At 41.8% G+C, this 72,089-nt stretch overlaps 1 protein-coding gene across 1 annotated transcript; it reads left to right on the top strand.

Moving 5' to 3' along the window:
- Positions 1-25,678: 25,678 nt before the first annotated feature.
- Positions 25,679-56,153, top strand: LOC139539840 (voltage-gated potassium channel regulatory subunit KCNG4-like). The gene is made up of 3 exons (XM_071343178.1): positions 25,679-26,170; positions 30,931-31,834; positions 54,695-56,153. The coding sequence occupies exons 2-3, from the start codon at positions 31,085-31,087 to the stop codon at positions 55,562-55,564; spliced, it is 1,620 nt and encodes a 539-aa protein (XP_071199279.1). The 5' UTR covers positions 25,679-26,170; positions 30,931-31,084; the 3' UTR covers positions 55,565-56,153.
- The last annotated feature ends 15,936 nt before the right edge of the window (positions 56,154-72,089 follow it).

The raw sequence follows: 72,089 nt of genomic DNA, 5'->3' as shown, positions 1-72,089 counted from the left end.
GTACTAGGCGGTGATACAGCCCAACAGGATGCTCAGAATGGTGTATCTGTAAAATGTTGTGAGGGTCTTAGGGACCAAGCTGAATTTCTTCAGCCTCCTGAGGTTGAACAGGCAATGTTGTGCCTACTTCACCATGCTGTCTGTGTGTGTGGACCATTTCAGATTGTCAGTGATGTGTATGCCATGGAACTTGAAGCTTTTCACCTTCTCCACTGCGGCCCCATCGATATGGATGGGGGCGTGTTCCCTCTGCTGTCTCCTGATGTCCACAATCAGCTCCTTAATTTTTCTGACTTTGAGGGAGAGTTTATTTTCCTGGCACCACTCCGCCAGGCCCTCACCTCTGCCCTGTAGGCTGTCTCATCATTGTTGGTAATCAGGCCTGCTACTGTTGCGTAGTCTACAAACTTGATGATTAAGTTGGAGGTTCCCTGGTGGAACAGGGAGTACAGGAGGGGGCTGAGCATGCACCCTTATGAAGGTCCATGTTTTGAGGATCAGTGTAGTGGAGGTGTTGTTTCCTACCTTTACTACCTGGGGACAGTCCGTCAGGAAGTCCAAGACCTGGTTGCACAGGGCGGGGTGATGAGCTGAAGACTGAGCTGAAGTTAATGAACAGCATTCTTACATAGGTATTCATCTTGTCCAGATGGGATAGGGCAGTGTCCAGTGCGATGGCAATTGCATCGTCTGTGGATCTTTGGGGCTGTATGCAAATTGCAGTGGGTCTAGGGTGTCAGGTAAGGTGGAGGGGATATGATCCTTAACCTGTCTGGCCCCGGGGTTCCGCTAGCGGAACTCCTCCCACATTCCACTGAAAAGGCAGAGCGCGAAATTCAAAAAATATTTTTGAGAAATATTTAACTTTCACACATTAACAAGTCCAATACAGCAAATGAAAGATACACATCTTGTGAATCCAGTCAACATGTCCGATTTTGTAAATGTTTTACAGCAAAAACAGCACGTATATTTATCTTAGCTCACCACCAAATACAAAAAAGGACAGACATTTTTCACAGCACAGGTAGCATGCACAAAGCCAACCTAACTAACCAAAAACCAACCAAACTAACCAAGAAACAACTTCATCAGATGACAGTCTTATAACATGTTACACAATAAATCTATGTTTTGTTCGAAAAATGTGCATATTTGAGCTATAAATCAGTTTTACATTGCAGTTACCATCACAGCTACCGTCAGAAATAGCACCGAAGCAGCCAGAGTAATTATAGAGACCAACGTGGAATACCTAAATACTCATCATAAAACATTTCTGAAAAATGCATCGTGTACAGCAAATGAAAGACAAGCATCTTGTGAAACCAGCCAATATTTCAGATTTTTTAGTGTTTTACAGCGAAAACACAATATAGCATTATATTAGCTTACTACAATAGCCTACCACACTACCGCATTCATTCATCAAGGCACGTTAGTGATAGCAATAGGCACGTTAGCGATAGCGAATAAACCAGCAAAAGATATAAATTTTCATTAACCTTCATCAGATGACAGCCCTATAACATCAGGTTATACATACACTTATGTTTTGTTCGAAAATGTGCATATTTAGAGCTGAAATCAGTGGTTATACATTGTGCTAACGTAGCATCTTTTTCCCAGAACGTCCGGATATTTTTCTGACTCTCACATATTCTGACCAAATAACTATTTATAAACATGACTAAAAAATACATGTTGTATAGGAAATGATAGATACACTAGTTCTTAATGCAATCGCAGTGTTAGAATTCTAAAAATAACTTCATTACGACATAAGGCTTACGTTATGGCGAGACAGTGCCCAAAACCTGGGCGCAAAACTAATAGTACACAGTTCGACAGATATATGAAATAGCATCATAAAATGGGTCCTACTTTTGATGAGCTTCCATCAGAATGTTGTACAAGAGGTCCTTTGTCAAGAACAATCGTTGTTTGGATTTAGAACGTCCTTTTTCCCTCTTGAATTAGCAAGCACACTAGCCAAGTGGCGCGAAGCTCTCCATCGTCAACAAACACAGACAACGCAACACGCCTAACGTCCCGAAAAAAATTCAATAATCTAATAAAACTATATTGAAAAAACATACTTTACGATGATATTGTCACATGTATCAAATCAAATCAAAGCCGGAGATAGTAGTCGCCTATAACGACAGCTTTTCAGAAGGCAATTCCAGGTCCATCCTCGCGCTTTCCAGAAAACAGGAAATGGGTGACACGTCATTCCAAGAGGATTTATTCCACCTCAGACCAAGATAAACACATCATTTCTTCTCTCACTGCCTCTTGACATCTAGGGGAAGGTGTATGACGTGCATGTATACTAATACGTATCATGCCCATTTATAGGCAGGCCCTAGAACAGAGCATCGTTTTCAGACTTTCCACTTCCTGGTCAGGAAGTTTGTGCCAAATGAGTTCTGTTTTACTCACAGATATAATTCAAACGGTTTTAGAAACTAGAGAGTGTTTTCTATCCAATCGTAATAATAATATGCATATTGTACGAGCAAGAATTGAGTACGAGGCCGTTTAAATTGGGCACGATTTTCCCCCAAAGTGAAAACAGCGCCCTCTGTCCTCAACAGGTTTTAACTGGCCACTCAAAGCACTACATGAAGACAGAAGTGAGTGATAGTCATTTAGTTCAGTTACCTTTGCTTTCTTGGATACAGGAACAATTGTGGACATCTTGAAGCAAGTGGGGACAGTAGACTGGGATTGGGAGAGATCGAATATGTCCGTAAACATTCCAGCCAGCTGGTCTGCGCATGCTCTGAGGATGCGGTTAGGGATGCTGTCTGGGCTGGCAGCCTTGCGAGGGTTAACACGCCTAAATGTCTTACTCAAGTCGGCCACGGAGAACGAGAGCTCACAGTCCTCAGAACCGGCCCGCGTCGGTGGCACTGTGTTATATTCAAAGCAGGCGAAGAAGGTGTTTGTCCGGGAGCAAGGCGTCGGTATCTGCGACGTGGCTGGTTCACCCTTTGTAATCAGTGATTGTCTGGAGTCCCTGCCACATACATCTTGTGTCTGAGTTTTTGAATTGCAACTTCACTTTGTCTCTGTACTGACATTTTGCCTGTTTGATTGCCTTATGGAGGACATACAGTAACTGCACTGTTTGTATTTGACCATATCCCTAGTCACCTTGCCGTGGTTAAATGTGGTGGTTCGCGCTTTCAGTTTTGAACAAATGCTGCGATCTATACACGGTTTTTGGTTTGGATAGGTTTTAATAGTCATATTGGGAAAAACATCCCTATACACTTCCTGATGAACTCAGTCACAGTCTCAGTGTGTACGTCACTGTTATTCTCAGAGGCAACCCGGGAACATATGTGACTTGTTTCAGGAAACTAGGCGTATGTTGCATGTCACTACTTCACAGGAGCGGCCTTTGAACGTAAACATAATTTTTTTATCAAAATGCTTTTTTTGGCAGAAATACCTTCTGGAACATTTGAACTTTCATGTGCATTAATAACATACTTGTATTGCGTCCAAAAATACAAATAAAATGGTTAAATTACAAGCCTAGTTGGTTTAGCCAAGAAAAATCCAGGAACCTTCCTGTTAGCCATGATTGGCTGAGATAATGGATGGGCTGGAGTTTGGATTGGTCTGCTATGTACAGTAGCATGCTTCTGTCTATAATGTGAGCTTTTCAGTATCTATTGACAGTCCTTTTTACCGCATCATTTTTTAAAGATATAACGTTAGCCATCAAAAATGACGAAAGTTTTGCCACTTTCTCAACAACATTGATGCCCTGAATTTCGCAGGCACTATCGACAGATCAGTTGGAAAAGGGATGGGTTACTTTCTGCACACGCCACGGTCAGTGTGAACCGGATTGACGTGACACAACGATGGCCAAACAAGATGTAGCTACAAACAAAACAAAGTTAAAAGGTTTCAGTCTGCCGTGAAGCATTCATCCATGTAAGAGTCTAGCTACCTTTTCAGATATAAGTTTCTAATTTTTCAGAAAGTAATTTTTATTGCAAGTTAAAGCGTACTGTTAGTTAGCTAGCAAACGTTAGCTTCCTTGCTCGCTAGCTAACGTTACGTGTATGATCTGTGTAGTAATATTATTCAAATCAGAATACCATTTGCATTGCTAGTGATAGCCTAATGTTAGCTAGCTAAGATTGAACCTTGTTTGTTAGCTTTAGCTACCTGCAGATTTATACTACAGCTATGACAATATTTGTATTGGTAGTAGTATGAGTTGGTATTATGCCAGCTCATTGTTTAGCTAGCTAGCTACCTAGCTACATACATTCTTAAACAAAATACTCCACTTCGGACGGATTAATACATGACCCATCAAATTAGCCAGGTGTGTCTGGGGGTGATTACGGCCATCTATTGTATTTCATAAACATGTGTACATGTCTTGACAATAGTGGCCCGTCCACTGGTTATAGCATTTCCTTCACTTGACCCATCAATTTAGACAAGTGTGTGTCGAGTAAGCGTCAGCTAATAACTATAAAATATTTATAAAATATTTTTATCTGGACACTGTTTTTGATATTGCTACTATGCAAGTAATCACTTCACAGTACCGTTTACACCTTCTGTATACTTTGCATGTGACAAATAAAAGTAGATTTTATTTGATATAGCGTGTGTTTACCACATGGCCTCACATGTGAATCCTTAAAGAGATGGATGGGGCTAAGGCTTAAGAGGGTGTGAACGATGCTGAATGGGTGTAAACCAAGAAGAGCTGTCCAGTGTACCAAAACATTCAAGGGCCATTTTCTCAAAAGTGCGGTTACAAGTTTATCAGGATATGCAGGGGGACACGGGAAGTGACGGGAAGGTAGTGATGTCATTTTGATGAGTGCTGGTAGTTATGGTAATGATGATCCAATGGGGAGTAATATAGTGATACAGTTACAGTTTGAGTAAGGGATAATGAATGATGTACCATGCTGCTATATAGGAATATAGGAATATCTCCCTCTCTCTCTCTTTCTCTCTCTCAGAGTAAAGCTGAGGCCATGGTATGCTACTGTGGGGCTGATTGCCTGCTCAGCACCAGTCCTTTTCCTCAGGCTAGTGGTGGTAAGAAAGCGATCACGCTGCTTGTGGTATAACATAGTAACATGATTTAAAGGGACACTCTGATTAATAACAGGTACATCTGGGTTGACTCAAGAGTCTGCGCATACAGTAAAAACATGCAAATATGTGAACACACACACACTCAAACACAAACACACACAAGCATCCACACCCGCACAAACATATACACTCACTCTCTCTCTTTCTCCCTCTCTTTCTCTCTCTCTTACACACACATGCAGATGGATACCCCATGCCCTTGACTCCTATTTAGAGATGAATGTTAATCAAATACACCTGGTATATCTAGATGTCTGCCACCACCTTAAAATATTATAACATACGTTTTTTTCCCCCAAGATGTCGTAGCAGTCTGTTTTGACTTGTTTTATATTTTTTATCTCAATTTCCATCTACGGACTGAACATACCCGCTCCACCCAATGTGGTACGGATCTGCTAGCTACTAGCTAGTAGTCAGTTAGCCACTGCTAGTGGTTATCACCGTTAACTTGGACATCAGCCAGCCTCAGCCTGGTCAATTCGGGACAGTCTGCACAGCGTAATATCAACCCAGAGCATATCGAACTGCTTTTTCTCTACCACATCTCCGGATTCATACCGCAAGCTCTGAACCTTTACACCGGATCATCGCAGCTAGCTAGCTGCTATCTGAGTGGCTACTCCTGGCTAACGCCTCTGTCCCGAAGCAAGCACCAGTTAGCCTGGTGCTAGCCTCAAGCTAGGCCCATCTCCCGGCTAGCCTCGAGCTAAGTACATCTCCCAGCTACAATACCTCTTTTGCCAATTGGCCTGGACCCTTTTACTGCCGACATGGAGCCCCGCCAATCCATCACGGCTGGTCTGTCGACGTAACCGTCCGAGGGGGTTTCAACAGCTTCTTCCGTTGTGACGTCCCCCAGAGGCTAACCTGCTATCCCCGGCCCGCTAACTGTCTGAATCACCGTGTCTCCAGCTCGCCTAGCTACTCACTGGACCCTATGATTACTCGGCTACACATGCCTCTCCATTGCTGTTTTGGTTAGTGATTATTGTCTTATTTCACTGTAGAGCCTCCAGCCCTGCTCAATATGCCTTAGCTAGCCCTTTTGTTCCACTCCTCACACATGCGGTGACCTCACCTGGCTTAAATGGTGCCTCTAGAGACAAAACCTCTCTCATCGTCACTCAATGCCTAGGTTTAACTCCACTGTACTCACATCCTACCATACCCTTGTCTGTACATTATGCCTTGAATCTATTCTTCCTCGCCCAGAAATAAGCTCCTTTTACTCTCTGTTCCGAACGCACTAGATGACCAGTTCTTATAGCCTTTAGCCATACTCTTATCCTACTCCTCCTCTGTTCCTCTGGTGATGTAGAGGTTAACCCAGGCCCTGTAGCTCCCAGCACCACTACCATTCCCCAGGCGCTCTCATTTGTTGACTTCAGTAACCATAAAAGCCTTGGTTTCATTTATGTTAACATTAGAAGCCTCCTCCCTAAATTTGTTTTATTCACTGGTTTAGCACACTCCGCCAACCCGGATGTCCTAGCCGTGTCTGAATCCTGGCTTAGGAAGGCACCCAAAAATCCTGAAATTTCCATCCCTAACTATAACATTTTCCAACAAGATAGAAATGCCAATGGGGGCGGAGTTGCAATCTACTGCATAGATAGCCTGCAGTGTTCTGTCATATTATCCAGGTCTGGGCCCAAACAATTCAAGCTTCTACTTTTAAAATCCACCTTTCCAGAAACAAGTCTCTCACCGTTGCTGCTTGTTATAGATCCCCTTCAGCCCCCAGCTGTGCCCTGCACACCATATGTGAATTGATTGCCCCCCATCTATTTTCAGAGTTCGTACTGTTAGGTGACCTAAACTGGGATTAACACCCCGGCCATCCTACAATCTAAAATAGATGCCCTCAAACTCAAAAAGTATCAAGGAACCTACCAGGTACAACCCTATATTCGTAACCATGGGCACACTCTTAGATATCATCCTGACCAACTTGCTCTCTAAATACACCTCTGCTGTCTTCAACCAGGATCCCAGCGATCACTGCCTCATTGCCTGTGCTCATAATGGGTCCGTGGTCAAACAACCACACCTCATCACTGTCAAACGCTCCCTACAACACTTCAGCGAGCAGGCCTTTCTAATCGACCTGGCCCGTGTGTCCTGGAAGGATATTGCCCTCATTCCGTCAGTAGAGGATTCCTGGTTGCTCTTCAAAAGTGCTTTCCTCTCCATCTTAAATAAGCATGCCCCATTCAGAAAATGTAGAACTAAGAACAGATATAGCCCCTGGTTCACCCCAGACTTGACTGCCCTTGATCAGCACAAAAACATCCTATGGCGTTCTGCATTAGCATCGAATAGCCCCACGCGATATGCAACTTTTCAGGGAAGTCAGGAACCAATATACTCAGTCAGTTAAGAAAGCTAAGGCTAGCTTTTTCAAACAGAAATTTGCATCCTCTAGCACTAATTCCAAAAAGTTTTGGGACACTGTAAAGTCCATGGAGAATAAGAGCACTTCCTCCCAGCTGCCCACTGCACTGAGGATAGGAAACACTGTCACCACCGATAAATCTACGATAATCAATCATTTCAATAAGCATTTTTCTATGGCTGGCTATGCTTTCCACCTGGCTACCTTTACCCCAGCCAACATCTCAGCACCCCCTGCAGCAACTTGCACAACCCCCCCCCCCCCCCCCCGCTTCTCTTCTCCTTCACCCAAATCCAGACAGCTGATGTTCTGAAAGAGCTACGAAATCTGGATCCCTACAAATCAGCTCGGCTAGACAATCTGAACTCTCTCTTTCTAAAATTATCCACCGAAATTGTTTCAACCCCTATTACTAGCCTATTCAACCGCTCTTTCGTATCGTCTGAGATCCCCAAAGATTGGAAAGCTGCCGTGGTCATCCCCCTCTTCAAAGGGGGAGACACTCTAGACCCAAACGGTTATAGACCTATATCCATCCTGCCCTGCCTTTCTAAAATATTTGAAAGGCAAGTTAACAAACAGATCACTGACCATTTCGGATCCCATTGTACCTTCTCCACTATGCAATCTGGTTTCTGAGCTGGTCATGGGTGCACCTCAGCCACGCTCAAGGTCCTAAACGATATCATAACCGTCATTGATAAATGACAGCACTGTGCAGCCATCTTCATCGACCTGGCCAAGGCTTTCGACTCTGTCAATCACCGCATTCTTATCGGCAGACTCAATAGCCTTGGCTTCTCAAATGACTGCCTCGCCTGGTTCACCAACTACTTCTCAGATAGAGTTCAGTGTGTCAAATCGGAGGGTCTTTTGTCCGGACCTCTGGCAGTCTCTATTGGGGTGCCACAGGGTTCAATTCTCGGGCCTCCTCTTTTCTCTGTATACATCAACGATGTCGCTCTTGCTTCTGGTGATTCACTGATCCACCTCTACGCAGACGACACCATTCTGTATACATCTGGTCCTTCTTTGGACACTGTGCTAACAAACCTCCAAACGAGCTTCAATGCCATACAACACTCCTTCTGTGGCCTCCAATTGGTTTTAAATGCTAGTAAAACTTAAGTGCATGCTCTTCATCCGATTGTTGCCCATACCCTCCCACCCGACTAGCATCACTACTCTAGACGGTTCTGACTTAGAATATGAGGACAACTACAAATACCTAGGTGTCTGGTTAGACTGTAAACTCTCCTTCCAGACTCACATTTAGCATCTCCAATCCAAAATTAAATCTAGAATCGGCTTCCTATTTCGCAACAAAGCCTCCTTCACTCATGCTGCCAAACATACCCTCGTAAAACTGACTATCCTACTGATCCTTGACTTTGGAGATGTCATTTACAAAATAGCCTCCAACACTCTACTCAGCAAACTGGATGCAGTCCATCACAGTGCCATCCGTTTTGTCACCAAAGCCCCATATACTACCCACCACTGCGACCTGTATGCTCTCGTTGGCTGGCCCTCACTACATATTTGTCGCCAAACCCACTGGCTCCAGGTCATCTATAAGTCTTTTCTAGGTAAAGCCCCGCCTAATCTCCGCTCACTGGTCACCATAGTAACACCCACCCATAGCACGCGCTCCAGCAGGTATATTTCACTGTTCATCCCCAAAGCCAACACTTCCTTTGGCCACCTTTCCTTCCAGTTCTCTGCTGCCAATGACAGGAACGAATTGCAAAAATCACTGAAGCTGGAGTCTTATATCTCCCTCTCTAAATTTAAGCATCAGCTGTCAGAGCAGCTTACCGATCACTGTACCTGTCCACAGCCAATCTGTAAATAGCACACCCAACTACCTCATCCCCATATTGTTACTTATCCTCGTGCTCTTTTGCACCCCAGTATCTCTACTTGCACATCATCATCTGCACATGTATCACTCCAGTGTAAATTGCTAAATTCTCCTTTATGGCCTATTTATTCACCCTACCTCCCTACTCGTCTACATTTGCACACACTGTACATAGATTTTTCTATTGTGTTATTGACTGTATGTTTGTTTATGTGTAACTCTGTGTTGTTGTTTTTGTCGCACTGCTTGCTTTATCTCGGCCAGGTTGGAATTGTAAATGAGAACTTGTTCTCAACTGGCCTACCTGGTTAAATAAAGGTGCATTTAAAAATAAAAATAAATAAAAACGTGTTATGAGTTTCTGCAAGCAGATTGTGGAGTGGTGGAATCAAACTCAGTAACCCCTTTAGGTTGATTACAGCATTATCATTTCTAGCACTGTTTATATAATGCCCTGATTTGATCCTGAGGAGACGAGAGACAGGAAACACTAGCTGGCTGACTGGAAGATGAGCCATCAGCCACAGAGTTCATGTTTCGCTCTCAGGTTCTCACTCAGGCGTGTCTATCTCATTACAGGCAACATTAGACACAGGAGTAGGATAGGGGATCAAAATAGAGCATCTTGATACAGACAAAGCACTGAGTACATTAACCTTATACAGCGAGCACATGAGAATGTTCCTCATTCATTTACGTTAATTGACTTGTAGATCTAAACCTGTGGAGAGGATCCTCTATTGCCTTCTGATTCAAGCATATGATCAGTATAATGATCAGTATAAATCCTATATATATGCAGTGCCTTCAGAAAGTATTCACAAACCTCAACTTTTTTCAAATTGTGTTGTGTTACAGCCTGAATTTAAAATGTATAAAAATGACATTATGTGTCACTGGCCTACACACAATACCCCATAATGTCAAAGTGGAGTTATGTTTTTAGAAATTTTCACAAATTAATAAATTTCAGTCAATAAGTATTCAACCCCTTTGTTATGGCAAGCCAGGGAGGCTTGCCATAACAAAACAAAAAAAATCAGACCTTGAATATTGCTTTGAGCATGGTGAAGTTATGAATTACAATTTGATGATCTATCAAAACACCCAGTCACTACAAAGATACAGGCGTCCTTCCTAACTCAGTTGCCGGAAAGGAAGGAAAAGGCTCTTTGATTTCACCATGAGGCCAATGGGGATTTTAAAACAGTTACAGAGTTTAATGGCCGTGATAGGAGAAAACCGAGGATGGATCAACAAAATTGTAGTTACTCCACAATACAAACCTAAATGGCAGAGTGAAAAGAACGAAGCCTGTACATAATACAAATATTCTAAAATATTCATCCTGTTTACAATATGGAACTAAAGTAAAACTGTGAAAAATGTGGGAAAGAAATTATCTTTATGTTTTGAATACAAAGCGTTATATTTGGGGCAAATCCAACGCAACACATCACTGAGTACCACTCTCCATATTTCCAAGCATGGTGGTGGCTGCATAATGTTATGGGTATGCTTGTCATCGACAACGACTAGGGTGTTTTTTGGATAAAAAGTAAAGGAATAGAGTTAAGCACAGGCTAAATCCTTGAGGAAAACTTATTTCAGTCTGCTTTCCAACAGACACTGGGAGATAAATTCGCCTTTCAGCAGTACAATAACCTTACAGTTTTGAGTTAAGTTGGCTTGAAAATCTAAGGCAAGACTTGAAAATGGCTATCTAGCAATGATCAACAACCAAGTTGACAGAGCTTGAAGAATTAATTAAAAATGTTAATATTTTATTTAACCTTTCATTATCTCGGCACGTCAGTTATTAAGGATCCGCATCTTTTTTTCAATTTTCGCCTAAAATGACATACCCAAATCTGACTGCCTGTAGCTCAGGACTTGAAGCAATGATATACATATTCTTGATATCGTTTCTTAATACTGAGATGCAGTGCCTTAGACAGCTGACCCACTTAAAACATGATAACATGCAAATATTGGACAATCCAAGTGTGCAATACTCTTAGAGACTTACCCATAAAGACTCATAGCTGTAATCACTGCCAAAGTTGATTCTAACTCATAGCTGTGAAAAGTTATGTAAATGAGATATTTCTGTATTCCATTTTCAATACATTTGCAAAAATTTCTAAAAACATGTTTTCACTTTGTTATAATGGTGTAGTGTCTGTAGATGGTGAGAAAAAAATATTTCATCCATTTTGAATTCAGGCTATAACATCATGTGGAAAAAGTCAAGGTGTATGAATAATTTCTGAAGGCACTGTAATTGAAGGATTAGTGAGTATGATGAGGATGTGCATCTTGAATATTATGTGATGAGTGTAAAGATAGTCTATTTGTGAGGAGCTGACTCAGATGCCTGACTGTATATTTAGCATCAGAAACGGGTGGTATTTGTAGCCATCTTGTTGGAGGGCTTTCCGGTCCAGTCGCTTGAGAGGCACACAGGGAGAAGAAAGTGGGGAGGCAGGAAGGACTGTCTGGGCTGAGACTGAGGCTAAGGCTGCAGTCTAGCAAGCGAGGCCATGGCCCGTATTGTATTCCCATTTTACGCTCAAAGAGATTTTGATGTCGGCAGGGAACCTTGTTGATAGAGCCTCTTCAGCCTCCAATATCAATATTTCACACTGAGCAGTGTGTCAGACTTTTTCTATTCGCCTGTTTCACCCCAACAAAAAGCTTTTCTGATTTACGTTTTGATGACAGGTTTTGACTACAGGTTCAGGTCTCAGGTAACTGGCAACTACAGTTGAAGTCGAAAGTTTACATATACTTAGGTTGGAGTCATTAAAACTCGTTTTTCAACCACTCCACAAATTTCTTGTTAACAAACTATAGTTTTGGCAAGTCGGTTAGGACATCTACTTTGTGCATGACACAAGTCATTTTTCCAACAATTGTTTACAGACAGATTATTTCACTGATAAATCACTGTATCACAATTCCAGTGGGTCAGAAGTTTACATACACTAAGTTGACTGTGCCTTTAAACAGCTTGGAAAATTACAGAAAATGATGTCATGGCTTTAGAAGCTACTGATTGACATAATTTGACTCAATTGGAGGTGTATCTGTGGATGTATTTCAAGGCCTACCTTCAAACTCAGTGCCTCTTAGCTTGACATCATGGGAAAATCAAAAGAAATCAGCCAAGACCTCAGAAAAAAAATTGTAGACCTCCACAAGTCTGGTTCATTCTTGGGAGAAATTTCCAAATGCCTGATGGTACCACGTTCATCTGTACAAACAATAGTACGCAGGTTTAAACACCATGGGACCACACAGCCGTCATACCGCTCAGGAAGGAGACGCGTTCTGTCTCCTAGAGATGAACGTACTTTGGTGTGATAAGTGAAAATCAATCCCAGAACAACAGCAATGGACCTTGTGAATATTCTGAAGGAAACAGGTACAAAAGTATATATATCCACAGTAAAACGAGTCCTATATCGACATAACCTGAAAGGCTGCTCAGCAAGGAAAAAGCCACTGCTCCAAAATCAGCATAAAAAAGACAGACTACGGTTTGCAACTGCACATGGGGACAAAGATTGTACTATTTGGAAAAATGTCCTCTGGTCTGATGAAAGAAAAATAGAACTGTTTGGCCATAATTAATTAATTAATTATCGGCTATGAAAAGCCAACTGACATCTATTCCTGATTATTATTTGACCATGCTTGTCATTTATGAACATTTTGAACATCTTGGCCATGTTCTGTTATAATCTCCACCCGGCACAGCCAGAAGAGGACTGGCCACCCCTCATAGCCTGGTTCCTCTCTAGGTTTCTTCCTAGGTTTTGGCCTTTCTAGGGAGTTTTTCCTAGCCACCGTGCTTCTACACCTGCATTGCTTGCTGTTTGGGGTTTTAGGCTGGGTTTCTGTACAGCACTTCGAGATATTAGCTGATGTACGAAGGGCTATATAAAATAAACTTGATTGATTGATTGATAATGACCATTAGTATGTTTGGAGGAAAAAGGGGGAGGCTTGCAAGCCGAAGAACACCATCCCAAACGTGAAGCACGGCGGTGGCAGCATCATGTTGTGGGGGTGCTTTGTTGCAGGAGGGACTGATGCACTTCACAAAATAGATGGCATCATGAGGATGGAAAATTATGGGGATATATTGAAGCAACATCTCAAGACATCAGTCAGGAAGTTCAAGCTTGGTCGCAAATGGTTCTTCCAAATGGACAATGACCCCAAGCACACTTCCGAAGTTGTGGCAAAATGGCTTAAGGACAACACAGTCAAGGTATTGGAGTGGCCATCACAAAGCCCTGACCTCAATCCTATAGAAATGTTGAGGGCAGAACTGAAAAAGCGTGTGCGAGCAAGGAGGCCTACAAACCTGACTCAGTTACACCAGCTCTGTCAGGAGGAATGGGTCAAAATCCACCCAACTTATTGTTGGAAGCTTGTGGAAGGCTACCTGAAACATTTGACCCAAGTTAAACCATTTAAACGCAATGCTACCAAATACTAATTGAGTGTATGTAAACTTCTGACCCACTGGGAATGTGATGAAAGAAATAAAAGCTGAAATATATCATTCTCTCTACTATTATTCTGACATTTCACATTCTTAAAATAAAGTGGTGATCCTAACTGACCAAAAACAGGGTATTTTTACTAGGATTAAATGTCAGGAATTGAGAAAACTGAGTTTAAATGTATTTGGCTAAGGTGTATGTAAACTTCCGACTTCAACTGTATATCCCCTGGGAGCACTGATCTGAATGAGTCTTTATGAATAATACACGTGATTATCAAATAATGGGTGGCGTGGTCTGCTATTTACCTGGGAGCTAATTAAATGTCCGGATGGTAATAACATAATACTGTAGTTAATTTATAATTACCCTTTGTTAATTAGCATTGTTTCTATAGCATTAGTTAGATCAAGTGCCATGTCCCATTTGTCAGATTATCACGCAATGTTGTGTAACATTTGTCTGAGGCCCTTTGAACTGTATCATCTGTTCTCTGAGTCAGGCTGAGCTAATAGAAGAAGGCAATTACAGTGCCTCCAGCTAGCAGGGCTCCTGCAGTAGCCCGCCTGACTCCATCCTCTTAATCTGTCTATTCACACAAATCTGCTTTGAGGGCAATTAGCCTGATATAACCTGGAGATGGATCAAACGTATGTCAGTCAGAGTGTGGATCTTTGGACTGCCAAGGGCTTTTCAGAGATGACTGCACTCGTACACAGCGCCTCATGGCTCATCAGACCCCTGCTGTCCCAGCATGCTCGCTGTTCCGATCTCATCTCCCCAATGCTGGGGATTATGGCCTAATCCCTGGACTGTTTTTTTTTTATATCAAAACTAGGATCGCTGTTCTGCCGACGTCACCGGCTACAGTCCCTCTAATGAGGACACCCACAGTGCACGGCTGAGAGAGCAGGGGGCCACCGTGGAACATAATCATTTAGGTGTGTGTGTGTGTTTGGTTTTACTATCCTTGTTGGGACCAGAAGGCTTCATTAGGATAGTAAATCAAGGGAAATTCGGACAAGTAGGGACATTTCTCTGGTCCCAACAAGGAAAAAGGCCTTTTTAAGGCTTAGGGTAAGGGTTACAATTAGGGTTAGGGTTAGAATTAGGTTTGGGTTTAGGTTAAAGTTAATGTTATGTTTAGGGTTAGGGGTTAGGGAAAATAGGATTTTGAATGGGAATCAATTGTTTGGTCCCCACAAATCTAATAAAAAAAATGTGTGTGTGTGTTTGCCCATATCTCTTTCTCTGCAGGTGTATGGAGCTACCATCCAGTTCTATGAGCCATACCCAGAGGAGTGGCTGAGCACGTATGAGTCTGTTTGTTTGTGTTTGGTGGATGGGCAGAGTGGTGGAGATTGCATAATGGTCAGACAGAATGAAAATGAGAGGTATTGTGATGCATATAATCTATTCAATCATGTTGTTTGCGTTGCTCTTTCCCTTTGTCACAAAATGCTGACATGAAATGTACAGTGTATGCATGATTAATCTCATGTTTCCTATACGAACAACCCTAGGCATACAGTGACGGAGGGTACAATAAGCTGTGCCTGGGTCACTGTCTGTCTTGCCCACTCTTACTTCTCATCTCTCCCACTAATGTATCCACTCCTCAACTCAGCCTGTCAACCATAAGGATTGATACATAAGTGCTTGCTTGTTTTAGAATGATGATAATGAACTTTCTCAAGGATAAAGTGGGTGTGGGTATAATTTGTGCCACACTTTGTTTGTAAAACTGCACTTAGTGCATGCATAGAATATTACATGAGTCTGGTGATTGAGGATCATGTGAGTGTTTGCATGATGCCGATGTACTGTTGATTAGGTGATCTGATCTGAAGATGCGTACTGTACATCACAATGAGTGTCTGGATGTTATTACTCTGAGGTGTATGATAGCAAACATGATGAGGTGTGTTTGGTTGGCGAGATCACTGTATTAGATGTAAGTAGGCTAAGCAATCCATAATATACACTGAGTGTACAAGACCTTCCTAATATTGAGTTTCACCCTTTTCCCCCCTCAGAACAGACTCAGTTGGGGCATGGACTACAAGGTGTTGAAGGTGTTCAACAAGAATGCTAGCCCATGTTGACTCCAATGCTTCTCACTATGTCAAGTTGGCTGGATGTCCTTTGGGTGGTGGACCATTCGGGAAACCCAGCAGCGTTGCAGTTCTTGAAACACTCAAACCAGTGTGGCTGGCACCTACTACCACTACCGTTCAAAGTCCCTTAAATATTTAGTCTTGTCCATTCACTCTCATCAAGCTAACGGAGTTAGTCCCAGATGAGATTTCCAATGGAGCCCTCTTTGTCTGTAGAGGTAAATTAACGTTTCCAGCGATGTAGAAGCTGTATCTACTACGCTTTGTTTCGGGACAAACTGGATCACACAGAGTTCAAATGCGGCAATTGTTTGCTTACCGAGGATTATAGGCTTGAGGTGGCTTCCTTGATCACGCAGATAGTCAGTCTACGTAAGAAACTGGGTAAAACAAAGGTTAAATATAATAAATAAAGGTTCAATAAAAAATATAATAAAAAGCACAGTGGAATGTTTACCTTTTCTATGCCAGTGGCTGGACGGCGTTCGCGCATGTATGATGCTTTTCTGTCTTGTCGTTTCTCGTTATTCGACTGGCCGTTGTTGCCCAGAATTCATTCGCCAGGGGAGCTATCTCTTGCCTCTCCTCCCCCATCTGATAGCGGAGTCAAAGGAGCACAGCAAGAGGATCATGGCAATCAACGATGGTCGCATGTCACGAGCCGTGGAAGCCGAATGACAGTGGCCTGCCGCAAAGCAGCCTACCCTCCCAACGAGAGGCATGGAGCAGATACAAACAATGAATAGTTTTGCCGCCCTGGAGCCTGATCTTCCTGCACCTTCATCGCTGGGGGTACCTGTCCTGCGGTCGCTGTGCCTACTCCGTCCCCTACGATTTCGAAATCGGCAACCATCCGTCCCTGCTCTGGATCGAGGGGGGCTTCTTCATCAGTCGGAGGCCTGCACCATCCTGGGAAGCATGGGAGTGGGCAGATTTCCTCGTCCTTTTTTGGGGGGGAAGAAATGTGACTCCATGGTAAGAAATGTGACTGTTCCTGGTGCAAAAACAATGTCCTATCCCGGAGCTTGAGTAAATTACATTACTAAGCTGCTCCCGAATGTACTACGCCAGGACATGGACATCGATTATATCGTAGTCCACGTGGGTTTTAATGACATTATGAAGGGCAGCTTTAATCAGTTGAAACTGGATTTCAAAGAGCTGATTGCCTCTCTGCTAGACACTAATAAAAGACCCATCATATCTGGCCCTGGGTCCTCTCTGAATCGTGGCATTAAACGCTTTAGCAGGATTCTTTCTCTTCACAACTGGCTATGTGATTATTGCAGCTCAATCGGTATAACTTTTGTTGACAATTTCGATACCTTTTGGAAACAAAACACTTTTTATAAGGAGGATGGGGTCCAACCAAATAATTTGGGTTCCTGGATCCTTTCACATCATTATAAAGTTCTGTTGAAACAATGACTTATCAATGACCCAAACCCAGCTCAGTTAATCCCTACCATTGTGTTGCTGAGTCATCATAATGCTTTAGCAAATGTACATTGTACCAGGGGCATTGGTAGACACAATGTATGTAACCTAATGTATGTCCCTCAAACTGCCCTGAATGCCTCTGCTGATCCTACAGCTATTGTATGCAGCAATCATGTGTCTATGAACCAAATGTATGCTGTTAGCACTGAGGCGGTGTGCCCTAGTAGGAAGTCCACTGTGTGCAGCTCACTCTGCACTAACATAAATAACATGAGAATATCTACTTCTGCTAAGCTTCCCAGTAAAGCAATGAAAACAAGAAAGCATCCCAGAAAAGTGCTCAAAATAGCTCATGTTAACATGTGTAGTTTAAGGTTCATACATATTAATAAACTGCTAATAACAGATGACATTCATATTCTGACTCTGAAACGAATTAAGACAATACCTTTGATGATACGATGGTACCAATACAAGGTTATAACAGAAACGACAGAAATGCCAGTGGTGGAGGTGTTGCTGTTTAGATTCAGAACCACATTCCTGTAAAGATTAGAGAGGATCTCATATTAAATAGTGTTGAAGTAATATGGCTACAGGTTCATCTGCTTCCCCTAAAGCCCAATCGTGTGGGAAGCTGCTATAGACCACCAAGGGCTAAAATTCAGTATCTGGATAACGTGTTAAATGCTTGATAATGTATGTGATATGAACAGAGAGGTATATTTTCTGGGTGATTTAAATATTGACTGGCTTTCATCAAGCTGCCCACTCAAGAAAAATCTTCAAACTGTAACCAGTGCCTCCAACCTGGTTCAGGTTATCAGTCAACCTACCAGGGTAGTTACAAATAGGACAGGAATGAAATCATCATCATGTATTGATCACATCTTTACTAATGCTGCAGAAATGTGCTTGAAAGCCGTATCCAGATCCATCGGATGTAGTGATCACAATATAGTAGCCATATCTAGGAAAACCAAAGTTCCAAAGTCTGGGCCTAATATAGTGTATAAGAGGTCATACAATAAGTTTCATAGTGATTCCTATGTTGTTGATGTAAAGAATATTTGTTGGTCCATGGTGTGTAATAAGGAGTAAACAGACGTTGCACTTGACACATTTATGAAATTGCTTATCCTAGTTACTAATAAGCATGCACCCACTAAGAAAATTACTGTAAAAAAATTCAAAACTCATGGATTGATGTGAAATTTAAAAACTGTATGGTTGAGAAGAATGAGGCAAAAGGAATGGCAAATAAGTGTAGCTACTGCAAATTGAGAAATCATGTGACTAAACTGAATAAAAAGAAGAAGAAACTACACTATGAAACAAAGATAAATGACATAAAGAATGATAGTGAAAAGCTTTGGAGCACCTTAAATTATATTCTGGGAAAAAAGGCAAACTCAGCTCCATCATTCATTGAATCAGATGGCTCATTCATTACAAAACCGACTGATATTGCCAACTACTTTAATGATTTTTTTTATTGGCAAGATTAGCAAACTTAGGCATGACATGTCAGCAACAAATGCTGACACTACACATCCAAGTATATGTGACCAAATTTTGAAAGACAAGAAATGTAATTTTGAATTCCGTAAATCAACAATGACAAGCCACCGGGGTCTGAAAACTTGGATGGAAAATTACTGGGAATAATAGCGGGCGATATTGCCACTCCTATTTGCCATATCTTCAATTTAAGCCTACTAGAAAGTGTGTGCCCTCAGGCCTGGAGGGAAGCAAAAGATATTACGGTACCTAAAAATAGTAAAGCCCTCTTTACTGGCTCAAATAGCCGACAAAGCAGCCTGTTATCAACCCTTAGTAAAGTTTTGGAAAAGAATGTGTTTGACCAGATACAATGCTATTTTACTGTAAACAAATTGACAACAGACTTTCAAATCTAATCAAATTTTGTTAGTCACATACACATGGTTAGCAGATATTATTGCGAGTGTAGCAAACCGCTTGTGCTTCTAGTTCTGACAGTGCAGCAATATCTAACAAGTAATCTAGCAATTCCACAACAACTACCTAATACAAACAAATTTAAGTAAAGGAATGGAATAAGAATATATTCACATAAATATATAGATGAGCAATGACCGAGCAGCATAGCAAGTTGCAATAGATGGTATAAAATACAGTATATACATATGAGATGAGTAATGGAATGGACATGTACATGTAAACATTATTAAAGTGTCATTATTAAAGTGACTAGTGATCCATTTATTAAAGTGGCCAATGAGTTCAAGTCTGTATATAGGCAGCATCCTCACTGTTTTAGTGATGGCTGTTTAACAGTCTGATGGCATAGAGATGCTATTTTTCAGTCTCTCGGTCCCAGCTTTGATACACCTGTACTGACCTCGCCTCCTGGATGGTAGCGGGGTGAACATGCAGTGGCTCGGGTGGTTGTTGTCCTTGATTATCTTTTTGGTCTTCCTGTGACATTGGGTGCTGTAGGTGTCCTGGAGGGCAGGTAGTTTGCCCCGGGTGATGCGTTGTGCAGACCGCACCAGCCTCTAGAAAGCCCTGCGGTTATGGGCGGTGCAGTTTCCATTCCATGGCGGTGTGTCAGCTCGACAGGGTGCTCTCAATTGTGCATCTGTGAGGGTTTTAGGTGACAAGCCAAATTTCTTCAGCCTCCTGAGGTTGAAGAGGCGCTGTTGCGCCTTCTTCACCACACTGTCTGTGTGGGTGGACCATTTCAGTTTGTGCATGATGTGTACGCCGAGGAACTTAAGACTTTCCACCTTCTCCACTGCTGTTCCATCGATGTGGATAGGGGGGTGCTCCCTCTGCTGTTTCCTGAAGTCCACGATCATCTCCTTTGTTTTGTTGACGTTGAGTGAGAGGTTATTTTCCTGACACCACACACCGAGTGCCCACACCTCCTCCCTGTAGGCTGTCTCATCGTTGTTGGTAATCAAGCCTGCTACTGTTATGTCGTCTGCAAACTTCATGATTGAGTTGGAGCTGTGCATGGCCACACAGTCATGGGTGAACAGGGAGTACAGGAAGGAGCTGAGCATACACCCTTGTGGGGCTCCAGTGTTGAGGATCAGCGAAGTGGAGATGTTGTTCCCTACCTTCACCACCTGGGGGCGGCCCATCAGGAAGTCCAGGACCCAATTGCACAGGGCGGGGTTGAGACCCAGGGTCTCAAGCTTAATGAGGAACTTGGAATGTACTATGGTGTTGAATGCTGAGCTGTAATCAATGAACAACATTCTTACATAGGTATTCCTCTTGTCCAGGTGGGATAGGGCAGTGTGCAGTGTGATGGCGATTGCGTCGTCTGTGGACCTATTGGGGCGGTAGGCAAATTGAAGTGGGTCTAGAGTGGAGGTGATATGATCCTTGACTAGGCTCTCAAAGCACTTCATGATGACAGAAGTGAGTACTATGGGGCAATAGTCATTTAGTTCAGGTACCTTTGCCTTCTTGGAAACAGGAACAATGGTGGCCATCTTGAAGCATGTGGGGACAGCAGACTGGGATAGGGAGAGATTGAATATGTCCGTAAACACACCAGCCAGCTGGTCTGCGCATGCTCTGAGGACGCGGCTAGGAATGCCGTCTGGGCCGGCAGCCTTGCTGGGTTAACACGTTTTTTGTCTTACTCACGACGGCCGCGGAGCAGGAGAGCCCACCATCCTTGCTAGTGGGCCGCGTCAATGGCAATGCATTATTCTCAAAGCGGGCAAAGAAGGTGTTTAGTTTGTCTGGAAGCAAGACGTCGGTGTCCGTGACATGGCTGGTTTTCTTTTTGTAGTCCGTGATTGTCTGTAGACCCTGCCATTTACGTCTCGTGTCTGAGCCGCTGAATTACGACTCTACTTTGTCTCTATACTGACATTTTGCATGTTTGATTGCCTTGCGGAGGGAAAAACCACACTGTTTGTATTCGGCCATATTCCCAGTCAAATGCGGTGGTTCGCGCTTTCAGTTGTGCGCGAATGCCGCCATCTATCGACGGTTTCTGGTTCGGGTAGGTTTTAATAGTCACAGTGGGTACAACATCTCCTATGCTCTTCCTTATAAACTCACTCACCGAATAAGCGTATAAATCGATATTATTCTCTGAGGCTACCCGGAACATGTCCCAGTCCGCGTGATCAATACAATCTTGAACGGCGGATTCCCGATTGGTCAGACCAGCTTGGAGTAACCCTGGATTGTAACCTGTCATGGTCAAACATATTGATACAACAGTAGCTAAGATGGGGAGAAATCTGTGCATAATAAAGCGTTGCTCTACCTTCTTAGCAACACTATCAACAAAGCAGGTCCTACAGGCTCTAGTTTTGTCGCACCTGGACTACTGTTCAGTCGTGTGGTCAGGTGCCACAAAGAGGAAAATTCCAATTTGCTCAGAACAGGGCAGCACGGCTGGCCCTTGGATGTACACAAAGAGCAAACATTAATAATACTGTATGCATGTCAATCTCTCCTGGCTCAAAGTAGAGGATAGATTGACTTCATCACTAGGTAGCCTAGTGGTTAGAGCATTGGGCAAGTAACCGAAAGGTTGCTGGAACAAATCCCACAGCTGACAAGGTAAAAATCTGTCGCTCTGCCCCCGAGCATGGCAGTTAACCCACCCTTCCCCAGGTGACGAAGGCGTGGATGTTGATTATGGCAGCCCCCCGCACCTCTCTGATTCGGAAGGGTTGGATTAAATGCAGAAGACACATTTCAGTTGAATGCATCCAGTTGTACAACTGACTAGGTATCCCCCTTTCTCTACTTGTATTTGTGAGAGCTATTGACATGTTGAAAGCACCAAGCTGTCTGTTTAAATGACTAGCACACAGCTCAGACATTCATGCATACCTCACAAGACATGCCACCAGAAGTCTCTTTACAGTCCCCAAGTTCAGAACAGACTATGGGAGGCGAACAGTACTACATAGAGCCATGACTACATAGAACTCTATTCCACATCAGGTAACTGATTCAAGCAGTAGAATCAGATTTTAAAAAACAGATCAAAATACACCTTATTGAACAGCAGGTACTGTGAAGCAACACAAACATAGGCACAGACACATGCACACATATGCACTATACACACACGTACACATGGATTTCGTGTTGTAGATATGTGGTAGTGGAGTAGGGGCCTGAGGCACTTAGTGTGTTGTGAATTCTTTAATTAATGTATTGTAACGTTTTAAAATTGTATAGCTGCCTTAATTTTGCCGGACCCCAGGAAGAGCAGGTGTAGCAGTGTGATGTTGTTCCCCTAGATTATGCACCAAGTTGCACACAGGACCAATTCAAATAGGCCAGGTCAAGAGGGGATGTTAATAATTTGATAATAATAATAATAATTCTGTGTATTTTTAAATTTTAATTACAGCTGCATAGCTAATGTTATTATTTGGTGTACAAACACTTTTTCCTATCAATATTGTACATACAAAAGTTTGTAAAAGTTTGTAAAAGATTGTAAAAGTTTTGTATATTTTGGTTTGGCCCATCGCGGGTTATCTGTATTTCCGTACCCACTTATTGGTCTCTTTTGCCTGACCTTCGGCATAGCAAGGTATGTTGTCCTTGGCTCCGAAATTGTTCAATATAAAACCGTGGTAATGTTACACAATGTGCTGTTTGTTATGCAACCATAAGTTTGTTACAATGTGGACAATGAGTACTTGGGACAGTGTTTGAGTGAGTGTCCATGTGCTTGCGCAGGTGCCTGAGAGCTATGACTGCGCCAAGGGCTAAAATATTGTGTGTTGTCTCTTCGTGTGCAGGTATCTCTTATATTTTGTCCGAATTATGTTCTATATCATTTTACTTGTATTGTATGGTGTGCTGTTGTGCACTGAATGTGTCCACGTAGCACCTGTTATTTCTTTTTAACGCTCTCTTTTGCCTGACATTCGGCTAGCAAGGTGCCTGAGAGCTATGACTGCGCCAAGGGCTAAAATATTGTGTGTTGTCTCTTCGTGTGCAGGGCAAATAAAAATAATTCAACCAGCAGACCTCCAGTTGTGGAAGTGTCCTAATTAAAAGTACACAACGCAAAACGAACCACGCTACACAGGCAGCATGTAACGGCTCTCGTTTGTAGAAGCTGACCAAGGCGCAGCGTGGTAGGCGTACATCGTATTTTTATTGACGACACCAAACAAAATAACAAAGACAAAAAAACGAAAGCGCACAGTTCTGTCAGGCTCAGATACTAAACAGAAAACAAGATCCCACAAAACCCAAAAGGAAAATGACAACTCATATATGATCCCCAATCAGAGACAACGATAGAGAGCTGCCTCTGATTGGGAAACACACATGGCCAAAAACAAAGAAATAGAAAACAGAGAACTTTCCCACCCGAGTCACACCCTGACCTAACCAAACATAGAGAATAATAAGGATCTCTAAGGTCAGGGTGTGACACAGCAGCTGCCATGGCAGCAGCTAATGGGGATCCATAATAAATACAAATACAACAATACAAATACCTACCCTTCATCTACACTGATTGAAGTGGATTTAACAGGTGACATTAACCTCTCTTGGGTACGTGAGACGTTAGCGTCCCACCTCTTCAACAGCCAGTGAAACTGCTGGGCGCCAAATTCAAATACAGAAATACTCATTATAAAAATTCAGAAAACAAAACATATTTTACACAAGTTTAAAGATTAACTTCTTGTGAATCCAACCACGGTGTCAGATTTAAAAAATGCTTAACGGCGAAAGCATACCTTACGATTATTTGAGAACATAGCCCACTAGACAAATCATTACAAACAGTAACCATCCAAGTAGAACAGTTACACAAGTCAGAAGTAGAGATAAAATTAATCCCTTACCTTTGATGATCTTCATATGGTTGCACTCAGCAGACATTCATTTACTCAATAAATGTTCCTTTTGTTAGATAAAGTCTCTTTATATCCAAAAACCTCAGTTTTGTTCGCGCGTTTTCTTCAGTAATCTACAGGCTCAAACGCAGTCAAAACAGGAAGACAAAAAAATCCAAAATTGTATCCGTAAAGTTCATAGAAACATGTCAAATGATGTTTATATTCAATCCTCAGGTTGTTTTTAGCCTAAATAATCGATAATATTTAAACCGGACAATAAAGTCGTCAATTTAAAAGGTAAACAAGAAACGCACTCTCTCGGTCTCGCGCATGAAAGAGCTCTGTGACACTTTAGGGTCCACTCATTCAGACTGCTCTTACTTCTTCATTTTTCAGAATACAAGCCTGAAACAATTTCTAAAGACTGTTGACATATAGTGGAAGGCATAGAAACTGCAATTTGAGTCCTAAGTCAATGGATACTGTAATGGCATTGAATAGAAAACTACAAAAACATAACAAAAAAAACTTCCTGAATGGATTTGTCTCAGGTTTTCGCCTGCCAAATCAGTTCTGTTATACTCACAGACACTATTTTAACAGTTTTGGGAACTTTAGAGTGTTTTCTATCCACATCTACCAGTTATATGCATATCATATCTTCTGGGCCCGAGAAGCAGGCAGTTTAATTTGGGCATGCATTTCATCCAAAATTCCGAATGCTGCCCCCTACCCTATTAATAAGGGATTATAGCTTTCACCTGGATTCATCTGGTCAGTCTATATCATGAAAGAGCAGGTGTTCCTAATGTTTTGTACACTCAGTGTATGTTTCTGTGAATAAATCTTTGGTAGACTTTTGACTTCTTGCTGTTTTGTGATGATCATGCAGTGTTTCCTGTACAATAGGTAATAGTTTTCAGGTTGGCCCTGTAAGGGAGCAGTGCTGATACACTGACTAGTGACTACACCAACTGTACTAGTCATGATGTTTGTAATAAAGACATGTCTTAAAACTTCAGTGGTCAGACATGATCAAATCCTTTAGCAGAATTCATCACATTGACCTTAGCCTTTAGAATGGTTTAAAAATATCATAATAACACTTATCTTATATTTTACAAGAGCATACCTATAGGTGTATATTAAACTCATGCCTAGTAGTATCAGACTGTGTAGCTGATTCCCCACTGCGACCGTAATCCACCGCTGCATAAAAACATAATTGGGATCGAAATGATCCGCGCCCGCCGCTGGGAGGTTTGAAGAGTGTAAAAGCAGCAGAGCAGCTTGCTGGTTACGGGATGTTAAAGGTTAACTCGGCTCCATAGTTTGTCAGTCGAACAAAACTACTGTATCTGATAACGCAACAATACGTTGGGATAGCTTACATACTTTATTTTTTGCTGGGGCTGTGTGGCACAAGAGGGCATCGAATCTTTCCCGTGGTATTACCGTAGCAATTCGCAGTAAAGGGAAAGGCAATATTTATTACTCAAAGTTAGGCTTTGTTAGGTGACTTGGTAAGGGAAAGTCACTTACGATACTCACGATGCTCACCTAGCCTACTCTTCGCAAACTTGAGGTACCCTACCCGTAACGTAACACATCTGTGCAGTGCGCGCGCATCGCACAGCCTCTGCAGTACGGATCTGTAACGGGACACTCAGCTCGAATCATTTTCTCTCTTCGTATTTTGAAGAGTTTTTAATCGAGTTTACAGGTTGGGACACTGTACAACATGTGGCAGCTGATATATTTCGGTGAGACTTGTGTGACTGATATTGAATGATCAGACGGACTGACAACTAGAGAGGTGATCAGCTGCTCTCTTCACTAATATGGTACGTGACAAGTTTCTGTAGTCTTCATTCTTATTATTCAACGTTCACTATCGAATAATGTAGGCCTATATTCGTCATGATCATTGCGCTTCTATTGAAGTTTAATGTCAAGTACCAATCTGATCATAATATTTAGAAAATATTGATATTATTGTGATAGAATAGCAAGTAGCCTAGATTTGATATAAAGCCTAGATTTGATCAATTGGAATAACCAAAACAGCTATTAGAGCTGTTCCTAGCAGCAACCATGTATCTGAATGAGTAGTTAGAGCAGCCTCCACTGTTTAAAATTGTGTACCATATTGTACAGTGATGGCCAATGCTTTAGTGGGACGTTGAAGACAACAAGACAAGGAATGATTAAGCACATAGCCTACCGGTATGCTTTATAATAAAACATTAAAGGTTATTATGTGTTCCATAAAATACTCTTAACTGTAGTCTATATTAGCCTAGTATTGCCTTCCTGTGATTAGTTTTGACATAAACTGTCACGAAGACTACATGATTCTTCTACATGAAGCTGTTTCATTAAATGCCAGGCAAAGGGTTTGTAGTGGACCAACAGCGGATGGCAACTTCATTGCGTTTACAGATGTAGGATCCTAATTTGGTCACCCTGCTGCAGGATTATTTTCATGCTGTAGCAAACAAGCTCAAATTAAGATCCTATATCTGTACCTCCTGTCTGTCACTAGTGAGAGCAGTGGAGGGAATGTTCCTGCTGATGTCACTGCGCCGCTAAAACACTTCCTTCAATTAACTTTCCACTAGGCAAAGCAACCAACACTCCGACAGGAATACTGTATTACCAGTGATTCTATTAATAAACAGTTTATAATTCTCTCTTCCCCCACCACGATCTAAATGAAACACATTGACAGCAGTGATTTATTAAGGGCTCAATTCAATCCGTAACGCAGAAGTTCAGCACTATAGCACGATTCATATTTGTTCTAGCGTTAGTGGAGACTGCATTCATGGTAAACGCTGCATATATCAGCTCAATCGGAACATACCTTTTTGCGATGTGCATTGAATCGAGCACTGAATCCCTAATGTAAAGCTAGAGGATGTACATTAAGTAGCCCACCCCTGATATGGACTATTATCCACAGGCTATTATTCACGTTCCTAGCGTTCTCTAAGGAATTGGCTAATAGCCTTACCCCGCATGGTAAGGATCGGCCCATTTTCTTTCAATTTTTGCCTAAAATGACATACCCATATCTAATTGCCTGTAGCTCAGGACCTGAAGCAAGAAAATTCAGATTCTTGATTCCATTTGAATGGAAACACTTTGAAGTTTGTGGAAATGTGTTATTAATGTAGGAGAATATAATACATTAGATCTGGTAAAAGAAAATACAAAGGGAAAAAAAATATCTTTGAAATGCAAGAGAAAGGCCATAATGTATTATTCCAGCACAGTGTATGTGCAAAGTTTTAGACTGATCCAATGAACCATCATGTTTCTGTTCAAAATGTTGTATCAAGACTGCCCAAATGTGCCTACTTGGTTTATTAATAAATTTTCAAGTTCATAACTGTGCACTCTCCTCAAGCAATAGCATGAAATTATTTCACTGTAATAGCTACTGTAAATTGGACAGTACAGTTAGAGTAACAAGAATTTAAGCTTTCTGCCAATATCAGATATGCCTATGTCCTGAGAAATGTTCTTGTTACTTACAACCGCATGCTAATCACATTAGCCTAAGTAAGCTAAACTGTTCCATGGGGGGCCCACTGATCCTGTTGTTAAATTGATTGTGTAATTTTATACCCCAATTAATATTTGCAGTGGTTGCGGCGTGAAAAGCACCCCACTGTGCAGAAAATATAAAAAGTAGTCAGATCATTGTCATAAATATCTTGAGAAAAGAGAATCCCTGTCCAGGGTTGGAACTGGTTCAGAGATCAGAACCTAAAACCAGAAAGTAAAGAAATGATTTGAACAACCGAACAAAAACTGTAAAGTGATCTATACTGTTCCTGTCACGTTGGTATAAAGGAATCGGGAGACAGGCACAGGAATGCGTAATAGGGGTTTTTATTTCCCAAATTACAGCGTGCCGTGTAAAGGCACGGGGACGAAGACCAAACAAATACGTACACCAAACACAGAGTTGAAGAAAAAAAAGCGAGGAGTACCTCGAATAAATACACAATCGCACAATGATTATCACACAGGACGAGACCTGTAATCATCTGCACAATACACGTGGCACAAAAGCCAAAACAACACAGGACAGGTACTCGCACGACCAACGGACATTGGAACAATAATCGACAGGACAATGGTAACAAAGGACACGCTTATACAATTACTAATCAAATGGGAATAGGGACCAGGTGTGCGTAATGACAGTTCCAGAGGGATCCGTGACAGTTCCGGAACAGAACCGTTATTTTAAAGCATGAGAACCTGTTAACTTCTACTTGGTCACAATCCCGGATCCGGGAGCACCCTCATCAGTAAAAAAGCTGACTAGCATAGTCTAGCATAGCGCCACAAGTAAATACTAGCATCTAAATATCATGAAATCACAAGTCCAAGACACCAGATGAAAGATACACATCTTGTGAATCCAGCCATCATTTCCGATTTTTAAAATGTTTTACAGCGAAAACACAATATGTATTTCTATTAGCTAACCACGATAGCAAAAGACTCAACCGCATATTTTCACTATTTTTTTACCGCATAGGTAGCTATCACAGATTCGACCAAATAAAGATATAAATAGTCACTAACCAAGAAACAACTTCATCAGATGACAGTCTGATAACATATTTATTGTATAGCATATGTTTTGTTCTAAAAATGTGCATATTTCAGGTATAAATCATAGTTTTACATTGCAGCCACCATCACAAATCTCACCAAAGCAGCTAGAATAACTACAGAGACCAACGTGAAATACCTAAATACTCATCATAAAACATTTATGAAAAATACATGGTGTACAGCAAATGAAAGACAAACATCTTGTGAATCCAGCCAATATTTCAGATTTTCTAAGTGTTTTACAGCGAAAACACAATATAGCATTATATTAGCTTACTACAATAGCCTACCACACAACCGCATTCATTCAACGCAACGTTAGCGATAGCGAATAAACCAGCAAAATATATAAATTTTTTCACTAACCTTCACATTCTTCATCAGATGACAGTCCTATAACATCATATTACACAATACATATATGGTTTGTTCGAGAATGTGCATATTTAGCGGCACAAATCGTGGTTTTACAATGTGAATACGTTGTCAAAATGCAGAAATATTGTCCGGAGAAATCTTGGAGAGGCACCTAATCTAATCAAATAACTAATCATAAACTTTACTAAAAAATACAGGTTGGACAGCAAATGAAAGATACACTAGTTCTTAATGCAACCGCTGTGTTAGATTTTTAAAAATAACTTTAGTACGACATACAGCTTACGTTATAGCGAGACAGCGCCCAAAATAAGGGCGGAAAATACGTCTAAACATTTTCGACAGAAATACGAAATAACATCATAAATGGTTCCTACTATTTGATGAGCTTCCATCAGAATCTTGTACAAGGTGTCCTTTGTCCAGAATAATCGTTGTTCGGTTGTAGAATGTCGTCTTCATCTCTCGAATTAGCAACAAAAGCTAGCCATGTGGCGCAGGAGTGTCCAACGCACCATAACGCAAGACAAAGGAAATACCGAAAATCGCAATAAACTGATATAAACTGATATAAGTCGGTTTAAAATAACTAGTTTATGATGTTTTTAACACATATATCAAATAAAATCAGAGCCGGAGATATCTAACGTCTATAACGAAAGCTTTTCAGAACGCAATCCAGAGGTCCTTCTCGCGCCAAGCTGAACGGTGAAAAGACTGGTCTCGTCATTCCAAGAGGTCTTATTCGGCCTCAGATAAAGCTATACACCCCATTCCACTTCTCACTGCCTATTGACATCTAGTGGAAGGCGTATGCAGTGCATGTAGACCCATAGATTTCATGCAAATTAATAGGATGGCCCTGGAACAGAGCCCCCGATTTCAGATTTTTCAGTTCCTGACAGGAAGTTTGCTGCAAAATGAGTTCTGTTTTACTCACAGATATAATTCAAACGGTTCTAGAAACTAGAGAGTGTTTTCTATCAAATAGTAATAATAATATGCATATTGTACGAGCAAGAATTGAGTACGAGCCAGTTTAATTTGGGAACGATTTTTTACAAAGTGAAAACAGCGCCCCCCTATTGAGAAAAGGTTTTAACTACAAAATGGTAAGACGTGTTTTTAATTCTAGTGCTGCTGTACAAGCTTGTTAGCTAGCTAACTGGTGAAGTAATTTAATGTTGAGCTAAATGTAAAATGTATACATATATATTTCAGAGGTTTAGAAAGGAACAGAAAGGAACAATATAAACCAGTACTTTTTTTGGGGTTCGAACCGGTTCAGAACTTTATTTTGCTGGTTGGAACAGTGGAATGGAACGAAAAAAAGAATGGTTCTGTTCAGAACGAAAAACAATTGGAAAATAATTTTTGTTCCAGCCCCTAGTTGAAACAGACATGACCAGAGAGCGCCACAAATATCTCAAGCTTAATCCTCAGCTTCACTGATCCTCACATCTGCCTTGCAGTCTGTTGTCTGATGTGTCTGTCAGTCTCTGGACTAGAAATGTACAGCAGAGAAGGAGAAGCCTATACCACTGCAGTCTAACTGAGGTTTGATGTTTTTCTTCCCCTCTCCTATCAGTGTCTGCATGACGCCACCTGCCTGGGACTCCCTTGATCCTGCTGCAGAGCCTGAAGGGACACACCTGTCCCCCAGCCCCCCGATGCCCAACTCCCAGACTAGCCACTGAGCTCCCAATGTGACCAGCCCAGCCGGCCACCCACCCGGTGCCGCCATGCCCATCATCAGCAACGCAAACCACGACTTCAGCAACCTCTCGGCCAGCGATGACAGCAGCCTCGACGCCATCTTCACCCAGATCCCAGAGACGGAGTCGGTCAAGGGGGTCTACTATCAGAGGGCCCAGTTCATTCGACGACCAGAGGACCTGCTGTCAGTTGACCACGGCCTGCTAGCGGTCATCAACGTGGGGGGCAACCGATACACCTTCCCCTGGAGCACGCTGGAGCAGTTCCCCCTTACCCGGCTGGGACGGCTCTGTGGTCTCAGCAGCCCAGAGGAGATTGCCGGCGTGTGTGATGACTATGATGAGACGCGGCGGGAGTTCTTCTTTGACCGCAGCCCCTCGGCCTTCCGCGTCATCCTCAACTTCCTGGCGGCAGGGAAACTGCGCATGCTGAGGGAGATGTGCGTGCTGTCGCTCCACGACGAGCTGCTCTACTGGGGCGTGGAGATGACCTACATGGAGCGTTGCTGTAAGAGGAAGATGTACACGCGCATCGAGGAAATGAATGAGCACGAGAGGCAGGAGGAGGAGCAGAGGCAGAGGCACGCCCTGCTGCGCCCACCAGTTGAGGAGACACGCTACCGCAAGTTCATGAACCAGTTGAGGGATATGGTGGAGAACCCCCAGTCTGGATTGCCAGGGAAAATCTTTGCCTGCCTGTCGGTGGTGATGGTGGCTGTGACCGTAATAAGCCTGTGCATCAGCACCATGCCGGACCTCAGGGAGGAGGAAGACAGGGTGAGTGAGGCCAACCCCTGCTACCCCCAGCCAATGATATATATACACTAGATTTCTGACAGGAAGCACTGATTTGAAGCCACCGCACCTCCATCTTGGCAGTCCCCCACCATTGTAAAACATTATATTATAAAAAAAAATATATTATGAAAAAATATAAATTCCCCTGAGGTAATAAAAAAAAAAGTTATAATGTTACTGTTTAATTGAAATACTGTAGAATTACATGAATTCCTGTGGAGGACTGCTTTTCCTGGGGAGTGCCAATATGGCCAACCGGTGGCTTCAAAGCCTCTCATTGGCCAATACATAGCATCAGCAATGGGTACATAGCATTAGGGTTTATATACATAATGTCCCCCAACACATAAACAATGACCACTGCAGTGCCATCAAGGCTGTAGCTTTATAAATATCCACCAAGATAACTCACATTTGTCACCCTTCCTGGAGTGTGTGTGTGTGTGTGTGTGTGTGTGTGTGTGTGTGTGTGTGTGTGTGTGTGTGTGTGTGTGTGTGTGTGTGTGTGTGTGTGTGTGTGTGTGTGTGTGTGTGTGTGTGTGTGTGTGTGTGTGTGTATGCATGCATGTGTGTGTCATTTTCCTAATGTTTAGTGATTAAGGATGCTTAAAGCCACAGTGATTTATCCTCACAGCAGATATATTCTTAGCGACTGAGTGAGTGATCATGAACCACGATGATCAATATGCTGGCCACAGCACAAACAGGGCATAAACAAGCTCAGAAATTACTTCTCACTTTATTATCCTGCACCCAATGTCAGCGTGCATGCACACGTGTGTGTGTGTATGTGTAGGTGTACTTGTGTGCATGCGTGTGTGCAGTATTTGTATACTTGTTGTTGTGTTTGTGTGTGTTCTAACTGATTAACTTTCTGCACTTCTCAGTTGGGTGTATACAGTATAATACAGCTAAATTGGTCTTTCAGACACTGACCACCAAAAGTTGAATGCATGACAAGCTCTCTTTCACACACATACATTAACATACGCTCTGTTGCCTCAGGTATATTGTCTGTGCCTGTGGAGGTGTTCCCTAACTTAGTGTGCTCTCCCATCTGTGTCTGCTCATAGCAGCAGGGAATATTGAAGGCAGCCCAGCCAGACCTCCCCAGTGTCAGTAAACACTAGGGGATAATGTACAGGGCCCAACCAGACCTTTCCAATGTCAGTAAACACTAGGGGATAATGAACAGGGCCCCACCAGACCTTTCCAATGTCAGTAAACACTAGGGGATAATGAACAGGGCCCAACCAGACCTTTCCAATGTCAGTAAACAATAGGGGATAATGAACAGGGCCCAACCAGACCTTTCCAATGTCAGTAAACACTAGGGGATAATGAACAGGGCCCAACCAGACCTTTCCAATGTCAGTAAACACTAGGGGATAATGAACAGGGCCCAACCAGACCTTTCCAATGTCAGTAAACACTGGGGGATAATGAACAGGGCCCAACCAGACCTTTGCAATGTCAGTAAACACTAGGGGATAATGAACAGGGCCCAACCAGACCTTTCCAATGTCAGTAAACACTAGGGGATAATGAACTGGGCCCAGCCAGACCTCTCCAATATCAGTAAACACTGGGGGATAATGAACTGGGCCCAGCCAGTCCTCTCCAATGTCAGTAAACACTGGGGGATAATGAACAGAGCCCAGCCAGACCTCCCTAATGTCAGTACACATTGAGGGATAATGAACTGGGCCCAGCCATACTTCTCCAATGTCAGTAAACACTGGGAGATAATGAACTGGGCCCAAACAGACCTCTCCAATGTCAGTAAACACTGGGGGATAATGAACTGGGCCCAGCCAGACTTCTCCAATGTCAGTAAACACTGGGAGATAATGAACTGGGCCCAAACAGACCTCTCCAATGTCAGTAAACACTGGGAGATAATGAACTGGGCCCAGCCAGACTTCTCCAATGTCAGTAAACACTGGGAGATAATTAACAGAGCCCAGCCAGACCTCCACAATGTCAGAAAACACACACAGCTAACAGCACCGCAACCACAGCGTTGCAGTGGGTGCACAGGGGCCCATTTCCATAGACACTGGAGCTCTATGGGAAAAACAATCACATTCTCACGGCAGGAATCACGCTCACATTCATATCATAGTATTTTCTGGCAGGGGCCCCGGTATTGGAAAGAGAGAGGGAGAGTGTGTCAACTTTGTGTGTGGTTTTATTTTTTGTGTGTGTGTGCTAACTTGTGTGCGTGCGTGTGTGGTGTGTGTCCGTTCATGCCTGACGTACCTTATGTGTGAGTGTGGTGTTTTGTTTGTTTGTCTATCTGGTAAAAGATCCACAGTCTCAGTTATATTTCAAATAGGATCCTGGTTGAAGACAGCAGAGGTGTATTTAGAGGGCAAGTTGGTCAGGATGATTTCTAAGAGTGTGCCCATGGTTACGGATTTAGGGTTGTACCTGGTAGGTTCCTTGATAATTTGTGTGAGATTGAGCGCATCTATCTTAGATTGTAGGATGGCTGGGGTGTTAAGCATGTCCCAGTTTAGGTCACCTAACAGTACGAACTCTGAAGATAGATGGGGGGCGATCAATTCACATATGGTGTCCAGGGCACAGCTGGGGGCTGAAGGGGGTCTATAACAAGTGGCAACGGTGAGAGACTTGTTTCTGGAAAAGTGGATTTTAAAAGTAGAAGCTCGAATTGTTTGGGCTCAGACCTGGATAGTATGACAGAACTCTGCAGGCCATAGTAGATTGCAACTCCGCCTCCTTTGGCAGTTCTATCTTGCTGGAAAATGTTATAGATAGGGATGGAAATTTCAGGATTTTTGGTGGCCTTCCTAAGCCAGGATTCAGAAACGGCTAGGACATCCGGGTTGGCAGCGTGTGCTAAAGCAGTGAATAAAACAGACTTAGGGAGGAGGCTTCTAATGTTAACATGCATGAAACCAGTGCTTTTACGGTTACAGAAGTCAACAAATGAGAGCGCCTGGGGATTGGGAGTGATGCTGGGGTCTGCAGGGGTAAACCTCTATATCACCAGAGGAACAGAGGAGGACTAGGATAAGAGTACAGCTAAAGGCTAAAAGATCTGGTTGTCTAGTGCGTTCGGAAACAGAAAGTAAACGGAGCAGATTTCTGGGCTAAGGCATATTGAGCAGGGCTAGAGGCTCTACAGTGAAATAAGACAAAAATCACTAACCAAACAACAATAGACAAGGCAAATGTACATTTTGGAGAGGCGTGTGTAGCCATGTGATCATAGGGTCCAGTGCATAGCTAGGCGAGCTGGAGGCACGCCGATTCAGACGGCTAGCAGGCCGGTGCTAGCAGGCTAGCAGATGGGTCTCAGGGGGATGTCGCAACGGGAGAGCCTGTTGAAACTCCCTCGGACGGTTACGTCGGCAGACCAGTCGTGATGGATCGGCGGGGCTCCGTGTCAGCAGCAAAGGGTCCAGGCCAATTGGCAAAATAGGTTTTGAAGCCCAGGAATTGTCTGATGGATCTCTTCGGCTAGCCGGCAGATGGGCCTAGCTCGAGGCTAGCTCATGGCTAACTGGTGCTAGCTTCGGGACAGAAACCCCCTCGGACGGTTACTTCAGCAGACCAGTCGGGCTGGATCAGCGGGGCTCCGTGTCGGCAGCAAAGGGTCCAGGCCAATTGGCAAAAGAGGTCATTGAAGCCCAGGCGTTGTCTGATGGATCTCTTCAGCTAGCCGGGAGATGGGCCTAGCACGAGGCTGCTCCAGGCTAACTGGTTCTTGCTTCGGGACAGGGATGTTAGCCAGTAGTAGCCACTCGGATAGCAGCTAGCTAGCTGCGATGATCCGGAGTAAAGGTTCAGAGCTTGCGGTAGGAATCCTGAGATGTGGTAGAGAAAAGCAGTCCGATATGCTCTGAGTTGATATCGCGCTGTGCAGACTGGCAGGAATTGACCGGGCTGAGCCTGTCAGATGTCCGAGTTAACGATGATGACCGCTAGCAGTGGCTAACTGACTACTAGCTAGTAGATAGTTAGCTGGCTAGCTTCTGAAGGGGGTTCCGGTTCTAACGTATAAAAAATTGCAGATCCGTACCACATTGGGTGGGGCGGGTATGTTCAGTCCGTAGATGGAAATTGAGATAAAAAATATATACGAAATATATACGAAGAAATAGCGATATATTTTCACGGGACGGGACAAGACAATCAAAACAGACATCCCACTGCGTCGCCATCTTGGATTTTTTCAGTATAGTAGTTACCCCTTATTCTTTAAAAAAATCCCTTTAAGCTCTGTCAAGATGATTTTTGATCATTGCTAAACAGCTATTTTCAAGACTCGCCATAGATTTTCAAGCAGATTTAAGTCAAAACTGTAACTAAGCCACTCAAGAGCATTCAATGTCACCTTGGTAAGCAACTCCAGTGTATATTTGGCCTTGTGTTTTAGGTTATTGTCTGTTGGAAAGCAGACTGAACCAGGTTTTCCTCTAGGTTTTTGCCTGTGCTTATAGTTGTATTCCATTTATTTTTATCCTAAAACACTCCCTAGTCCCTGCCGATGGCAAGCATACCCATAACATGATGCAGCCACCACCATGCTTCAAAATATGAAGACTGGTACTAAGTGATGTGTTGTGTTTGCCCCAAACATAAAGCTTTCTATTCAGGACATAAAGTTAATTTCTTTGCCACATTTTTACAGTTTTTCTTTACTGACTTATTGCAAACAGGATATGTGTAAATAAACATTTTTATTCTGTACAGGCTTCCTTCTTTTCACTCTGTCATTTAGGTTAGTATTGTGGAGTAACTACAATGTTGTTGATCCATCCTCAGTTTTCTCTTATCACAGCCATTATTCTCTGTAACTGTTTTAAAGTCACCATTTGCAGTATTGCTTAAGGGACTGATTCCGACCCGAGTTAATCGAGCATAAATTCCATTTTTATACACCTTTCTCTTTTCTCTCTATGCGTATTCTGACCTTGAACTTTTAAGCTTGAGAATAGCATGCTATTCACCCGCTATTCGTTCGAGGTGGAGATCTAAGAGTTGAAGGTGTGGCGGAGGTGTGTCTACAGATAAGCTGTATTCTGACCTTGACTTAAAACCTCACTAGGGTACGCTAGCGTCCCACCTGGCCAACATCCAGTGAAATTGCAGAGCGCCAAATTAAAAAACAGAAATACTCATTATAAATATTCATAAAACATACAAGTGTTATACATCGGTTTAAAGATTAACTTCTTGTTAATCCAACCACGGTGTCAGATTTCAAAAAGGCTTTACGGCGAAAGCATACCATGCGATTATCTGAGAGCAGCGCCCAGCAGACAAATCATTACAAACAGTAACCAGCCAAGTAGAGGAGTTACACAGTCAGAAAGAGTGATAAAATTAATCACTTACCTTTGATGATCTTCATATGGTTGCACTCACAAGATTCCCATTTACTCAATAAATGTATGTTTTGTTCGATAAAGTCCATGTTTATATCCAAAAACCGTTTTGTTTGCGCGTTTTGTTCAGTAATCCACAGGCTCAAACGCAGTCACAACAGGCAGACGAAAAATCCAAATAGTATCCGTAAAGTTTGTGGAAACATGTCAAACGATGTTTATAATCAATCCTAAGGTTGTTTTTAGTCATAATAATCAATAATATTTCAACCGAACAATAACATCGTCAATATAAAAGGTAAACAAGAAAGGCGCGCTCTCGGTCGAGCGCATAAAAAAGCTCTGGGACACTGTAGTGTCCACTCATTCAGAGAGGTCTTACTCCCTCATTTTTCAGAATACAAGCCTGAAACAATTTCTAAAGACTGTTGACATCTAGTGGAAGCCATAGGAAGTGCAATTTGAGTCCTAAATCAATGGATACTGTAATGGCATTCAATAGAAAACTACAAACATAAAAAAATCCCACTTCCTGGATGGATTTTTCTCAGGTTTTCACCTGCCAAATCAGTTCTGTTATACTCACAGACATTATCTTAACAATTTTGAAAACTTTAGAGTGTTTTCTATCCAAATCTACAAATCATATGCATATCCTAGCTTCTGGGCCTGAGTAGCAGGCAGTTTACTTTGTGCACGCTTTTCATCCGGAAGTGAAAATAGTGCCCCCTACCCTAGTGAAGTTTTAACGAGTTAATTCCCTCATAATTCCCCCACCTTTACGTGGAAACCATGAAGGAAATTCAAGGAAACCATGAATAAGGTTAACCTCTACCACTTCTCTCTCCCGGATCCGGGATCCTCCTCATCAAAAAAGCTGACTAGCATAGCTTAGCCTAACGGGACAGGGATATCATATAATATAATTTTCATGAAATCACAAGTCCAATACAGCAAATGAAAGATAAACATCTTGTGAATCCAGCCATCATTTCCGATTTTTTAAATGTTTTACAGCGAAAACACAATATGTATTTCTATTAGCTAACCACAATAGCTAAAGACTCAACTCATATTTTCACCATGTTTCTACCGCATAGGTAGCTATCACAAAACCGACCAAATAGAGATATAATTAGTCACTAACCAAGAAACAACTTCATCAGATGACAGTCTTATAACATGTTATACAATACATGTATGTTTTGTTCGAAAAATGTGCATATTTGAGGTATAAATCATAGTTTTACATTGCAGCTACCATCACAAATAGCACCGAAGCAGCCAGAATAATTACAGAGAGCAACGTGAAATACATAAATACTCATCATAAAACATTTATGAAAAATACATGGTGTACAGCAAATGAAAGATAAACATCTTGTGAATCCAGCCAATATTTCCGATTTTTTAAGTGTTTTACAGCGAAAACACAATATAGAATTATATTAGCTTACCACAATAGCCAAACACACAAATGCATTTATTCACCGCAAAAGGTAGCTATCGCAAAAACCAGCAAAAGATATAAAATTAATCACTAACCTTGAACAACTTCATCAGATAACAGTCTTATAACATCAGGTTATACAATACACTTATGTTTTGTTCGAAAATGTGCAGATTTAGAGCTACAAATCCTGCTTATACATTGTGAATACGTAGCATCGATTCACCAGAATCTCCAGAGATATTTTGGACACTCACCTAATCTGACCAAAGAACTCATCATAAACTTTACATAAAAATACTTGTTGTATGGCAAATGAAAGATACACTGGTTCTTAATGCAACCGCCGTGTTAGATTTTAAAAATAACTTTACCATAACAAACAGCTTGCGTTATTGCGAGACAGCGCTCGCCAAAACGGCAGAGAATAGGAATCAACATTTTCCACAGAAATACGAAATAACATCATAAATTGTTCTTACTTTTGCTGAGCTTCCATCAGAATCTTGTACAAGGAGTCCTTGGTCCAGAATAAATCGTTGTTTGGTTTTAGAATGTCCTTTTCTTCTGTCGAATTCGCGCCACAATGCTAGCCAATGTTGATAACGTTCCCATTTTCTCTCGACGCAAAGAACGGAAAACTCCAAAAGTCCCAATAAACGTTGAATAATCTGATAAAACTCGGTTGAAAAAACCTACTCTACGATGTTATTATCACATGTATCAAATAAAATCAGAGCCGGAGATATTCGCCGTGTAAACCGAACGCTTATCAGAAGACAATATCGAGGTGCTTCGCGCGCCTTGGTAGACAAAGGATATTCCTGACCTGCCACTCCAAAAGCTCTTGTTCGACCTCAGATCAAGCTAGACACCCCATTCCACCTTCCACTGCCTGTTGACATCTAGTGGAAGGCGTATGAAGTGCATGCATATCGATAAATATAAGGCAATTGAATAGGCAGGCCCTGAAACAGAGCCTCGTTTTCAGATTTTTCACTTCCTGCATGGAAGTTTGCTGCAAAATGAGTTCTGTTTTACTCACAGACATAATTCAAACAGTTTTAGAAACTTCTGAGTGTTTTCTATCGGTAATAATAATATGCATATTGTATGATCTAGAAAAGAGTACGAGGCCGTTTCATTTGGGCACGATTTTTTCCAAAGTGAAAACAGCACCCCCCTATTGACAAGATTAAGCAAGTCTGCCGGTTCCAAGTGGAAAAAGCATTTTTCTTTTTCCCGATAGAAATAACAGCATTCTCCATGCAGTGTAATTAATAAATGGATGAGAGCTATTGATAAGAGCTAGGTAAATTAGTAATTATTTTGGAGATTGGGATTGTAAATACACATAGCAATTGTTTTAGATTATTTTTTCCTTATGATCCCTGGAGAAGAATGTGAAACGAGCCATATGGAAGCAAACTGAAAATATCATATCAACATGACATGTATTGCGGCACTTTTCCATAGGGAAATAGGATACATATAGCTGTGCCATTATTCTGGATTTTAATTGTGTGCCCTCATCTTTTGCGTGGATGAAATTTGGACACCGTAGCTATAGGACTGAACCTGCCGAGGACTGAACCTGCCGAGTTGATGTATGCGCTTTAGAATGTTTTAATTATAGCCAATGCCCGAGCTTTTCTCTGTTTTGTTTTACAATTTGTGTCATGTTAAATATTATCCTCTATCGGGAGCCTTCGTGAGTAATACCCACATACATTTATAACTGTCACTTTAGTGTTAGTGTTCTTAAATTTGTAGCTTACATTTTGCATCATTCCATTCCATTCCGTTTACCTTTCTTTCCTCTGTCACGCCATGTAAGTTGTTCCTGAGGGTCGTTAGCATTAGTGGATCTTATTAGGCTAACATTGTGCAATAATTAAGGACACGTACCCTATTTGAATCGTTATGGAACTCAGACCACACTTAGCAGGTTAAACCTGGAGCCTGGCGTGTGGTTCATGACAACTGGACTGTTGTTGTCATACAGTTCAAGGGTTAGTGAGAATTAGGGTAGATTTACAGGAATATTGTACACTTTTTTCCATCTTCCAATATTTAATTAATCAAACTTGAAGATGACAACTTTCAGGATGAATCAAAAACCACTGTAATTTTATATACACCACCGTTCAAAAGTTTGGGGTCACACTAAATAACTCCTTGTTTTTTAAAGAAAAGCAAATTTTTTGTCAGTTAAAATAACATCAAATTGATCAGAAATACTGTGTAGACATTGTTAATGTTGCAAATTACTATTGTAGCTGTAAATGGAAGATTTTTTATGGAATATCTACATAGGCGTACAGAGGCCCATTATCAGCAACCATCACTCCTGTGTTCCAATGGCACGTTGTGTTAGCTAATAACTCATTGCGCTAACGCAATTTATCATTGCCGCTCAAAACGACCTCTAACTGCACATTTTTACTCCTGAACTTGTTTAGGCTTGCCATGTCAAAGGGGTTGAATACTTATTGACTCAAGACATTTCAGCTTTTACAATTCTAAAAACAAAAATCCACTTTGACATTATGGGGTATTGTGTGTGACACACAATCTCAATTTAATAAATGTTTAATTCAGGCTGTAACACAACAAAATGTGAAAAAAGTAAAGGCGTGTGAATACTTTCTGAAGGCACTGTATATGTACAGGAACTATATGCGCAGTAACTACATGTACAGTAACTATATGTACATTAACTATATGTGCAGGAACTATATGTACAGTAACTATATGTACATTAACTATATGTGCCGTAACTATATATACAGTAACTGCATGTACAGTAACTATATGTACAGTAACTACATGTACAGTAACTATATGTACATGAACTATATGCACAGTAACTACATGTACAGTAACTATATGTACATTAACTATATGTGCAGTAACTATTTATACAGTAACTATATGTACAGTAACTATATGTGCAGTAACTATATATACAGTAACTACATGTACAGTAAATGGTTGGGAGGCATACAATTCAGAATAGCTTTTTGCTGTTAGTAAATCCTTACAGTTTCTCTTAGAGGGTATGTTCCAACATATCATTTCATTTTGCTCTGTTGGCACCTCAGGCAATATAGTAAGACTAAGGAAAAGGCGAGCAATCCCTGATGTAGTTATGAAATACAAATGTGTAGTGTATAAACTTAGCGAGAGTAAAGAGAGTAAGAGTATGGCTGTGTAAACCCTGAGCGAGGCCACAGCAGATAAATAAAAAAGCTAAACCCCAACAACACCCACAGGGCAAGAATGCTTTACCATACTCTGACCTCCACAACATAAATGTTGATTCACTCCCACACTGTCAGATTATGTTGGAATTTTTTGAATTATCATAACAAGCTATTTACATCTTCTTTCCTATGTCAGACAGCTTTTGGCCTTTTCTCAACCATGTTGTTTATTCTGTCAGAAGATGGGGTTTTCAGACATTGCAGAGGAAAACATTTATTTTTGCAACACAGCGTGTGTACACTACAATATTTCTCTCTGATTCATGTCTTCTAACTGTGCTGCCCTGTGGCGCCAAGAAAAGTTTTTCAAATATGCTCCTCGTTTAATTCAGAGACTCAGACTGGGGGAGTAATTGAATGGTGGTTTTATGTTCTTATTAGATTTTTTTGCAGTATATTTGAGTGGATTCTATTTGCTGTTTAATAGCCTCCCTCTCAGGGAAGCATCGCTCCCAGGGCATTAATCAGGAGGCCAGTGTAAACCAGCCCTGCATCTCTCCCTTCCTGCAGAGCTGATGTTAAAGACTGTCTCTACTCAGAAACAGCCTACTATCACCTGCATTAGAGCACTCTCACAGTCACCATCTGATTAAGTTATAGACTTGAGTGTGAGAGACAGGGATGGTGTTATAACCCATTTATTAAGTGTTAGGAGCTATTTTCATGATCAGACAGGGTGGGGTGACAACCCATTTATTAAGTGTTAGGAGCTTTTTACATGATCAGACGGGGTGGTGTTATAACCCATTTATTAAGTGTTTGGAGCTATTTTCATGATCAGACAGGGTGGTGTTATAACCCATTTATTAAGTGTTAGGAGCTATTTTCATGATCAGACAGGGTGGTGTTATAACCCATTTATTAAGCGTTAGGAGCTTTTTACATGATCAGAAAGGGTGGTGTTCTAACCCATTTATTAAGCGTTAGGGCTTTTTACATGATCAGACGGAGTGGTGTTATAACCCATTTATTAAGTGTTAGGAGCTTTTTACATGATCAGACGGGGTGGTGTTATAACCCATTTATTAAGTGTTAGGAGCTTTTTACATGATCAGACAGGGTGGTGTTATAACCCATTTATTAAGCGTTAGGGCTTTTTACATGATCAGACGGGGTGGTGTTATAACCCATTTATTAAGCATTAGGGCTTTTTACCTGATCAGACGGGGTGGTGTTATAACCCATTTATTAAGCGTTAGGGCTTTTTACATGATCAGACAGGGTGGTGTTATAACCCATTTATTAAGTGTTAGGAGCTTTTTACATGATCAGACGGGGTGGTGTTATAACCCATTTATTAAGTGTTAGGAGCTTTTTACATGATCAGACAGGGTGGTGTTATAACCCATTTATTAAGCTTTAGGGCTTTTTACATGATCAGACGGGGTGGTGAAAATTATAGAAATGTTTTTTCCATCCTCCTCCTCACCATCTTTGCTCTGTCCCAGTGATGGAGCTAGCCAATACCAGTTGGCTGGCAGCCACTCACACTTGACCAGTGAAGAAGACTCATTGAGAGAAACCAGAAGGGTCAGGTTATTTTTTAGAGTTGGAGACTGTAGGACTTTGGTTTAGGACTGCATGTTGTAGCCCTTATCTTAACTTTCCTAAACTGAGCTCTGTTTCTTTTTTGCTTCAGTCATTTGATTTCTACATATAAAACTCTTCAGCCCCATGCCTTTCTGGTGATTCATCTAAACGTAGGGATCCCATACACATGGCGGGTGATGGACAGGTGATAACAAGCCCATATATTACTTTTGTGAGTGTGTGTGTGTGCGCATGTGTGTGTCCTACATATTTACTTGAGTTTGCTGTGGTTTTCAGGACAGTCAGCAAACTTTGAACGCCAGTCCCTATGCATTATTTCTGTCCGGTTTCGACCTGTGTTTTTGAAGCGCTTATGCTCGTTTCTTTGTCCACATCCCATGCTTTCATTTTTCATTCTCTGAACGTAGACATACTCACTGAAACAAACAGTATCATTAATCAACAGCCTCATTTCACATGTAACAACATCAGTGAATTAAAGATTTTTTATGTTTTCTAAATTTGTATCGCTCTTTGTACTTTCCTCTATATCAAATGGTGTATAAACAAGTCTCCATCTTAACTTTCTGTGCCGGGCTGGGATGTGGAAGTCAAGCAGACTAGACTGGTGGATGGGGCTGCTGAGACAGGATAAGTAAACATATCTGTGGCTGACCCAATATACCTCGCTTCTACAAGAGGTGTTTATGAGTCTCTCTTATGAGTCACACGCACGCACGCACGCACGCACGCACGCACGCACGCACGCACGCACGCACGCACGCACGCACGCACGCACACACACACACACACACACACACACACACACACACACACACACACACACACACACACACACACACACTGAGGCACTCAGGCCTGCTCAGTGTCTGCATGTCTGGGCTTAAGAGCTGAGATGGAGATGGAACAGGGGATTTAGCTCTCTATAGAGCTGTGAAGTGTCATAGAGGCGTGGAGGAATGAGGTACCGTGGAGAGAGACAGAGCTGAAATTGTGGGATGACTTATTTCTATAAGGAAGGACTATTATGGATATTACTGCCTATCTGGTCATACACTCAGTGTGTTAATGTGCTGTATGGTTGTCAAGTTGCGTTTAGATAAAGCATAAAAGCAGTATGAGTTTACTTTAATCTGTTAATATACAGCACATAACATATTTCTGCAGACAAGCTGTCATACACAGATGGATACTACAGTAGAATTAATAGTGGATGTACTGTGGTTTGAAGGCTTCCCTGGTCATGTGGACGCCCAAGACCGGCCCAGCCAGGTGTTGTTCCTCTGTGTTCAGTGAGACCTGTAGGGGAGACTGTGAGAGAGTTGTTCCCCATGTGTCTCCATCTCTCCCCCGGACCATAGTCAACAGCACTCAGGTAGCCCCCTGCAGTGCTGCTGTCCCCAGCTAAGCAGAGCAGCACATCAGAATCCCATTCTGCCAGGAGCTAGACCGCAACCAAGTGCCTCATCTCTCTGTGAGCAGGGCGCCCAAATGCCCCGGTGGGGACAGAGAGTATGCGCGAGTATGTGTAAGTGTGTGTCTGTGTGTGTGTGTTGAAGAATAAAATCTAGGTGCCTGTTGAGCCTGAGTGTTTTTTGTGTTAAAAGACATAACTCTCTTCTAGAAGTGTTTTTCTATTTAAGGTACATAAAAAAGAGAACAGATGGTTCAGTCAGATAAGGCGCCTGCTCCTGCTGTTGCTACTGCTGTTGCTACTGCTGCATGCCATGGCAGAAATAGAGAGTTATGATGTGTGACGGGACCACATGCTTTCCATGTCACCTCATCTTTATCCATCCACTCACCCCACTTCTCACCCTGAGCGCACCATTTTTCTCCTCCATTAAGACACAAAGGGCTGTTAGTGGGAAAGCTGTTCTCTCCTGTGGGACCCAGCCTGCCGAACCAGAGATATTGAGATAAATGCCTGTTAGGCTGGGTTACTATAAGCTCCGCTCCAGGTTAACACCACCCATATGTAGCTGGCACCTCAAAGTCTACACTACAGTGTCAGGAAAGTAGAGGCATAGTGTGTTTGTCTGCCTCATCTAGTGTACCCTGCGTCAAGACTGGATTATAAAGATTAAAGATTTGGGACTGTTTGTGTATCTGCGTGTGTGTGTGTGTGTGTGTGTGTGTGTGTGTGTGTGTGTGTGTGTGTGTGTGTGTGTGTGTGTGTGTGTGTGTGTGTGTGTGTGTGTGTGTGTGTGTGTGTGTGTGTGTGTGTGCCTATCTCTCAGTGTGTGAGTTATGTTTGAATCTGAGTCTAAGCACAAGTGAGTTAGTGGTCATGTAACAGTTTGGCATCTGGCTGTAGTTTTCCCTGTGTGTTATGCTACCCCAGGAAGTGAACAGACGAGTGGGGACATGATGAGACATTAGGGCATCCAAACCTCCGCTCCCCTTTGTGCTTCAGAGCTTGAAAAGTGAGCACAAGGTCACAGTGAAATATGTGTCCATTGGTGCACAGTATGATGAAGGTCCTGTTGAAGGTAAACATGATGGATGAACTGAATATAGTTTTGAACTGAATATTTCTGTTTTTTCCAGCTCCTCTCAAAAATGTGTCCTTTGCTGTGCCGGAGGCCCAGAGGCAGCTGGAGAGTGGGGTAGTTATAGGGATGATCCAGCATGATGATGAGCCTGGCAGCCTGGCAGCTCACTGCTGATATGAGAAGGAATGTAAAGAGAGACAGGGAGAAAGAATGAGAGAGAGATATAGTTAGGCAGGAAAGGAAGAGATAAAGAGGCAGGAAGATGGAGGCTAGTGAAAGACAGTAGAGGCAAAAGCCAAGTTATAGACCTTCTTCTAAGACGGATCAGCAGCCCCTGGTTTGTGATCTATCCTCTGTGCTGCCGGCCCTTTTTACTGGCTTCACTTATTTATATTGCAGTCTAACTTCAATAAGAGGAGCTTCCTCTTGTTCATCAGTGTCTCTCTGCATAGAAACGCACACAGAAATATATGCACGAACGCACCCGCACACACACAGCTCTTTGACAATCTATCCACATAATGAACTCACAATCACATACTGTATGTGTAACAGTATTGCTTCCGTCCCTCTCCTCGCCCCTACCTGGGCTCGAACCAGGGACCCTCTGCACACAGCGCGCACCCCGCAAACGATCTAGCCATTTCACATCGGTTACACTCACCCCCCTTTTGACCTCCTCCTTTTCCGCAGCAACCAGTGATCCGGGTCAACAGCATCAATCTAACATTACAGCTTCCGTCCCTCTCCTCGCCCCTACCTGGGCTCAAACCAGGGACCCTCTGCACACGTCAAGAACTGATACCCACGAAGCATCGTTACCCATCGCGCCACAAAAGCCACGGCCCTTGCAAAGCAAGGGGAACACAACTACTTCAAGGTCTCAGAGCGTGTGACGTCACCGATTGAAACGCTATTAGCGCACACCCCGTAAACTAGCTAGCCATTTCACATCGGTTACATATGTACGCAGCCATAGACACATACAGTTATAATAGCAGACTAAACAAAATTTTGCTCCTGCCCTATATACTGTACATAGACTTGGAATCACTGGCCACTTTAATAATGGAACAATAGCCACTTTAATAATGTTCATATAATGTGTACATACTGGTTTACTCATCTAATATGTATATACTGTATTCTATTCTACTGTATTTTAGTCAATGCCACTCCGACATGGCTCAATCTAATATTTATATATTTCTTAATTCTAATATTTTACTTTTAGATTAGTGTTAATTGTTGTGAAATGCTAGATACTACTGCACTGTTGGAGCTAGGAACACAAGCATTTCGCTACAACTGGAATAACATCTGCTAAATATGTGTGTGACCAATTCAATTTCATTTGATTTGATGGTAATGGAGTTCATCCGGATCCATATCCTTGTTAGAGCTGCAGCACGTCTGAAGTACCTGAAGACAAGTGACAGAGCGAGAGAGAAGGACAAAATCATACAGTAAATCTGCTACATGGGCAATCACAAGATCAATACCACAAAAGGAGTTTTTACTCTTACAGTACTTAAGCTTCTCTTTCCCAGGGTAATGAGTCTGTGGGGGTCTTAACTGTGAAATGGACACTTGACTGTTTTTAGAGCTCTATTGTTATTGCCTCTTGTGTGAAGAGTTGGTCCTTCACAGAGAAATGTGCATAGTTTCACACAATGCTATACACACTAATGTCAGCACCTAGAACTGAATCAGCTAAGGCACGTACAAGAGACTATAAACACTAGGGGCTTTATTCAATCTGAACTTCAGCGATACAGATTGAATAGAGCCCTAAAGCAGTGCCTTCAGAAAGTATTCTCACCCCTTGACTTTTTCCACATTGTTGTGTTACCAAGTCAATTAAAATTGATTTAAATTTAAAAAATTGTCAACGATCTAAGTGGAAGATCAATTCTACAAATAAATAAAAAACGAATGAAAAATAAAACACTAATATATCTTAATAAGATAAGTATTGAACCGCCTGAGTCAATACTGTACATTTTAGAATCACCTTTGGCAGTGATTACAGCTGTGAGTCTTTCTGAGTAAGTCTCTAAAAGCTGTGCACACCTGGATTGTACAATATTTGCACATTATTCTTTAAAACATTATTCCATCTCTGTCAAGTTAGTTGATTGATCATTGCTAGACAGCCATTTTCAAGTCTTGCAGTAGATTTTCAAGCTGTAACTAGACCACCCAGGAACAATCAATGTCATCTTAGTAAGCAACTCCAGTGTATATTTGTCCTTGTGTTTTGGGTTATTTTCCTGCTGAAAGGTGAATTTGTCTCCCAGTGTCTGTTGGAAGTTTTCCTCTAGGATTTTGCCTATGCTTGGCTATTCCGTTTCTTTTTATCCTGACTAGGGCAAGGACCATGCTTGAAAATATGTGGTACTCAGTGATGTGTACTCAGTGATGCCCCAAACATAACGCTTTGTATTCAGGACAAAAGGTTTTTGCCACATTTTTTGCAGTATTACTTTAGTGCCTTATTGCAAGCAGGATGCATATTTTGGAATATTTTATTAGTATTGTGGAGTAACTACAATGTTGTTGATGCATCGTCAGTTATCTCCTATCACAGACATGAAACTCTGTAACTGTTTTAAAATCACCATTGGGTTCATGGTGAAATCCCTGAGCGGTTTCCTTTCTCTCCGGCAACTGAGATAGAAAGGGTGCATGTATCTTTGTAGTGACTGGGTGTATTGATACATTTATTTTATTTTATTTAACTTTTATTTAGGTCAGTTGAAAACATATTATTATTTACAATGACAGCCTACATGATCCAAAGTGTAATTAATAACACTAATAACTGCAACATGCTCAAAGGGATATTCAATGTCTGCTTTTGCGAACCACTTGCCTACTTTGCAAACCATTCTTTGCAAATCACACAGTCCATGTAACTTATTTTGTGACTGGTTAAGCACATTTTTACTCCTGAACTTTTTTAGGCTTGCGATAACAAATGGGTTGAATACTTATTGACCCAAGACATTTCAACTTGTATTTTTTTATTAATTTGTAAACATTTCTAAAAAATATAATTCCACTTTGACATTATTGGGTATTGTGTGTAGATCAGTGATACAATCTCAATTTAATCCATTTAAAATAAATTCTGTAATACAACAACATTTTGGAAAAGGTCAAGGCGTGTGAATACTTTCTGAAGGCACTGTAGATATAAGCTGTGAAGGCATGATAGGAGAGGTGGTGTCTGAGCAGAACCGTGTCTGTATATGCTTGGGCTACATGCTATGTTTAAGGAAGAGTCCACCAAGCAGAGGAGAGAACATCTCAGTTGATTATCCTATTTTATTCTCCTCACTCTATACCGTAGACTCTATAGCCATGTAAACAAAGGATTTAAATCATCATCTTTCTTTTGCTTAACGGGATACCTCAGGATTTTGGCAATGAAGACCTGTATCCACTTCCTCAGAGTTAACTCGTGGATACCATTTTAATGTCTCTGCGTGCAGTTTGAAGGAAGTTGCTAACTAGCTTTAGCGCAATTGCTAGTTAGCTTTAGCGCAATGACTGGATGTCTATGGTAACTGCTAGCATGCTAGTTGATTCCATAGACTTCCAGTCATTGCGCTAACGCAATTTATCATTGGCACTCAAAACGACCTCTAACTTCCTTCATACTTGATGCAGAGACATACAAATTGTATCCATGAGTTCATCTGACTTTGGGGAAGTAGATAAAGGGCTTCATTACCAATATCCCGAAGTATCCCTTCATTAATGGCTTAAAAACATGCATTGTACATGGTCAGAATTCTCTCCCTCTCTCTTACCGTCAGATGTTTCAAAAGTGGTTTTCCTGAATGGCAGCTGATTGGAATTATTCAGCTTAATAATTGTTTAGGTTTTGAACCAAAGCCTTGCAAATGAGTAGACAAATTTCACTCTAGTAAATGGGGTTCAATTGAGTGATAACTCCACTGCTATTCTGTTAGAAGCATCTCTGAGAATGTTGCTAACCCTTTCTGAGGGTGGGTAAGTAAGCTGTTGTACATGGCAGGCATATTATTCAGTTGCAGCTGTTGGTTGTACAGTATGTTACTCTCATTTACTATTTTCAATTATTCTATTCCGTCACGCTACTTGTCACATTCTGACTTTGGAATTTTTCAATATTGATCATGATGATGTGTTTTCCAGTCAGACTTTGGCAGCAGCCGGGTTGAATTGACTGATGCTGTTGAAATGAAATGTCATTGACATTTGGTACAGAACAAGTCAGTAAGATAAGGTCAGAGGGAGTGCATTAGCTGTGAGAAATGAACCATTATGCAGATGAGTGGGAGAGTGGCACTCTCAGCTCAGGTCAGCTCTCTAAATGGATAGAAGTAGAGGTCATCAGATCCTCAGTTCTACAGCTGCACCATTGAGAGCATCTTGACTGGCTGCATCACTGCTTGGTATGGCAACTGCTACAGAGGGTAATGTATACGGCCCGGTACATCACTGGGGCCGAGCTACTGTACCTGCCACCCAGGACTTCTATACCAGTGGGTCAGAGGAAGGCCCTAGAAATTGTCAAAGACTCCAGCCACCCAGGTCATGGACTGTTCTCTTTTCTACCGCATGGCAAGTGGTACCGATGCACCATGTCTGGTACCAAAAGTACCCCCCAAGCCATAAGACTGCTAAATAGTTCACCAAATAGCTACAGAGACTATCTGCATTGACCCCCCGTTGCACTAACTCTTTTGACTCATCACAAACGCTGTTGCCTCACTTTACCCCTACCTATACCTTATCACTTTACCCCTACCTATATGTACATATCTACTTCAATTACCTCATACCCCTGCAAATCGTCTTGCTACTGGTACCCTGTGTACTGTATATAGCCAAGTTATCGTTACTCATTGTGTATTTATTCTTACTTATGGAAGAGACCATAAGTAAGCATTTCACTGTTAGTCTTCACCTGTTGTTAGCAAAACGTGACAAATAAAATGTGATTTGATTTGACATTATAAGGTAGACAAGTTCCAGAGGGTTAAGAAATGGGCAAAAGATGGACTGAATAAGGGAAAGGAAGAGTAAAGGTTAAAGTTCCATTAGTGAAGAAATATTCCCAGATCCCTGTACTAGAGGAAATATTCCCAGATCCCTGTACTGGAGGAAATATTCCCAGATCCCTGTACTAGAGGAAATATTCCCAGATCCCTGTACTAGAGGAAATATTCCCAGATCCCTGTACTAGAGGAAATATTCCCAGATCTCTGTAGTGTAGAAATTATTCCCAGATCCCTGTAGTGTAGGAAATATTCCCAGATCCCTGTACTGGAGGAAATATTCCCAGATCCCTGTACTAGAGGAAATATTCCCAGATCCCTGTACTAGAGGAAATATTCCCAGATCTCTGTACTAGAGGAAATATTCCCAGATCCCTGTACTAGAGGAAATATTCCCAGATCTCTGTAGTGTAGAAAATATTCCCAGATCCCTGTAGTGTAGGAAATATTCCCAGATCCCTGTACTGGAGGAAATATTCCCAGATCCCTGTACTGGAGGAAATATTACCAGATCCCTGTACTAGAGGAAATATTCCCAGATCCCTGTACTAGAGGAAATATTCCCAGATCCCTGTACTAGAGGAAATATTCCCAGATCTCTGTACTGGAGGAAATATTACCAGATCCCTGTACTAGAGGAAATATTCCCAGATCCCTGTACTAGAGGAAATATTCCCAGATCCCTGTACTAGAGGAAATATTCCCAGATCTCTGTAGTGAAGAAAATATTCCCAGATCCCTGTACTGGAGGAAATATTCCCAGATCTCTGTAGTGTAGGAAATATTCCCACATCCCTGTACTGGAGGAAAGATTCCCCAGATCCCTGTACTGGAGGAAAGATTCCCAGGTCCCTGTAGTGGAGGAAATATTCCCAGGTCCCTGTAGTGGAGGAAAGATTCCTAGGTCCCTGTAGTGTATGAAATATTCCCATATCTCTGTAGTGGAGGAAAGGTAAAGTCCTACAGAGAGAAGGACAAATCTCCCCTCCAGTGGCCAGATGCATGATAGCCTGTGAGAGCTGGAGGGACAGTGACTAACCTCTCTACACAGAGGCCAATAACCCTACAGCAGGCCATGGGTTAGAGCAGCCCTGACTCTACCACCACTGCCCTGAAAAGGAAGGCAGGAGACATACACAGGAAGATAACACTGACTTTACACTTGACTTTACACCATTCCAGTCACTCCCAGTAGGCCTTGGAGCATGCATGCCTTTTAATTGTATTCTCCATTGGCCCGTAGAGGGGGAACACACACTTGACAGGGGATTAATGGCAAACACACATACAACAGAAACGCATCATGAATTGGAAACATGCAAATATACAATATGACCTATTTAGCTCCGTATCACAACGTGATTGAAATTTAAAGGCAATGTTCCCGTGTTAGCGGAGACTGCATTTACTGCAAACGCTGCATATGTCAGCTCAATCGGAAATTACCTTTAAATTTATATTGCACAATCTGTAACGCTTCAGCGTGGGCGGCAGGTAGCCTAGTGGTTAGAGAGTTGGGCCAGTAACCGAAAGGTTGCTAGATTGAATCCCCGAGCTGACAAGGTAAAAATCTGTCATTCTGCCCCTGAACAAGGCAGTTAACCCACTGTTCCTAGGCCGTCATTGTAAATAAGAATTTGTTCTTAACTGACTTGCCTAGTTAAATAAAGGTTAAATGAAAAATAAATAAATAAAAACATTGAATAGAGCCCCTAGACCCCCGCTCTGAGACAGAGAGAGAGAGAAACTATACATACCTCGCCCTAAACATCAGCGCCACAGGTAACTTCAAACAAAGCTGTGAACGATCTGAGAGACAAGGCAAGAAAGGCCTATGCCATCAAAAGGAACATAAAATTCAACATACCAATTAGGATCTGGCAAAGAATACTTGAATCAGTTATAGAACCCATTTCCCTTAATGGTTGTGAGGTCTGGGGTCCGCTCACCTACCAAGAATTTACAAAATTGGACAAACACCAAATTGAGACTGCAGGAAGAATTCAGCAAAATTTGTGTACAATGTAAAACACCAAATAATGCATGCAGAGCAGAATTAGGCCGAAACCCGCTAATGATCAAATCCAGAGCCGTTAAATTCTACAACCACCTAAAAGGAAGTGATTCCCAAACCTTCCATAACAAAGCCATTACCTAGAGAGAGATGAACCTGTAGAAGAGTCCCCTAAGCAAGCTGATCCTGGGGCTCTGTTCACAAACACAAACAGACCCCACAGAGCCCCAGGACAGCAACACAATTAGACACAACCAATTGATGAGAAAAAAAAAGGATAATTACTTCACACATTGTAAAAAAAAAATAAAAAAAAAAAACAGAGCAAACTAGAATACTAATTTGGCCCTAAACAGAGAGTACACAGAGGCAGAATACTTGATTAGATACACATATTTCCCTCAGATTACACAGACCCACAAAGAATTCGAAAACAAACCCAATTTTGATAAACTCCCATATCTATTGGGTGAAATACCAAAGTGTGCCATCACAGCAGCAAGATTTGTGAACTGTTGCCACAAGAAAATCGCAACCAGTGAAGAACAAACACCATTGTAAATACAACCCATATTTATGTTTATTTATTTTCCCTAATGTACTTTAACTATTTGCACATAATATGACATTTGAAATTTCTTTATTCTTTTGGAACTTTTGTGAGTGTAATGTTTACTGTAATTGTTTTTGTTTATTTCACTTTTGTTTATTATCTATTAAACTTGCTTTGGCAATGTGAACATATGTTTCCCACTCCAACAAAACCCCCTTAAATTGAAATTGATTGGAGAGAGAGAGAGAAATTAGGGCGAGAGATGTGTGAGAAGGAGAGAAAGTGGGGGAGGGAGGTGATAAATGAGAGGGTGTTTGTGTGAGGGATGAGACAGGGAAAGTGTGTGTGTGTGTGTGTGTGTGTGTGTGTGTGTGTGTGTGTGTGTGTGTGTGTGTGTGTGTGTGTGTGTGTGTGTGTGTGTGTGTGTGTGTGTGTGTGTGTGTGTGTGTGTGTGTGTGTGTGTGTGGGATGGTGGGAGAAAGAGGAGTAGGGAGAGAGGAAGAGGAATGGAAGCCAGCCAGGGAGGGAGTAAGGGATGAGAGCAGGGGCTGATGGGTGAGAGGAACAGAGGAGTGTGTGTGTGCGTATGTGTATGTGTGCGTGCGTGCGTGCGTGCGTGCGTGCGTGTGTGTGTGTATGTGTGTGTGCGTGCGCCTGCGTCTGCGTCTATGATCTGCGTAGCTGGCTGGGGATAGTATTTTTACTGGCCTATGAGTGTTTAATTACCTGCCCCTCTCAAGGCAGTTAAAGGGAATTCTGGCCTGTTTGTCTTTTGTGTTCGTGTTCAGAGTGTGTCGAAATAATCTTTGATCCTGCCTAATGAATTGATTGCTTCCCACTTATATATCAGTGTAGCATGTAGAGTAGGTGTAAGCTGATATATTAATTACTAGATGGTTATCTAACCCACTGATATCTGTCCCTCCCCTTGTGTGTCCTTCTCTCTTTCTTCCACTTGACCACTGTCTACCTACTCCTCTCTCTGTTTTTCCGATTCTCCCTCTCCGTCCCCTTTCCTCTCTCTCTCACCCCCCCCCCCCCCCCCCCCCACCACCTCCCAAATTCTCTCTTTCTCTCTCTCTCTCTCTCTGTGTCACAGGGTGAGTGTTCTCAGAAGTGTCGCAATATGTTCATTGTGGAGACAGTGTGTGTGGCCTGGTTCTCCCTGGAGTGGATCCTGCGCTTCATCCAGGCTCGCAGCAAGCTGGAATTCATCCGTGGGCCCCTCAACGTCATTGACGCCATGGCCATCTTGCCCTACTACGTGTCCCTGGTGGTGGATGAGGATGACCCGGCCATGGACCATGAGAAGGCCGGAGGGACCAGCTACCTGGACAAGCTAGGCCTGGTGCTGCGGATCCTTAGGGCTCTAAGAATCCTGTATGTGATGAGGCTGGCCCGTCACTCTCTGGGCCTGCAGACCCTGGGCCTAACGGTGAGGAGGAGCACCAGAGAGTTTGGCCTGCTGCTGCTCTTCCTGTGTGTGGCCGTCACCCTCTTCTCCCCGCTGGTCCACCTGGCTGAGAGTGAGCTGACCGGAGTCGAGGACTTCAGCAGTATCCCTGCCTCCTATTGGTGGGCTATCATCTCCATGACGACGGTGGGCTACGGCGACATGGTGCCACGTAGCATCCCGGGCCAGGTGGTGGCGCTGAGCAGCATTCTGAGTGGCATCCTCATCATGGCCTTCCCTGCCACCTCCATCTTCCACATGTTCTCTAAGAGCTACCAGGATCTCAAGCGGGAGCATGACCGCCTGTTTAAGGAGGAGTGTGCGGCGGCAGCAGCTTTAGCGGCAGCCAGCGGGGAGGGCCAGGAGGGGAGCGAGGACTTCCCGCCCCCAGGGCTGCGCCACATGTGTCCAGACACAGAGAGCACTTGCTCTCTGGAGTCCCTGCCCTTGCTGGAGAATGGTGTTGAGGCTAACCAGCGTAGCCACAGCCCCAGGTTGCCAGCAGGAGCCTTTTAGACGGTCAAACAGGCCTCACCTGTCCCGGCCCACACACTGGGGACAGGGAGGCCTCAGCAGGCTCACTCATCATAGACTTAATAGATGATGCAGTAAAATATCCAATCCAAAGTAATTTTTTTCTCTCCATTGCTGTCTTTCTCTCTCCGAAAATATTGCGTAGTTCACTCACCACATACTTCTTTTCATTTTAGTTTCAATCTCTGTCTGAGATCAGAAGGTCCAGAAGGACAAATGGAAGCCGTAGCCACCTGTCTACCCTAGACATCTGTACTGAGCTCAAGTGATTTTATTTTTGAGAGGCTTTAAAAGCTGTACTTAAAAGACCTCAGATATCATACTGGATGGTTCTGACTCTCCCGTGCTGGATAAATCCTCTCTCTTTAGCTGCAACAAATGCAAAGATACACACAGACTACCCTGGATTTGGCTGCTTGAGTGTTTGGAGTCACGGAGATGGAGTTATTTGCCACCACACGCTTCGACAAGCAGTGATCATAGAGCTTTTATAATCTGCTTGAGAAAGAGAGCCATGTGTGTAGAATTAACTTTGTAAGGCTCTAAATAAAAACACAAGTGATCTCAACTACGCAGTTGTCGTTGTTTTTTGTCTTTCTGGGAAGATATATGGGTGATTCTACAGAAGTGTTACAAATTGCAGTTCCACCCCCAAAAAACTATAAAACATAATAATTAAGTATCCAAACATAGGCCATTTACTTATATTAGAAATGTTCTAATTAAATCCAAGGCAATAAGAAACATATTGTTAATTTATACACCAAGTTCTATTGAGTTGTGGCCCTCCCAAACCCTAACTCATATACTTCATGTTTGAATATAAAGCAATTAATGATTTTGTGATTGTTTTAACAATATTATTTCATTAGAACATCTTCAGTTGTTATTATTACGCTGAAACATAGTTATCTAACTAGTCATCTTGTTTATTTTTAAACATCTATCTCCAAAAAATCCTGTCCCACCTTTTGATGTCACTACCAAAAGACACACATTAAAAGAATGAATGTGTCTTAAGCCACACCCCTACAAATATCACCAGGTGATGGGATTGCACCCCTCTACAACATGTTTGTCTGCAAACATTTTGGAGAAAATTATTGATCAAGTTGGTAAATCTTCATGTATTTTTAAGAAGTGTCACTGCCAAGGTTATTGTGGTTGTGTTTTTATATTTGACATTTTATTTCTATTTGTTTTAAGATTTTTATTTGAAATTCAGTTTAGTAATCAGTTTTCAGATCTGATTTACTAATTTTTATTTAGTTTGTTTTATGAAAACATTTATATTTCATTTTTATATTATTTAGTTTAAGTTTTAGTGTATGTGTGGGAGGCTAGAAGCCATATGTGTTGTATAGTTTTGGTGATGTCACTTCTTGCCACTGTGGGGCAGTAATGCTTAAGGTGATGGGTCAGGTTGTAGGTTACGTTATGTTTAAATGTAGACTCATTGAGATGACGTAGACGCACCAAGTAAACAGTAGTAGTGGGTCAATTTCCTCAACAACCAGGAGTGTTGAAGCGCAAGGCTAAACCTCTCCGCTGTTTTGGTCCCGTAGCTACCACATTGTAGCAGAGTACTCTGTGTGAGAGCAAAGTCTTACATCACGCTCATCTCAATGGGCGTGTTCCTCTGCTCAGACGTTGCTGACACCTGCCAGTTCTTACAACACCTGGATAGGTATTTTACGTAACAGCTAACCCCATCATGGTCATGTTCCCCTAAGACTTTATATGCATCAACCAATGGTTGCATGCCCGGTCATTGACTGTGCAGTCGGGCACCAGACTGCTATGCCATATGATGTGGTAGCTGATACAAATAATCATTTTCTAGGCGTTGTAAGATCTGTCATGCATCAGCAACGTCTGAGCAGAGTAACACGACCTACATGTTATAGCAGTCTGGTACCCGACAGCACAGTTGATGACGTGGTATACAACCATTTGTTAAAGCATGCGACGTCTGAGCAGGGGAACGTGGGCGCTTTCCACTGCTTAGAAGTTGCATGCATCAACCAATGGTTGTGTGCCACGTCATCGATTGTGTCATCGACTGACAGATTGCTACAACATATGATGTGGTTAGCTGATAGGTAAAATACCTATCCAGGTGTTGTAAATCTGTCAACGTCTAAGAAGTGGAACACGAACAATATCTGTTGTGCTTCTCATGGCAACGTCATCTCTCTGAGTCTACCTTTAAATTAAAGTCAATCTCAATGTGACCTGCCAGAATCAGAAGCTTGAAAACCCTCTAATATTGTTTTGAATTTGCTTTATGATCCAATCCTCTCCAATCACACAAGACTCTTGTAAACTTATAATTATTTGAATATGGCCAGCCTATTATTTACAAATATGTAAGACGTTATAGAATGTAACATACTTGCACAGTTGGCATATTACCCTTACACTGTAAATCCATCTGTATAGCTGGGCATTGAGATTGTAATTTGAGTAGTGAGTCATTGTAATCATAATGGTTCATTTTGGACATATTAGCTGTGTAAAAAAAAAAATGTACCCCCTTTTTCTCTCCAACTTCTTCATTACAATCTTGTCTCATCGTTGCAACTCCACAACGGGCTCGGGAGAGGTGAAGGTCGAGTCATGCGTCCTCCGAAACATGACCCGCCATGCCGCGCTTCTTATCACCTGCCCGCTTAACCCGGAAGCCAGCTGAAACAATGTGCCAGAGGAAACACCGTTCAACTGACCCGCCACAAGGAGTCGCTAGAGTGCGATGAGCCAAGTAAAGCCCCCCCGGCCAAACCCTCCCCTAACTCAGACGATGCTGGGCCAATTGCACCCTATGGGACTCCCGGTCACGGCCGGTTGTGACACAGCATGGGTTCAATCCCAGAGTGTAGTGACACCGCAACACTGCAATGCAGTGCCTTAGAACGCTGCGCCACTCAGGAGGCACTAGCTGTGTCTTTTAACTGCACTGGTGGATGGATGCCTCTTAGCATGCACAAAACCTAGCTATAAAGATGCTTTTAGCAATACAGCTCATTAAGTATTGCTCTATAAGGATATTGACATATAATTTCTTCAGATGAATTGGTCTATCAAAAGTCATCATTCATGTCTAAAGCCCCAGTCATTGATACTATTGTTCCTCACTCTCTGGACTCTTGGACCAATTTGGGTATGTCAGCAGCCACTCAACCAGATCTCTTGGAAGGTTATTTTAATTTATCACTTCTAACCATTTTATTTTGATTTATTTCATTCATGCTCGCAATCGACGAAACGGAATTATGCAGAATGCAGTTACATTTAGATAAATGCTTAAAAAACACAGGATACTACGTTCAATTAAAAAGGTCCTAACCAATTACAGTTTAAAAGTCTATTTGGTTATTAAAAAGTCAAATTTGTAAGTCTATTAAGTTCTTGCATTGATACTGGACAGTTGATTCTGGTTGCGGAGAACTCTGCCAGTGCTGTATCCCCTTCTCTGTGGTAGGATCATGTAGAGGGTAGTCAGGTTGGTGCATGTCAGTGAACAATCTTTAATTGGACTCGATGTATAAAGACCGATTGAAAAGCTGGAAAGTACTTCTATAGCAACTTAAAGTTTTGTGGTGGGAGAACCCACTAAAATAAATATGATGTTGGATTGTAAATGCAACAAAATCTCATGACCAATTTGACTTCAGATTCTGATGTTTGTCCAAGTTAAGGGTTAAGGTTTGGAATATGGGAAAATATTTAATGAGTGCCTATCACACGACCAAGGAAACCGGAGTTCGCGGCTTACAGCCATCGCGATCCCTGTCCACAATGCCCTAGCAAAACCCAAGCCTACTTAATGGTAATAGCGCTCACTGTTGTCCCTAGTGGCAGGTTTGGAAATCATCTCCCGACGTCCTGGGTACCTGGACAGACGTCCAATTTCAACGTGGATCTTAAGTGAAAAGTCAAGCTACTTGGGTATTAATCGATGGGAGTTCTGCTTCTTTTAATGACTGCATTAACTGTCCAGTTGTGCCGTCTCATTTGGTGGCTGGCATTGATCCAAACCATAAGGTATATAACACCAGATGTATATGAAAAAATCATAGGAATTGTCTCACCCATCTGCACACAATACCCCATAATGACAAAGTGAAATCATGTTTTTAAGCATTTTTGCACATTTATTTAAAATGAAATACAGAAATATCGAATCTACGTAAGTATTCACACCCCTGAGTCAATACATGTTAGAATCCCAAAAAACTCCATAGTCCTCCTTGCCAATGAAAAGCATACCCATAACATGATGCAGCCACCACCATGCTTCAAAATATGGAGAGTGGTACTCAGTGATGTGTTGTGCTGGATTTGATGAAAACATAAGGCTTTGTATTCAGGACATAAAATAAATGTATTTGCCACATTATTTTGCTGTTTTACTTTAGTGCCTTTTTGAAAACAGGATGCATGTCTTCGAATATTTGTATTATGTACAGGTGACCTTCTTTCCACTCTGGCATTTAGGTTAGTATTGTGAAATAACTACAATATTGTTGATCCATCTTCACTTTTCTCTAATCACAGCCATTAAACTGTAATTGTTTTAAAGTCACCATTGGCCTCATGGTGAAATCCATGAGTGGTTTCCTTCCTCTCTGGCAAATGAGTTAGGAAGGACACCTGTATCTTTGCAGTGCCTGGGTGTTTTGATTAACCATCCAAAGTGTAATTAATAACTTCACCATGCTCAAAGGAAAATTCAATGTCTGCTTTTTTTTTTACCCATCTATCAATAGGTACCCTTCGTTGCGAGGCATTGGTTAAATCTGTCTTTGAAATTCACTGCTCGACTGAGGGATCTTACAGACATTTGTATGTGTAGGGTACAGAGATGAGGTAGTAATTCAAAGACCATGACAAACACTATTATTGCACGCAAATTGAGTCCACGCAACTTATTTTGTGACACGTTAAGCACACGTTTCTTCCTGAACTTATTTAGGCTTGCCTTGACTCAAGGCATTTCAGCTTTTCATTTTTTATTAATTTGTAAAGAAATCTAAAAACATTATTCCACTTTGACATAATGGGGTATTGTATGTAAGCCAGTGAGACAAAATCTAAATTTAACCAATTTTAAATTCAGGCTGTAACACAAAAAAAATTGGAAAAGGTCAAGGAGTGTGAATATTTTCTGAAGGCACTCTACAGTCTGACGACGCAATAGGATCGAATCAAATAAAACTTGGTTGCCACATAAGCCGAATACAACAATGTAGTAGACCTTACCATGAAATGCTTACTTACGAGCCCTTAACCAACAATGTAGTTCAAAAAATAGTTAATAGAATATTTACCAAATAAACGGAAGTCAAAAATAATAAAAAGTAACACAATAAAATAACAATAACGAGGCTGTATACAAGGGGTACCGGTACCAAGTCAATGTGCAGGGGGTACAGGTTATTTGAGGTAATTTGTACATGAAGGTAGGGGTAAAGTGACTATGAATAGATAATTAACAGTGAGTAGCAGCAGTGTAAATGTAAATAGTCCTGGTGGCCATTTGATTAATTGTTCAGCAGTCGTAAGGTTTGGGGTAGAATCTGTTAAGGAGCCTTTTGATTCTAGACTTGGCCCTCCGGTACCGCTTGCCGTGCGGTAGCAGAGAGAACAGTCTATGACTTGGGTGACTAGAGTCTTTGACGTTTTTTGGGGCTTTCCTCTGACACCACCTAGTATATAGGTCCTGGATGGCAGGAAGCTTGGCCCCAGTGATGTACTGGGCCATACACAATACCCTCCGTAGTGACGAGCAGTTGCCGTACCAGGCGGTGATGCAACCGGTCAGGATGCTCTCGATGGTGCAGCTGTAGAACTTTTTGAGGATCTAGGGACCCATGCCAAACGTTTTCAGTCTCCTGAGGGGGAAAAGGTGTTGTCATGCCCTCGACAGTTCGTTGGGGATGTGTACACCAAAGAACTTGAAACTCTCAACCCGCTCCACTACAGCCCCGTCAATGTTAATGGGGGCTTGTTTGGCCCTCCTTTTCCTGTAGTCTACGATCAGCTCCTTTGTCTTGCTCACGTTGAAGGAGAGGTTATTGTTCTGGCACCACACTGCCAAGTCTCTGACCTATTCCTTATATGCTGTTTCATAAATGTCGATGTTCAGGCCTACCACTGTTGTGTCATCAACCAAACTTAATGATGGTGTTGGAGTCGTGTTTGGCCATGGAGTTGTGGGTGAACAGAGAGTACAGGAGGGGACTAAGCATGCACCCCTGAGAGGCCCCAGTGTTGAGGATCAGCGTGGCAGACGTGTTGTTGTCTACCCTTACCACCTGGGGACGGAAGTCAGGATCCAGTTGCAGAGGGAGGTGTTTAGTCCCAAGGTCCTTTGCTTGGTGATGAGCTTTGTGAGCACTATGGTGTTGAACACTGAGCTGTAGTCAATGAACAGCATTCTCACATAGCTGTTCCTTTTGTCCAGGTGGGAAAGGGCAGTTGGAGTGCAATTGAGATTGCGTCATCTGTGGATCTTTTGAGGCGGTATGTGAATTGGAGTGGGTCGAGGGTATCTGGGATGATACTGTTGATGTGAGCCGTTATCAGGCTTTCAAAGCACTTCATGGCTACTAACGTGAGTGCTATGAGGTGGAAATAATTTAGGCAGGTTACCTTCTTTTCCTTGGGCACAGGGACTATGGTGCTCTAATTGAAACATGTAGGTATTACAGACTTGGTCAAGGAGAGGTTGAAAATGTCAATGAGGACACTTGCCAGTTGGTAAGCGCATGCTTTGAGTACACGTCCTGGTAACCCATCTGGCCCAGTGGCTTTGTGAATGTTGACCTGTTTAAAGGTCATGCTCACATCAATTACCGAGAGCGTTATCACACAGTCGTCTGGAACAGCTGGTGCTCTCATGCATGCTTCAGTGTTGCTTGCCTCGTTAGCAAGCATAAAAGGCATTTAGCTTGTCTGGTAGGCTCGCGTCACTCGGTAGCTCACGGCTGGGTTTCTCTTTGTAGTCCCTAATAGTTTTAAAGCCCTGCCACATCTGACGAGCGTCAGAGCTGGTGTAGTAAGATTCAATCTAAATCCTGTATTGTCTGTTTGATGGTTCATCTCAGGGCGTAGAAGGATATCTTATAAGCATCCTGATTAGTGTCCCGCTCCTTGGAAGCGGCAGCTCTAGCCTTTAGCTTGATGCAGATGTTCCATGTAATCCATGGCTTCTGGTTCGGATATGTACGTACGGTCACTGAGGGAATGACGTCGTCGATGCACATATTGATGAAGCCAATGACTGAGGTGATATAAGTGACAGATCAATGTGTATGTTTTATACCGAACAGAAATAATGTTACTGTAGAGAAGGCTAGACTGAGTGCTATATAAAAGCCAAGTGACTTGTCCACATGACATATCACGTTTAGACCAGCTTGGGTTGTTATTATGAGGAGAAGTTGACAATAGACTCCTGACATCTGACAAGGTAAGTAAGTTAAAAGGTTTGTCTGATCTTCTTGGGGAAATGCATCAAATGCATCCAAATCAACCATTAAAAACCTATTTGAGATTGCAATTAAAAAGAACGGTCATAACCATGTCATAATATGTCATAACAGCCGACACAACTTGTCATAACATGTCATAATATTTTCATAACACTGTCATATATGTACACCTGTTGTTACATACAGTATTTAGTTATTTTCTGGCTGGTTATGACACCTACATAATAGTAGGTCAAAACCCACATTTATTTAAATTAGTTTTTTCCCTGCCAAGAAGTTTCCTTTTCAATTGAAAGTTTGTCTCTTAAATCCTTAGTTTTTTTTTTATTAATTCTTTACAGTCATGTTTTTTTCATCATATTTTAAATCTCTTTTAGAAAATACACTTTATGGCACTGTCATGATGCTTCATGACCGTCTGTGTCACTTTACTTGGACTAAGAAAATACACTTTATGACTGTCAAGAAGAAGATATGCCAGATATGCCTATCACGTACATGCACATACAGTTGAAGTCGGATGTTTACATACACTTAGGTTGGAGTAATTAAAACTAGTTTTTTCACCAATCCACAAATATCTTGTTAACAAACTATAGTTTTGGCAAGTCGGTTAGGACATCTACTTTGTGCATGACACAAGTAATTTTTCCAACAATTGTTTACAGACAGATTATTTCACTTATAATTCACAGTATCACAATTCCAGTGGGTCAGAAGTTTACATACACTAAGTTGACTGTGCCTTTAAACAGCTAGGAAAATTCAAGAAAATGATGTCATGGCTTTGGAAGCTTCAGATCGGCTAATTGACATCATTTCAGTCAATTGGAGGTGTACCTGTGGATGTATTTCATGGCCTACCTTCAAACTCAGTGCCTCTTTGCTTGACATCATGGGAAAATGAAAAGAAATCAGCCAAGACCTCAGAAGAAAAATTGTAGACCTCCGCAAGTCTGGTTCATCCTTGGGAGCAATTTCCAAACGCCTGAAGGTACCACGTTCATATGTACAACCAATAGTACGCAAGTATAAACACCATGGGACCACGCAGCCATCATACCGCTCATGAAGGAGACGAGTTCTGTCTCCTAGAGATGAACGTACTTTGGTGTGAAAAGTGCAAATCAATCACAGAGGAACAGCAAAGGACCTTGTGAAGATGCTGGAGGAAACAAGTACAAAATTATCCATATCCACAGTAAAACGAGTCCTATATTGACATAACCTGAAAGGCTGCTCAGCAAGGAAGAAGCCACTGCTCCAAAACCGTCATAAAAAAGCCAAACTACGGTTTGCAACTGCACATGGGGACAAAGATCATACTTTTTGGAGAAATGTCCTCTGGTCTGATGTAAAAAAAAATATATATAACTGTTTGGCCGTAATCACTATCGTTAAAAGAGGGAGGCTTGCAAGCCGAAGAACACCCTTCTAATCGTGAAGCACGGGGGTGGCAGCATCATGTTGTGGGGGTGCTTTGCTGCAGGAGGGACTGGTGCACTTCACAAAATATATGGCATCATGAGGAGGGAAAATTATGGTGATATATTGAAGCAACATCTCAAGACATCAGTCAGGAAGTTAAAGATTGGTCACAAATGGGTCTTCCAAGTGGACAATGACCCGAAGCATACTTCCAAAGTTGTGGCAAAATGGCTTAAGCACTCTTATGTAGGTATTTTAGCACTCTTATGTAGGTGTCATAACCAGCCATAAAATAACGCATTATATGTCACAACAGGTCTAAATACAGTACCAGTCAGTCTTTATTTGTACTATTTTCTACATTGTAGAATAATAGTGAAGACATCAAAACTATGAAATAACACATATGGAATCATGTAGTAACCAAAAAAGTGTTAAACAAATACAATTATATTTTACATTCTTTAAAGTAGCCACCCTTTGCCTTGATGACAGCTTTTCACTCTCTTGGCATTCTCTCAACCAGCTTCATGAGGTAGTCACCTGGAATGCATTTCAATTAACAGGTGCGCCTTGTTCATTTGTTGAATTTATTTCCTTCTTAATGCGTTTGAGCTAACCAGTTGTGCTGTGAATGAGTAGCTGTGTCCAAATTTTTGACTGGTACTGTATATGTGTCATTACAGTGTTATGACCATATTATAGCAGGTTATGACAAGTTATGCTAGCTGTTATGACACATTATGACATGGTTATGACCGTATCATAACGTGTTATGACGCTGGGTATCAAGTAAAGTGTTACCAAAAAAACTGTGCTTAGCCTATAGTATATACTTAGTTAAACAAAGGTTGACAAGTTTGGTCAAGATTTGAGGTAAATACAGTTGAAGACACATACAGGAGCAGGTACACTAGCTGAGTACTTCATGATGATCTTCATGTTGATCTCCTGATCAACCCTCTCATTCACTCTGCACTCACTTAGGATTTTGGACGAGGTCTGAGCAGGTCACAGCTGCCAAGTGGCACTACCGGCCCATTAAAAATTAATGTAAAGTTTTTTGTTTTTTTCCCCCCCTAACAGATCGTGACTCTTCATGTTCATTGTGTGCGTGTGTGTGTGTGTGTGTGTGTGTGTGTGTGTGTGTGTGTGTGTGTGTGTGTGTGTGTGTGTGTGTGTGTGTGTGTGTGTGTGTGTGTGTGTGTGTGTGTGTGTGTGTGTCAGTGTAGGAAGATCCTCCTCAGTGAATCTCAGAAAAAAAAAAATAGTTAAACATTAAAAATTTATATTTTTTAGATAAAACTATACTAAACATATTCACGTCACCAAATAATTAATTAAAAAACATTGTTTTGTAATGAAGGTCTACAGTAACCTCAACAACACTCTCTGGAGTAGCACTATGGTGTAGCCGGACAGCTAATTTCCATCCTCCTCTGGGTACAATGACTTCAATACAAAACCTAGCAGGCTCATGGTTCTCACCCACTTCCATAGACGTACACAGTAATTATGACAACTTCCGGAGGACGTCCTCCAACCTATCAGAGCTCTTGCAGCATGAACTGACATGTTGTCCACCCAAACAAAGAATCAGATAATGAATCTAGTACTGACAGCATACGCTACAGCTAGCTAGCACTGCAGTGCACAAAATGTGTTAAGTAGTTGACTCAAAGAGAGAGAAAGACAATAGTTGAACAGTTTTGAACAAGAGAGAGGGAGAGAGAGAGTGTATCTGTTAAACTGCTTGCTGTACACTGTACTACATGATTGTAGCGGGTTTACTAACCCGTTAGTTCTAGTAGCTATGTTGACTATGACGTTAGCTAATATGGTGACAACGATGTAGGCTGTGTGTAGCGGTTAGCGCTTATGGTATGAAGGTTTGGCTTGGAAAGTTTTGGCTTGGAAAGTGAATGGAAAAGGTGAGAGGAGGAGAATGAGTAGATGTGAGAAGGAATTATACAATGAGCAAAGTGATCATGCTGTTTGTATGTTGCTGCTATGAAAGTGAACTGTGTTTGTGGGTGATCAGGGGTGTATTCATTCTGCCTAATCTGTTGAAAAATGTTTCTTAAACGGAAGCAAACGGAACGAAACAGGGATAAACATACCTGATTTTGTCCAAAAGAAACTCTTGTTTGCAATTGTTGGACTAATGATTACACCCTAGATCAGCTAGATGTAGGCAATAGTGTGCAAGGCGGTATTGAATGTGTCACTCTCTGTCACCTTGATTAAGTTGCAAACTTTCATTTGTAGGCTAGGTTGTATCAACCTCATAATGGGTATAGGGAACATTTGGGTATCATGCAGTAGCCTAAACATATCGATGTTACATTGAACTGGGTGAATGGAATATGAATGACAGTCATTCAGTATGCTGTAATAGAAATAAGGCCATGCTCGTAAAAAAAAGTGTCCTCCCTCATCTTAAACTCCACCGACCACCACTGGTGTGTGTTCGTGGGTCTGTCTGACTGTGTCTATTTCCTACAGGAGCCTACCTGTCCATTGACAGTAGTAGATGGTTGTTGAGTGAACATGTAGTGTGGTATGATATCAGTCAGACGGGCCTTTGAATGGAGACTCAGCAGGAGGCAAAGCAGACAGAACCTCCAGCATCCACACACCAGACAGGAAGCTCATATCTGAAAACTCAGACTGTGATCAAATGAGTGCTGTGTTGTAAAAGCAACACACACACACACACGTCTGCGGCACGTGCCGATAAACATCTTTCCCTGTTTCTTCTTGCTCTGTCATGGTGGTAGCACAGTCAGTGTAGCAGTTTGCCTGTCATCCATCACAATGACAGGAACAACATAGTGTGGTGTGGTGATGGAGCAAGGTGTTGAACTTTAAGACAGAACCAAGACAGCTGCCCACTGGGTACACACTGGTTGAATCAACATTGTTTCCACATAATTTCAATGAAATTACATTGAACCAACGTGTAATAGACGTTTAATTGACGTCTGTGCCCAGTGGGTATTTGCTTTCTGTGTCCTCTGCCCTCCAGCAAGAGCAACTCTGGTAACACTGTGACATTAAAAACTCTGACGAAGACAAAAAACTTGAAAGCTAAAAGAAGAACGCTTTCACCAGCATCATGACTCCGATCAAACCTTTTCTCTACGATTCAGCACTCTAACTTAGACCAATGTTTTTTTTAAATAAATCAACGGGACTTTTCAAACAGCAGTGGAGGTTTAATGGTTTTGCAGACTCACTTTTTCAATGAGTACCTATGAATTATTGACAGCAGCCTAAACTTGTTACCATGGCTGTGGCCATGTGGGGGAAGAACAGCTCCATAACCTGTGAATGGATAGGGAGTGGAGATCTGTAATGTTTTCATTGCACATTAGAGAGAAACTACAGTATTTGGTACAAACAATGTGAAATCAATGGTCTTAGTTTTCATATCCTGCCTACCTTTTAACAACACCAATGAAATGAGGGAAGAAGTGATAGGAGAGGTTGCTGTTAGAAATTTGAAAAGGCTTTTGCATCTATACTGAACTAAAATCTAAACGTAACATGTCAAGTGTTGGTCCCATGTTTCATGAGCTGAAATAAAAGATTCCAGAAATGTTCAGAGTGCACAAATTTGTTTACATCACTGTTAATGAGCATTTCTCCTTTTCCAAGATAATCCATCAAACTGACAGGTGTGGCATATCAAGAAGCTGATTAAACAGCATTAAACAGCATCATTACACAGGTGCACCTTGTGCTGGGGACAATAAAATGGCACTCTAAAATGTAGGGCTGACCCCATTTAGTCGACCGGTCGATTGTTTGGTCAATAGGCTGCTGGTCGAATGAGATACAAAAAATAAATGTTTATGGCACATCTTGATTGACGCCTGTCTCAGTGGACTAATCCATTGCGGAAGCCACAGGGATGGCACACCAGTATCACCAGTAGTACCTTTACCGTTAATTCCAATTATTTCTAATCTAATGTTTGTTTGGTTACCGTGTTTCTGTTAATGCATTCAAAATATTATTATTCCAGTCTTTTACAGTTCTCATTGTCAGAGTGGACATGTTGTTTGCAGAGCGCACAACCTAGGCTACACTTGTGAGAAACAAGTTTTGTTTTATTTCATTCCATTTCCGAGTTGTCAATGTATTCATTGTGTTTTGTTTGGGGCGCTCGTGTTGAGTAAGGATACCCAACTGATTATGCATAAAAGTAGGCCTAGACCACCTGGCCTGCACGCAAATGTAGGCTTATAAATGTGCCCATTTGGGGATCTGATAGTGTTTCTGATTGTCTTAACTTACCAACAATAATGAGCTGTGGAGCTTCTCAAGGTAATTTTTTCTTCACCTCAAACAGCAAGTAAACAAACTCAGTTTTTACATCCATTGAGATTGACAATAGTTCCTCATTGTAGCCTATTTGAACAATCTTTCCAGCTCGCTCCCTTTCGATAACCACTCTCCTTGAAAAAAATGAAAATAATTATCTGATCAAGTGTAAACTTCATAAAATAAGCCGACCTGATTGCTTCTTATCCCTTGAGCAAATACAGCTGTGTCTCTCCGGAGCTCACTAGCACAGGAAACTCTAAGGTTCCAGAATATTTTATACAATGTTTCAAGTTTGTTTGTGCAAGTTTCAGGCTGGTCCAAGGTGATAGTTGATACAATGTTTCAAGTTCCTTGTCAGACAGGCCATGCGTAGCCAATGTGATTTATTTTTATTTTGACATTTTCCACTTGAAGGCTGCAATATTTTTATATGTTGTCTTTAGGTAGGTTATTTTTACATAGGTGGCAATGATAATATAAGTTACTTAAAGATTTGTATCATTTTCATTTAGATTCATATCAAATTTTTATTAATCACATGACAATGATTTTCAGATACGAAGACTATTATAAAATAAATTAAACGGTTCCACGAAAATGTGCATATGAAAATCATAACTGGCACGCAGATCGGTGGAAGTGGTAAGATAAATTGACACTCCAAATGGAAAAGCTTGCCGACCCCTGGTGTAACCTATTACCGGCAACTTCGGGAGCATAATGGCAGAATCTGCGAAGGCCAGCAGCAGCAGGAGGAGGAGGAGGTGGTTCGGGAACAGGTTTTTTTCTTCTGGTTAGGCTATCTTGATATCTGGCGCCCTCTTAAGTAATTTGTGTTTCTTCATTATTTAATCACATTGTGCTTAAAGCATCAGACAAACTCAATAGCCTACATATATTTGATTTTATTAAAACACTTAGAGTGTTTTCTATACAGTGCATTCGGAAAGTATTCAGAGCCCTTGACTTTTACCAAATGTTGTTACATTACAGCCTTATTCAAATAGGACGGCACACAATTGGCAGAGTCGTCCGGTTAAGGGAGGGTTTGGCCGGGTTAGGGGAGGGTTTGGCCGGGGTAGGCCATCATTGTAAAATAAGAATTTGTTCTTGACTGACTTGCCTAGTTAAATAAAGGTTAAATAAATAAAAAAATACACTTTAAACATTCTAAAATTGATAAAATCGTTTTTCCCCCCTCATCAATCTACACACACAATACCCCATAATGACAAAGCAAACCGTAAATGTTTAAAAATGTATACAAAATAAAAAACGTTAATATTTACATAAGTATTCAGACTCTTTACTCTGTACTTTATTGAAGCACCTTTGCCAGCGATTACCACCTCGAGTCTTCTTGGGTACAGTGGCTTGTGTAAGTATTCAACCCCCTTGGCATTTTTCCTATTTTGTTGCCTTACAACCTGGAATTAAAATAGATTTTTGGGTGGTTTGTATCATTTGATTTACACAACATGCCTACCACTTTGAAGATGCAAAATATATATATTTTTAAACAAACAAGAAATAAGACAAAAAAACTGAAAACTTAAGTGTGGATAACTATTCACCCCCTCAAAGTCAATACTTTGCAGAGCCACCTTTTGCAGCAATTACAGCTGCAAGTCTCTTGGGGTATGTCTCTATAAGCTTGGCACATCTAGCCACTGAGATTTTTGCCCATTCTTCAAGGCTAAACTGCTCCAGCTCCTTCAAGTTGGATGGGTTCCGCTGGTGTACAGCAATCTTTAAGTCATACCACAGATTCTCAATTGGACTGAGGTCTGAGCTTTGACTAAGCTATTCCAAGACATTTAAATGTTTCCCCTTAAACCACTCAAGTGTGGCTTCGCAGTATGCTTAGGGTCATTGTCCTGCTGGAAGGTGAACCTACGTCCCAGTTTCAAATCTCTGGAAGACTGAAACAGGTTTCCCTCAAGAATTTCCCTGTATTTAGCACCATCCATCATTCCTTCAATTCTGACCAGTTTCCCAGTCCCTGCCGATGAAAAACATCCCCACAGCATGATGCTGCCACCACCATGCTTCACTGTAGGGATGGTGTTCATGGGGTGATCAGATGTGTTGGGTTAGCGCCAGATATAGCATTTTCCATGATGGCCAAAAAGCTCCATTTTAGTCTCATCTGACCAGAGTACCTTCTTCCATATGTTTGGGGAGCTCTGTGGAGTTTACGGCTTAAAGTGGTCCTATGGACAGATACTCCAATCTCCTCTGTGGAGCTTTGCAGCTACTTCAGGGTTATCTTTGGTCTCTTTGTTGCCTCTCTGATTAATACCCTCCTTGCCTGGTCTGTGAGTTTTGGTGGTCGGCCCTATCTTGGCAGGTTTGTTGTGGTGCCATATTCTTTCCATTTTTTAATAATGGATTTAACGGTGCTCCATGGGATGTTCAAAGTTTCAGATATTTTTTTATAACCCAACCCTGATCTGTACTTCTCCACAACTTTTTCTTGACCTGTATTGAGAGCACCTTGGTCTTCATAGTGTCGCTTGCTTGGTGGTGCCCCTTGTTTAGTTGTGTGTCAGACTCTGGGGCCTTTCAGAACAGGTTTATATATACTGAGATCATGTGACAGATCATGTGACACTTAGATTGCACACAGGTGGACTTTATTTAACTTCTCTAGGATAGGGGGCAGCATTTTCACGTTTGGATGAAAAGCGTGCCCAGAGTAAACTGCCTCCTACTTAGTCCCAGATGCTAATATATGCATATTATTATTGGTATTGGATAGAAAACACTCTGAAGTTTCTAAAACTGTTTGAATCATGTCTGTGACTTTAACAGAACTTATTTGGCAGGCAAAACCCCGAGGACAAAACATTCAGATTTTATTTTTTTTGGTTACTCTTTTCAATGGGGTTTCATTGGGAATCCAGATTTCTAAGGGACCTTCCTGCAGTTCCTATCGCTTCCACTGGATGTCAACAGTCTTTCAAAATTGGTTGAGGTTTTTCCTTTGAGAAATGAAGAAGTAGCCATGTTCAGAATGAGGCTCCAGTGAAGTGTACTGTTTGTTAGAGGCGCGTGACCGGAAAGCATGCTACACATTGTTTTCCTCCAGTATTGAACACAGATCATCCCGTCTTCAATTTTATTGATTATTTACGTTAAAAAATACCTAAAGTTGTATTACAAAAGTATTTTGAAATGTTTGGACAATGCTTACAGGTAACTTTTGAGATATTTTGTAGTCACGTTGTGCAAGTTGGAACCGGTGTTTT

The sequence above is a fragment of the Salvelinus alpinus genome, chromosome 15, assembly GCF_045679555.1.
Source record: "Salvelinus alpinus chromosome 15, SLU_Salpinus.1, whole genome shotgun sequence".
Classification (NCBI taxonomy): domain Eukaryota; kingdom Metazoa; phylum Chordata; class Actinopteri; order Salmoniformes; family Salmonidae; genus Salvelinus; species Salvelinus alpinus.
Note: the sequence above shows the minus strand (reverse complement) of the source record. Positions and strands in the feature narration are given on the sequence as shown.

Coding starts and splice junctions, on each gene's coding strand:
- LOC139539840 (XM_071343178.1), top strand. CDS start 31,085: ATGCCCATCATCAGCAACGCAAACCACGACTTCAGCAACCTCTCGGCC. Junction 31,835..54,694: donor TCAGGGAGGAGGAAGACAGG/GTGAGTGAGGCC, acceptor TCTGTGTCACAG/GGTGAGTGTTCTCAGAAGTG.